We start from the raw sequence: 60,948 nt of genomic DNA, 5'->3' as shown, positions 1-60,948 counted from the left end.
TAGAACTTGCTCAACTTCATTTTTCTTCTTGATAAACACGGTCCAAGTGTACCTAGAAAAATCATCAACAACAACGAGAGTATATTTCTTACCACTTACACTTATTGGATCAACTGGTCCAAATAAGTCCATATGTAGTAAGCTTAGCGGTATTGATGTTGACTCGTGTGTCTTTGATTTGAATGATGATTTGATTTGCTTTCCACGTTGACATGCATCACACTTGGTCCTTCTTGAAGATAATATTTGGCAAGCCTTCTACTAGATTCTTCTTTGCAAGCTGATTGATGGTCTTGAAGTTTAAGTGGTTGAGCTTTCTGTGCCATTCCCAATTAGCTTCATTCGAATTTCTGGCCATTAAGCACACTAAATCTTTGCTTGTGCTCCAATGAACAATATACATATTCTTTCGCCGTTTTCCAGATAAAATAATCTCATTTGTGAGCTCATTTTTGATTAGGCAATTATCTTTAGAAAATTCTACAAGATAGCCTTTATCACAAAATTGACTAGTGCTCAACAAATTAAATTTTAATCCTTCAACGAAAGAGACATCTTCAATCTTCAAACCATTTTTCTTGATCGTGCCAACTCCTTTTGTAATTCCATAATTTTGATTTCCTCCGAATATAACTTTTGGTCCATCGATTTCTTTGAAATTCACTAGATATGATTTATTTCTAGTCATGTGGCGTGAGCAACCACTATCGATGTACCAAACATCCTGCAAAAAAGATTAATTAACTTTAGGTACCCATACTTGCTTGGGTCCTTTACAGTTAGTAATTTTTGGTAACCAAACCCACCTTGATCTTATTGAATTAAGATGAGGCGATTTGTAACCATTAGAGACACGATAATCATAACTCACATTAGAAAATATTTTTGGCGCCGGGTTTTGAAAATTATTTTTATATTTTGGCACCTGGGAAGAGAATGGTTGCTTTGGTCTATAAAAAATATTACATCTATTGCACAACCAATCTTTTTGAGTGGGATGAAATTTCCCAACTTTATTTCTAGAAAAGCTTCCCTCTTTTCTATGAAATCTTTTTGCACTTGACTCTTTGGCATATCTTTGCTTGTAGAATTTTTGTTGCTTTGCCGTAGTATAAACTTGTTTCGGCCTTTCAACATTCAACTTTGCGTTTGATTGATAGCCAAGTCCTTGTCTCATCGTGCTATTCTGACTTTTAACAAATTTTACCACTTGAACTTTATTATTTAAAGTAGTAGTAGAATTAGTCAGATTTTGAGGGGTTTGAGAACATGTGGAGTCATAACCAATTCCGGTTCTATCTCCTGATGGCTTTTGCATGCTCACCATTTTATCTATTATTTTAGACGAATTAGTGAACGTAGCAATAGTAGCTCTAAGATTATGTTCTCTAACCTCTCTTGCTTTACACTCTTCTTGAAGATGAATATTTTCATTCTTCAATTTACTCACTTCAAGTAAAGCATCTTGCAATTTTTTATTCATTTCTTCTTTTTCAAGAATTAGAATATTATTGCGCTCCTTGAGTTGAGGATGAGTGAGCATAATCTCTTGACATTCTTGCATTAGATTGTCAGTAGATTCACGAGAAAAAGAAGAATTAACGGATCACTAAATCAACTCATATGCGTTTAGATCACTAAATAATTTGTCTGTTGACAACATTCTTAGATCTCGGTGATCGCGCATAGCCGTAACCTTCATATCCCATGCAGATGGTAAGCCTCGTAGGATTTTGAGATTAATTTCTTTTTGGCTAATATTTTTGCCAAGATCACTAATCTCTCCAAGAATTTTGATCATTCGAGCTTCCATGTCTGCAACACTTTCATTTGAGAGCATTTTGAAATCTTCAAACTTCTTCATGGCGATTGTGAGCTTATTGTCTTTTTCTTGTTCATCTCCTTCGCCAATCTTGATGAGAGTTTCCCATATTTCTTTGGCAGTGGCACACTTTCGGATCTTCGGAAATATTGTATCATCAACGGCTTTGAATAGAATATCCTTGGCAATATTGTCAAGATTATTCCGCGTTCTATCGTCCGATGTCCATTCCGATTTTGGGTTTTGTACGTACTGTGGAGCATCCGGGGATAGGACAAACGCCGTATTGATTTTTAATATTTCTATAGGGCCAGTAGAAATAACTTCCCACATTTCATCGTGTAAAGCCGATAAGTGTACCTGCATACGAACTTTCCAATCATCAAATTTATCAAGTGAGAATAATAGATTTTGAGCTAAATCTTTCTTCATCATCATTACGAGAGATATGAAAGATTAATCCAATTCACACACTTTGTAGAATGGATCAGCCTAGCAGTCCAAAATAGTTAACCCAGTTGGGCAACGTGTTTAAATACCAAAGATTGGTACAAACTGACTCAAATAGGCTACAGGCTCTGATACCAATTGTTGGTCCCAAAAGAGGTAAGGTGAAAGTCTAGTGGGGGGGGGGGGGTGAATAGACTTTCAAACTTTTTCGCACAGCACAACAATTGCTAAGCCAGAGATAAACCAAAACTCTTAACTAGATTGTTAGAGTATGGTGCACAGCGGAAATAAATAAACATAAAGTGTGTGTGAGATTGTGTGAGAAGTATATCTCGTGTAGAGCGAACTTATGTGTACAACGATAGGCTTAAAGGCTTGGGCTAAACAAAAATGGCCTAAATCATTTCAAAACATGCAAATCTTCGATTTCACTTGGAGAGTAATGAGGCAAGTTCTAGCAAAACAACCATTACTGGAATCTCACATAAGCTTTCACTAGCAATGCACAACACACAAGATCAAGAATTTATTCAATTATTAAGTGGTTAACAAGGTCATTGGCAAGGGAATAGATCAATCATGTGTTACACCTTGACTCATCGATCACAAGTTGCATGGTAACAAGTTCCACCAAGCAAACCACAAACCAACAAAGGGGAGTAATCACAAATTCAAGTATATAAAGGCAATTTATTCAACACAAAGCACAATGAGTCATCCAAGCAAGGTTTCAAAAAGTTCATTTTTTTTAGAAAACACCCAAATTATCCCCTCCCCCACACTTAAAGGCGACATCGTCCTCGATGTAAAAGAAAATAAAGCACGAGGGGGGGGGGGGGGGGGGGGAATGGTGGCACAATAAGCACAAGGAGCACAATCTCTATTATCTATATTAAGTAAAGCACTATACACATTTAAAGAAAGTAGAGAAGGTAGATGAGACTCCCCTAATGAATCTTCTTGTTCCAAAGAATCATCATGAAGCCTTCTTGGAATTGAGCATACTCCTTAGTGTCACTCCTAGATTCAATGGAATATACACATGAAAGCACAAGTGAAAGCATAATAAATCAAAATTCAAAATATAAAGAAAAAAATAAGATAAAATGCAATAAAGTGAAAGATATATAACATGGGGTGCCTCCCATGAAGCGCTAAGTTTAACGTTGCTAGCTCGACTCAACCTCTCAAGTGTTCAACCATCAATGGATTGGAGGAGAAAAATTCCCATCTTTCTATCAACCTTTTCTTCTAGGTATTTCTTCAAGTGGTGGCCATCAATAAATTCCCTTAAGCTCATCTTCACTACTTGAAAGTTTAAGATACTAAGCTCCTCCAAATCAAACTCCAAGAATATCCCTTCCTCAAATCTATTTTTGATCCATAAATCAAATGAGGTCTTCTTCCCAAAGATTGGGTCTTGATCATACTCAAGAGCTTGATCATTTCCTTGGTCTCCACTTTTTTTTCTCTTCTTGACTTTCCTTTTCATTTGCAAATAAGGAGAGTCTTGAATCTTTCTCATGCACCAATAAGAAGTGAGAATCCTTTGATTCAAATATAGGCCAATGCGGGCCTCTAACTTTCAAGAACATCAACTCCTCCCGGTTCCCACACTCTTCTAAAGTCTTCACTAATGAGAGTATCATTCATTGGAGAACATTCATCAAATTCACCGTGCATGTTATCAACTTCACTCTCATTAACTTCTTCTTCAAACGGGGTGCTTTGCAAAAATTCCTTGCCACCATCATCTTGAATCTCAATTTGAGTCTCAATCTTGTCTTCTTTCCCATTCAAATGGTTGGATTCAAGACACTCCTCAAGCACTTCATTTTCAAGATTTCCCCTTACATCCTCATCTCCATCAATCTCATCCCCTTCATTAGATAAGGGAAACTCTTGTTGAACCTCTTCATTGGACAATGAATCTTAAATCGGCTCTTGAGTTGCCTAACTTTGTACTTGAGCCATCATGTTTTCCGATTGAGTTTGTAACTTATCCACTCGTGAAGACGTTTGCATTATCAAACTCATCAACTTGGACATCATCTCGGGCTCTTGATTAAGGGATTGATATCCTTGTGAGGCTCTTGGTAAGATGACTCTTGAAATTGGCACAAATGTTGGTAGTTAGGAGGCAATATGGTACAGCATAAAGGTTGTGGCATAGTAAATGATGGTGTGCCTACTTGAAAAGCTTCTTGATTCATGTAGGAAATATTGGGATGTGGTTCTTGTTGTTCCATTACTCCATATGTTTGACTCATATTCCAATTCATTTCGTATCTATTGGAAGGAAATTGGAATGGTGGTAAGGATCCTTGATACTCATACCCATACATATTGAAAGTTCTTCTTTGGGTGGATGGGGTACCAAACAACTCCTTGATCTAGAATAAAAGCACCAAGCAAGGTATCTTCATCCGAAAATTCCAAACAAGATTGAACAAATAGCACTTGAGCACAAAAGGCAAATAAAAAGAAAAAAAAAACAACTGAAAAAAATGGGCTAGTCTCCTAGAAAAGTCATTCGCCAATGTTAACTACCACAAAACAATCAAAACCAATCCATCCCCGGCAACGGCGCCAAATTTGATGAAGACGTTTTTCACACATCCATCAAGTATCAAATCACAGTATAGAGTTTAGATATCGTTCCACTGGAGATGGCTCTCGTAATGTTAGGAATTGATGCAAAGCGGAGTTAAGCACAAGCTAAAACTATCCTTATAGAAGCTAGACATATCCTTAATGAGTTGGTTTGATAAGATTAGGCTAATAACAAATAAGACAAGTAAAACAAATGACTGGGACTTGGTTGATTCAAGCTAAGATGCCAAATATTACACTAAGATTACGGAATTAAACAAGGCATAGGGTAAGTGAGATGCACAAAAGTGTCCAAATACCACTCTCGTAGCTATTTGGACTTGCAACCTCCAATTAAACTCCACTCTCGTGGTAATTCAACCCAAGGATGCCCAAACAAGAACACAAGGCAAAAATTCTCCTTAACACCCGAAATACTCTCGTATTGGGCATTAAGTGTGTGAATGTGTGGCTAGTGTACAAGCTCTACTCTCGTAGCAACAAACACACTCCAAATGAAGCATACAATTGGGATCCAACAATCATACACAAATTTCTCAACAAACCCAATTCACACAACAACCCTAGATCACCCAAATAATCCCCCTTATGCAATACAACTCAAATAGACATCAATCGCAAGAAATCAAACCAAATCCTAGTCCCAAAACACTTAGCTACTAATAATATAACAATAGATACACAATATTAAAAGAGTAATCGAAAACATAGATGAAAAAGTAAATAGAAGAGATAATAAGAAAACTTCTCTATTGAAGCTTTGAAATCCAAGATTTGCAATGTTCTTGAGCTTGGAAATGGAAAGGAACAAGAAATCTACACTAATCTATGCTATACTAGAGCTAAACCTAACTAAGGAATGAAAAGGAAATGAAAGATAAAATGAATGATGTGTTTTGGGGTGGAAAAATCCCCTTAAAAGGGTAAAAAACGCGCTGCCAAAAAGTGCAGAGGCTGGCCACGCGTGTGGCCACGCCCTTGGCCACACCCATGGCCAGAAATGAAGGCTCACTGCCCAGTGGCCACGCCCTTGGCCACACCCGTGGCCACACCCGTGGCCACAAGGCAGAGTTTCTGTGCACTGTGTCCATCTTCTAGGCATATTTTCACCCTCAAATCATTTGAATTAGCCTTTGTGGTCCACATCAAAGTTGTAGTCCATCAAGCTAGATTTCTAATGACATAAAAAACACTTAATTTGGAGACTCCTACGCAGAGATATGGCCAAAATACCGAGCAGTGGACGATTTGTGCGGGAATTTCAACTTCTTGCTCTTTTGCTCCACTTTTGCCTTTGTTTGTCCAAATGACCAAGACCACTAAACACTCCATAATTTAGCTCTCTTAGAGGTGTTTGATACGCCATTGGTGGGCATTGATCTTGAAGCAAGAATAATGTATATTACCTTATATATGTAATTAGGAAAATAATTAGTATTTATGTGTAATTGGTAATTAGGAGAATAATTAGTCATTCCCTTATTATAATTACATTTGTTAGTGTTTTTAATTTTTCAAAAACCCCATCGTATAATTGGCAATATTATTATGGAATACTAAGATAGGTTTAGCTTAGTGTCCGTTCAGCTTTACAGAAGACTGATCAATCAGAAACAACAACAGAAGGACTGACACTGAAGATCTGATTTAAGAAGCTGTTTTCTTAAAAGTTGTACGCGGTTTACAGAAGACAGATTTGGAAGGAAGATCAGCGTATCTGCTTTGGAAAGGTATGGACCGAATCTTTAAGATTACATTCTTCAAATATTGTCCTACCATCTACAATCAAAGACATCTATGGAAGGAGTGTTCTATCGACGGATCTATAAGTATCCGCATTCAAAGAGAATTAGTGTTACGCCTTGAGAGAGAAGAAACACTCCACATCAGTTTGATGAGATCAGATCTTTGATTACCTTACCTCTTCTCAATATAACATGTTCATGGTGATTAAGATGACGAACTTGAGAAGAATCACTGCTGCTTAAACGAAAGGACACTGTGATCACACTATTGTGGGAACAACTGTAAAGAGCGTCATTGAAGTGGACTGCATCAGATTGGGCTCTCCAAGTGAAGGGATTTCATTGGACTTCTGTATGCATGGCTCTCCGTCTTCAACAATCCACTAAACCTGTGTAGACTGGGTATGTACCTTGTGTGGGGCACTTGGGTAAGATTATTGTATATCAACCTTTGTACATTGGATTATGATTTAGTGGATTGGACGCCTATGTGATCGTCCCCCAGACGTAGATACACATTGTATCGAACTGGGTAAACATTCTGTGTCGTTGGCTTTGTGATGTTATCTTTTCTTTAACCCTCTCTATGATTTGTCATTACTGACTGACTTCATCGCTGAATTAGTCAGTCCATTTCGTCAGTTGATTAATCCAGTTAATCTGTTTAAAAAAGATAAAATGCAAAATTACATGTGGTATTAGAGCTTTTAAGTCTACATAGTGACTTGATCCGTATCAGTTGTTTTAGTTTTGCATTGTTCTCTGTCTTTTGGAAGTGCATCTGTGTGTGTTCGTTGGCTGGTTGTTTTTGTTCAGGATGGATGCAAGTATGAAACCACCAGAACTAGATGGTCACAACTACTCATTCTGGAAGGCTCGCATGGAGATATATCTCCAAGCACAAGGTACCAGGGTTTATCGTACTATCCTAACTGGGTGGAGCTGTCCAACTGTTCAGAATGAGGATAGAACCACTAGAGATAAGCCCATGGAGACTTGGACAGACGATGAAATGAATGCCTCTGATCTAAACAACAAAGCTTTGAACTCGATTGTAGGATCTCTGCATGAATCTGTTTTTACTCTTGTCACCGGGGTAAAAGAAGCTAAACGTGTATGGGAAATTCTTGAAACCAGATTTGAGGGAACTAGTGATGTCAAGCAGTCAAAGCTACAAATGGTTCTGTCAGAATTTGAAGCCCTTAGAATGAATGAAGAGGAAACCATTTCGACCTTTCACAGTCGGGTTCAGAATCTGATGAACAGAGCCTCAATTCTTGGTGAACCATTCACTGATGAGAGAGTAGTCAAAAAGATCCTTCGATCTTTGCCTAAATGCTTCCGGATGAAAGTAACTGCTATTCAGGAACACACAGGTTGGGAAAAGAAGACTGCCGGAGAACTTATGGGAAGCTTACACACATATGAACTGGAAGTGCTTGCCGATGATGATCTTGCAAGCAACAGAAAAAGAAAGTCAGTGGCTTTTGTAGCTGAGGCTGATCGAGAATCTGGCACAGACGACATAGATGATGAAACCTTGGCACTTCTAACCAAGAATTTCAAGAAAATATTAAAAGGTTTCAACAGAAAGAGTCAAGGTCAGCCCACCAGGACACAATACAAAGGCAATAACTCCTCATATCAGAAAGCCGAAACAACTCCTTTTTTCACAGAACAATCAATCTCAGACTGGTCGAACAAGACAGAACAGAAACAGTTCCACAGATACAGGGAAGTCCCTCAACCGGTCAGTGTAGTGTAGAGAATGTGAAGGGTATGGACACATACAGGTTGAATGTGCAACGTATCTCAAGAGAAAAAAGGCTATGTCAGTAGCTACATTAAGCGATGATGAGGAGGAAACATCCAATGATCAGCCAGATGACAATGTGGGAAACTTTGTAGCCTTCTTTACAGCTACAGACATTCAGTCAGACGGAAACCAATCAGATGAAGAATCTTACATATCAACTGATGATTTTGAAGAGAGCCATACTCAACTTGAGATAGAATTTGCTAAACTTGTTGCAAGTTGGGAACAACTTGTGAAAGTCAATAAAAATCTGAATGATGAACTGAAGAAAAGGGATGATCTTCTAAAAAAACTGAATACAGACCTTGTCATAAAAGAAGATCTCATCACTCAGATAAGATCCAGAGAAAGAAAACTGATAAAGGAACTGGAGGGTCTGAAGAAAAATATCCAGATGATGGACACGACATCAACCTTAGACAAGATTCTAAACTCTAGTAGAAATCCTAATGACAAAACAGGTCTAGGATTTGAACGAGGTGAATCTTCGAATAATGCACCTATGTTTGTCAAAGAGGGTATGTTTAAGACCACAGCAGTTCACAGCTTTGAACAAGGACAGTCATCTCGATCAGTGCAGAAAATTGACAAGAGAAAAAGATATGACCAGACTGCAGATACTGACCTTGCCAAAGTAACCCATCAATCTCATTATTCAAGGTTCAAAAATAAGCTTGTCAAAGTTAGACATTACACTCCCATTTGTCACTACTGTCAAACAAAAGGTCATACTCGACCTGAATGTTATTTTTTCTACAGAGATCAAAGGAAGGAAAAATATCAGAACAAGACTATTACACCGTTTACTAGACAGGTTTGGTCAGAAAGTCAGAAGTTATATGCTACCCCACTATAGTTCTGACTGCGTCTACAACTGAAGCTAGATGGTATTTCGATAGTGGCTGTTCCAGACATATGACTGGAAATGTAAAGTGTCTGATGGCTGTTCAACCAAGCAGTGGAGCTGTAACATATGGAGATGGACAAAAAGGGAAAATAGTTGGGAAAGGTACTTTGAATGCACCAGGTTTGCCTCAATTAGAAGAAGTTCTGTTAGTCAGTGGGTTGAAAGCTAATCTGATTAGCATCAGGCAGCTGTGTGATCAAAATTGGAATGTGTGCTTCGATCGTAACTGCTGCAGAGTTAGTGACAAAGCAAATCAACTTGTCATGGAAGGAACCCGGTCCTCAGACAATTGTTATGTTTTGGCAAATGAAACTGCATGTCACCTATCCAAATCTGATGAATCAAAACTCTGGCATAGACGACTGGGTCACGTAAACTTCAGAGATATGGATAAGCTGATAAAATTGGAAGTTGTGAAAGGAGTACCTAAGATCAGAATAGATCTGGAAAAAGTTTGTGGTGCATGTGCCATTGGGAAACAAATCAGAACTCCGCAGAAAGCAGTAAGAGGTATCACCACTGAGAAGTGTCTTGATCTTGTTCACATAGACCTCATGGGGCCAACACAGACTGAAAGCATTAGGGGAAAGAAATACAAATTTGTGTGTGTAGATGATTTCCCTCGATACAGCTGGGTGTACTTTCTAAGAGAAAAATCAGAAGCATTCAAGGCCTTTAAAACTCTGTGCATAAGGGTTCAGAAGGAAAAGAATGAGTCTATAATAAAAGTTCAGAGACTGAGAAGTGATCATGGAAAAGAATTTGAGAATTCACTATATTCATATTTCTGCTCCGAGCATGGTATATCACACGAGTTCTCAGCTCCTAGAACTGCTCAACAGAATGGTGTGGTGGAAAGAAAGAATCGAACATTACAAGAAATGGCTAGAGTTATGCTACATGCCTCTCATCTGCCGCAGTGCTACTGGGCTGAAGCAGTACACACAGCCTGTCATACTGTAAATAGGGTCTATCTTAGACCAGGAACGACCAAAACATCATATGAGATCTGGAAGGGAAAGAAGCCAAACCTGAAGTATTTTCATGTGTTCGGGACAAAGTGTTATGTGCTGGCTGATAAAGAACAAAGAGGGAAGTTTGAACCTAAGAGTGATGAGAGCATCTTCCTTGGATACTCTCCAAACAGTCGTGCCTACAGAGTCTACAACAAGAGAACTCAATCTGTGATGGAATCAGTAAAGGTGGTTATAGATGACTGTCCAGAAGAATCAGTAGACACAACAGTGACAGATCCAGTGACAAAGCTTCCTCTCAGTGAACTAAATACTGCAGACAGCAACAGTCAGCCCAAATCACAAGAATCCTCATATGAAGATCAAGAAAGTTCGGAACAGGAGACAACTCTCATAAATGGTACAGGTAAAGACAAACCCACCAGAACTCAGAAAAGTCACCCATCATATAACATCATTGGTGATCCAACAGATGGGATGAAGACCAGGAGCAGAATAAGAAATAATCTGATAGAAATATCTGGGTCTGCTTGCTATACCTCAACATAGAACCCAAGAATGTAAAAGAAGCTTTACAGGATGATCTGTGGATCAAGGCAATGCAGGAGGAGCTACATCAGTTTGATCGAAATCATGTTTGGGATCTAGTTTCAAGACCTGATGGTGTCAACATAATTGGAACAAAGTGGATCTTCAAAAACAAAACTGATGAAGCTGGAAATATTGCAAGGAACAAAGCTCGATTAGTGGCACAAGGGTACACTCAAATAGAAGGAATTGACTATGATGAGACATTTGCTCCTGTGGCTAGACTAGAGTCAATCAGAATTCTGCTATCTGTTGCATGCATTCTGGGATTTACACTGTTTCAGATGGACGTCAAGACAACTTTTTTAAATCGGTACCTGCATGAAGATATCTATGTGGCGCAACCTAAGGGATTTGAAGACCCAGAGCATCCATCACATGTCTACAAGCTTAGAAAGGCTCTCTATGGTCTTAAACAAGCCCCACGGGCATGGTATGAACGACTGACTCAGTATCTGCTACAGTATGATTATAAACGGGGGAGTGTTGACAAAACATTATTCGTGAAAACTACTAGAATTCATGTCACCATTGCTCAGATCTATGTGGATGACATTGTGTTTGGATCAACTCTACAGAAATATACAAATGAGTTAGTAAAAGTTATGAAGGAAGAATTTGAGATGTCAATGGTTGGTCAACTGACATACTTCCTAGGACTGCAAGTTAAGCAAAGTTCTGAAGGGTACTTTATCTCACAAGAGAAATATGCTAAGAATTTAGTCAAGAAGTTTGATCTGGAATCATGTAAACCATCCAGGACACCGATCTCCACCTCCACAAAAGTATCCAAAGATGACACTGGTGTATCAGTGGATAACACAGTCTACCGAAGCCTGATAGTAAGTCTGTTGTACTTGACGGCCAGTCGACCAGACATAATGTTTAGTGTTGGAATATGTGCAAGGTATCAATCTGATCCAAAGGAATCACACCTCATAGCTGCTAAACGGATTCTGAAATATATAAAAGGAACAAGTCAGTATGGTCTATGGTACTCCAAGGACAGTGAACTGAGTTTGATTGCATACTGTGATGCTGACTGGGCAGGGAACATTGATGACCGTAAGAGTACATCTGGTGGTTGCTTCTTCGTTGGCAAGAACTTGGTGTCATGGCTGAGTAAGAAACAGAACACAATTTCCTTAAGTACTGCAGAGGCAGAATACATAGCTGCTGGTGGATGTTGTACTCAGCTAGTATGGATGAAACAGATGTTATTAGACTATGGTCTTACTCAAGGAATTATGACACTCTATTGTGACAATGTCAGTGCTATTAATATCTCAAAGAATCCAGTTCAACATTCCAGGACGAAGCATATAGATATAAGGCATCACTACATCAGAGACCTGGTAGAATCAAAGGAGATTGAGTTGGAACATATTCAAACAGAGAAACAGTTGGCTGATATCCTGACTAAGCCCCTAGACGCAAACCGGTTTGAGATTCTCAGATCTGCTCTGGGAATCTACAGAATTGACTAATAGGGCAGATCGTCTCTCAGAAGGAGAGTGCAAGGTTTACGTATTCTGGTCAAATCTCAGTTTTGACTTCCTTTTAAAACTCCCTTCATTTTTGTTAAGAGAATATCTTAACCTAAATTGCCATAAAAGTAATTAGGCTTTTTTCAAATTTGAAATATGCCTAGCATCCGTTTCTTGCCTAAAAAGGAGGTATACCGTTGCGTCAATCACATCAACTCTGCATGTATTCTGACTAGCTGCATTTATTGGGGTTCTTCTCCCTTGGGCTTATAATCAAGTACCGAGTAAGACTTGAGAGAACAAACAAGAGACTCTCTCTGCACACAGACTGTATTATCCTTAATCTCCTATCTAGGGTTTACTTCTTCGTTTTCTCGAATCTCTCATCAATGGCGGATGCAGTTCGTAATATGATCATCAAGCTTGGAAGAAAGGTGCATTCACAAGAAACAGCCACCAAACATGTCAAAACCTTGCTTATGTTGGCTATGAAGAAAAAATTGAAGCTTGATCCCATTCTCCGAGATGAAATCATTGCCACTGTATTGTCCGATTATCCAGAGTTTTATGCCGACTGGTCAGACGATGACACCAGTGAACTATTGTTGTTGGCCTCCGAAGCAGGTGATGACATTAATCCGGCATCTATTCCAGAACCCTCGGATGGAAATCGCGCTGGGGCGTTCCTCCATTACTTTGCTCAAAGAGCCCTTGAGTCTGAAGAAATCTCCCGTCGTCGAGAAATTGCTCAACCCCTGTATCTTCAGGCTGCTCAGAATGAAGCCAGGCATCATATTGAGATTCTGCGAAACAGGTCAAATTCCTCTGACTCTCCTATAGAAATTTCACCTGATAAACCTGAGAATCTAGTGTCTAATGCTGCCCCATCTATTGTTCATGTTGATTCTGAGAATGTGCCTGCTTTAATCTCTGAGAAATCATCTGTATCTGTTGATCCTCCTTGCTTACCTGTTGTGAAGTCTGATCCCTTGAATAGTGAGTCGCTTAAAGCATCTGTAGAGGAAGACAAACCGATTGATGAGCCCAACAATCTAAGTTTGGTTGTGTTTGAGTCTGATAATATTTCTCTATCTCCTGCTGTTGTTGCTAATGTCCCACAAGAAGTGGACTCCTCTGTTAATCCATCTGATATGCCTGCTGCTATTGAGAATGTGCAATCCTCAAGCCCCTGTGAACCCAAGAAAATGGTTGGCATTCCAGTCTACACCTCCTCATCTTTGGTGGAGAGTCTTGATCATGTTAGGCATTTTGCTGGTCTTCCTGCTGCCTCCATTCCAGAACCCTACAGAGTGATTCACCCTTCTGAATCCTCAAGTGAAGATGAAAAAATACTGGCTGAAGTCTATGGCACCCAAGCCCCTACATCTCAGGTTCAATCTATTGAGGCTACTGCTCATCCTGATTCCACCACGTTCAAAATACGAGAGGTCACTAATCTCCTTGGTGGTTCATCTGCTCATGTGTCTGATTCTAGTCACTCTGTGTCTCCTGTCCACTCTCCATCCAAGGAGACAAGAAGGTCGAAACGAAAGAATGTTCCTGTGAAGGTTGTGGTTGAATCTGGTGAGGACACTGCTGATGTAGATCAACCAGAGAAGAAAAGGAAGTCTAGTGAGCCTGCAAAACCTGAGACCAATCCTCCTGTTCAACAAGTGTTTAAGACTCTACGGTCTTCTGTTAAACAAAAGGGCCCTACGGTTGTTCAACCTGCTGCTGTACCTACATCATCTGCTAGAAAGGGTAAACCATCCACACGTTCTAGAGGTCGAAGCATAACTCTTGAAGTTCAACCTGTTGAAGGGTCTGACACATCTGTTTACAAGCCTCAGTTTGTATCTCCAGCTACTCAGGGAAAATGGTCCACTATAGTCAGACGAGATCTTATTGTTTAACGATCTGTTGATGAGAATCAGCTGAATTCTGTATGTGATATTCTACCACAGCTGAATGAAATAGGGTTGCTGAAGACTGTCACAGCCATCTGCCCGTACTCGAAGCTCCTAACTTATGAATTCTACTGTAATCTAAATGACGAGATTGACCTCTTAACTGGGTCACGACCAATGCAGATCTTTATTCGAGGGAAGTGGTACATCTTCGTGTAACACCCCAGATTTTCAAGACGTTTAAAACTTATAAAATAAAGGTGAAATCTCATTAAATCCCAAAACATAATACAAGAGTACGGGGTGTTATGCCACACCTGAGCTAGAGAACTCAGGTGCACAGGCTAACTAACTAATATCCTCAATAATGTAAATGCATAAGCATGGCACGCAGGCCGAAAGGGAAACTATCTACTTCTACGCTCCAAGTTCTAGCGCGCTCCAGTGACTTATTCTTCTGTGCTTGAAAGCCAAATATATCTGTTCAGCGAGAGATCCTGGTAACCCACTCCAACGCGTTGAAATACAATACATATAGTTATATACATAGATATACGAAAAGTCATTTCGAAGCATGAAGATATATCCTAAGAGACTCTAGCTTTCAAATCAGGGAACCGACTCGACAAATAGGGGTACACACAATCAACATTCATAATCAAGCATATACAATTCTCAGATAGGGCACAGTTATAGATAAGCACAACCAATAATCACAATTAAGCATTACTAGCAAGAGCCCTATGGTCACGTTTCCATAACAGTCATATCATCAATTCTTCTCATCTCATCACATAGCACACTTTGTTGGCGCCACAGGACCAATCGCATGCCCATACATGAGGGTCAGCGCGTATAGCTCTGACACGGCCCCGCAGCACCCTGCCTCGTCTCACAATACGGAGGGATCGATCGCAACCGACCGATGAACCGCAGCTCTATATAATATTTATATACCTGACCGGTCTTTACCAGCCTGGTTAACAGTTGGGATGGTTCTCAACCCATTCAACTGCCCGTATAGTGGACCTTTGTCCTATATAATATTTATATACCTGACCGGTCTCTACCAGCCTGGTTAACAGTTGGGATGGTTCTCAACCCATTCAACTGCCCGTATAGTGGACCTCAGTCCTATATAATATTTATATACCTGACCGGTCTTTACCAGCCTGGTTAACAGCCGGTATGGTTCTAAGCCCATCCGACTGCCCGTATAGCCCGATTGATCTCAACCAAATCGGGGTAACATGCACACATAACACATAGCAAGCACATGCAACCCACATTAACACATTGGGAAGGGGGAAATGTATAACGAAACCTATGCGTGGTCATCCACAACTAAGAATAATCCTAAGGGGTTCATATTTCTTATACCTAGGTCAATGGGATACCAATTCAACTAGTATGCAATATACAAGACTCATTCGACCTACGAACAGTATCCGAACATCAAACTAGACATAGGCACGATAGGAGGGGTTCGTTGGGACACCACGGGGGTCGGGGGAACATCAAACGGGGAAGCCGGAATCCCGGGTTGGGATACTTTCCAGCGGGTAGCCGGTGGGTGAGGGTTCACCCGCCGGCGTTACTGTTCCGGGCAGCGGGTGGCGTTGCCCAACTAGGCCGCGGGTAGGTGGCGGGTCCCCTACCCCCACCTACCCCCCACTGACTCTATTCATCAAAAACGCCCCGGGAACCTTTGTGGAACCCGAAACCATGCTTAGACACTTTTAAACACAATTGATAACACACGTAGACAATTAACGGATCAAAATCAAGAAACATATGGCACATAACCTATCATGCTTTTCTAGACATAATCAACACCCAATCATGCGAATTCCCACCCAACATACCAAGAGTAATACCATATGGATTCCATGATATAACCTAGGGTTCTAATTATTTTTAAATCAACAAGAACACAGTTCATCTTCCAAAAATCAAGATTCGGTAGGAATATCATATGATCATCAAGAACCTCATATAATCATTAAGAACATCAGGAACACCATTTAATTATCAAGAACGTCATATAATCATCAAGAACACCATAATTATCAAGAACTTCTCCTCATCAAGATCACCCATGGAATTATCCCATCAATCATCAATAATAATATCACAAATAAACAATACACAATATTATGGGGAAATCCTAAGAGGGGAATCATAGCTATGAAAATAGGTTTTGTTGAGACATGGGTTACCTCTTAGCCTTAATTAATTCCTTGGCTATGAAGGGTCTTTCTTTAAGCTTTCTTCTTTCTTGATTTCTCCTAAGGGGATTCTTGGAACTTCTTGTGTGGTGAGAGATTATTGTGGTGAAAGATATAGGTGCCTTCTATATCCCTATTTATATATTTAAGACTCCTAATTAGGGCCTGAATGGTATGGGTTTACTAATTCTATTCCTTATAGGACTAAGGACTTGTTTTAGGGATAAGGGTCCATGGTCCATAGTGGACCATATTAATTAATTAAAGAGAATCCTAATCATAATCTGAATAGTAAAAGGCCTACTTCCTTTATTCCTAATAGGCCTAAGACTCTCATTTAGGCAAGGGTCCACGGTTCATGGTGCACCTCATTAATTAATTAAAGGGAAACCAAACCGAATTAAATCATATTTAATTATTATTAACGGGATTAATTAAATAATTAATCCGGGATTGAAGGCCGTAACACGGGGTGTTACACTTTGGGCCTGACATGATCAATGAATACTATGGACTGACTGCTGTGCAAGAAGAGGCAATTACAGATTGGAACTTGGTGGCCAAGACTCTAACGGGTGGACAGCTTGATACTTGGCCTACTGTTGACAAGGATTATTTGCCGAGCTCTCAACTCACATCCAGATATGTTATTCTGCATCGTCTGGCTCTTCATAACTGGCTCCCATCAGCTCACTTCCACACGGTTGGTAAGCACCTGGCTGGTTTGTTGTACCGAATTGGAACGAAGATGCCAATTGATCTGGGAAACTGGATTTTCTACCACATCCTCACCATGACCCATCCACGAGAGCAGAAGGTAAGGCTACCCTTTCCGAATCTGATTTATGGCATTCTTACAACTCAGGGTCTTGAGCCTATGCCGAGTGAAGTGATCAGTCCAACTCTGCTCTATACTGTTGATCGGCGTCTTTTGACTGGAGATCACATTCGTGATGTTATACCGGTGATTGCCCCCTCCAATTCTGAACCTGATAATGTGGCTGATGACTCGCCCCATGCCAAGGATCTTCTTCTCTCCATTCAGTTAAAGGCACGGGTCTCTGAGCTTGAGACAGTTCACGGTATAATTGCTAAACAACTGACAGGGGCCCGTACTGAGCTGGCAACCGTTCTTCTTCGTTTAAGCCTATCTGAATCTGCTGCTGTTACTGAACCTGCGAAGTCCGACAGTGAAACTCCCTCCAATGCTTGACCTTTGGCTCTCATTGGAAAAAAGGGGGAGTAGTATGAACTCAGGGGGAGTATGAACTCAGGGGGAGTTGTTTTGTGTACCTTCTGGCCCTAGCTGGGTGTTGTTTGTTTCGATGGCACCTCTGCTTATTTGAAGAATGTTCTTAGACTATTTTTTTGATCCAGCATGACATGTATGCTGTGTTTTTTTTTTTTTGTTTTTTTTTTTTTTTGCTATGTAATCAGATCAGACTCATGGGTTGTTTCTTTATGATAACCTATCTTAGTTTTTTATGTTTATGTCTTTCTACATAGTCGAGTTGTTTTGCCAAATAATAGCCAAAGGGGGAGTTTGTTAGTGTTTTTAATTGTTCAAAAACCCCATCGTATAATTGGCAATATTATTATGGCATACTAAGATAGGTTTAGCTTAGTGTCCGTTCAGCTTTACAGAAGACTGATCAATCAGAAGCAACAACAGAAGGACTGAAACTGAAGATCTGATTTAAGAAGCTGTTTTCTTAAAAGCTGTACGCAGTTTACAGAAGACATATTTGGAAGGAAGATCAGCGTATCTGCTTTGGAAAGGTATGGACCGAATCTTTAAGATTACATTCTTCAAATATTGTCCTACCATCTACAATCAAAGACATCTATGGAAGGAGTGTTCTATCGACGAATCTATAAGTATCCGCATTCAAAGAGAATTAGTGTTACGCCTTGAGAGAGAAGAAACACTCCACATCAGTTTTATGAGATCAGATCTTTGATTACCTTACCCCTTCTCAATACAACATGTTTATGGTGATTAAGATGACGAACTTGAGAAGAATCACTGCTGCTTAAACGAAAGGACATTGTGATCACACTGTTGTGGGAACAACTGTAAAGAACGTCATTGAAGTGGACTGCATCAGATTGGGCTCTCCAAGTGAAGGGATTTCATTGGACTTCTGTATGCATGGCTCTCCATCTTCAACAATCCACTAAACCTGTGTAGACTGGGTATGTACCTTGTGTGGGGCACTTGGGTAAGATTATTGTATATCAACCTTTGTACATTGGATTATGATTTAGTGGATTGGACGCCTATGTGATCGTCCCCCAGACGTAGATACACATTGTATCGAACTGGGTAAACATTCTGTGTCGTTGGCTTTGTGATGTTATCTTTTCTTTAACCTTCTCTATGATTTGTTATTACTGACTGACTTCATCGCTGAATCAGTCAGTCCATTTCGTCTGTTGATTAATCCAGTTAATCTGTTTAAAAAAGAGAAAATGCAAAATTACAACATTATTTTAGGAAGTGAGATAGTATATATAGGGTATTCTATATAATGTTAATGGTATGCTGAAATCAATTATATTGAAGAGTTCATCATTTTCATCTGTTATGTTGTTTTTCTTTTGGAGTTACCGTAACTCGAATATGGATTGGAGCCAGAAGCCTGCTCGAAAGGTTTCTTCCATTGCGTACTAAATTTCAGTATGTAACATTGGTGTTTTCATTGAATCTATTGGTGAGAGTATTTTCTATCTTTTTATATTTATTTTATTTTTGTTTTTGTTTTCAGTTTTTGGCAGCATCCCTTAGAAAATTCAAAAAAAAAAAAAAAAGTTCTCAAACAAATCAGAAAAAAAATACCACAAAATTTTTCCTTATTCGTATTTTTTCTTTATCATTATCTTTGTTTTTTTTTTTCATCAAAATTCTTGAAATCAACTTATTGCTTTTTTGCATACCGTCATGACAAATCGGTTAGTAACAAATCTCTCAGTTTTCGTCTATAATCAAATTATCCACACCAATAATTAATTTGAATCTCCAACTCCAAACTATTAATCACGCATTGCAAAGTTTGATTGTATCAATTGAGGAGATTATCCATGTCAATAGCAATTATTTGTCTCACAACAGTCTTCATAAACTGGAAAAAGATCAAAGTCAACTAGATGGTCCGAGAAAACATGTAGATATCCTCAAGGAAACAATGCCAAAAAATCAACTACAATTTGAGGTGTCAATGAATGTGGTTGATAATAAAAGTGTCCATGATCTCAAGGAGAAAAATTTACACATATTAGACAAGCCACCACCACCCCTCCTAATATCTCATTGACAGTTGAAGAACCAATGTCGATTATGAAGAGTTGTACAAGTTTGAGTTCTAATAAGGAGGATGAAAGTGCGCCAGAAAAGATTTATGTACCACTAGTTTCTCCTACAAAAGAAATCTACCTCATGAAAAACTCAGTTTATATCCAAGAGAACACACTGCAAGAGAAAATGAATTTTGTTACCGAGTTACACAAGGAGGAAATCTCATTTGTCTCTATATTGCAATGGTATTGGTTCGGTCGAGCCTTGTACCTGATGTACAATCTTCCTAACATTTTTCAACCAAAAATTTGGGTTGAATATTTGTGTTGGGTAGAACTCAAGAGACGAACCACTTATACTTCCACCTTGAGGACAAGGTGATTTTTGAAGAGGCAAGGAGTGATACGCCATTGATGGGCATTGAACTTGTAGCAAGAATAATGTATATTACCTTATATATGTAATTAGGAAAATAATTACCATTTATGTGTAATTGGTAATTAGGAGAATAATTAGTCATTCCATTATTATAATTACATTATTTTAGAAAGTGAGATAGTATATATAGGGTATTCTATATAATGTTAAAGGTATGCAGAAATCAATTATATTGAAGAGTTCATCATTTTCTTCTGTTATGTTGTTTTTCTTTTGGAGTTACCGTAACTCGAATACGGATTGGAGCCAGAAGCCTGCTCGAAAGGTTTCTTCCGTTGCGTACTAAATTTCAGTACGTAACATTGGTGGATGGGCATTGATCTTGTAGCAAGAAAAATGTAACTTACCTTATATATGTAATTAGGAAAATAATTAGCATTTATGTGTAATTGGTAATTAGGAGAATAATTAGTCATTCCATTATTATAATTACATTATTTTAGGAAGTGAGATAGTATATATAAGGTATTCTATATAATGTTAAAGGTATGCAGAAATTAATTATATTGAAGAGTTCATCATTTTCTTCTATTATGTTGTTTTTCTTTTAGAGTTACCGTAACTCGAATACGGATTGGAGCCAGAAGCCTGCTCGAAAGGTTTCTTCCGTTGCGTACTAAATTTCAGTACGTAACATGTTTCCTCCATCTTCATAACTTCTTATTGATTCCCATTGACTCTACACGCATCCGAAATGCTCCAAAAATAATTCAATTCATCTAAATCATCAAGAATTACTCATAAGCACACAAATGAATCAAATGGGGATACTTTGGACAAGATTATAACAAATAGCAAGGAAAATAAGCTTAAATGCAAGGTGAAAACATTAACATTTAGATCACAATGAATAACCGTCGGCTCTCAATCATCATGGAGATAATGCAATGCAGAAGGTACATCAATGGCAATGTTTAACCTTTGAAGAACACTTAGAACGGTTGTCCTTGCATTAGATGAATGTGCATGCAACCACATATCATTGGTTGAAAAATATGGTTACTAAAAATCAGAGGTTTCCTAAAGTTCTAAACCAATTAAACTGGTTGAAATCAGAAAAATAACAAAAGAAAAATATGAATAGACAAAAATTCCCTTAATAAAAATTGAAAAAAAATGAGGACTAAAAGTGTCCAAAAAACAATAGTCTGGGATGTAAAATGGCAAAAACGATAGTTTGGAACTAAATTTGGAATTCTCACCAAAGACAAGGGACCTCCGGTGGAATTAACTCTTTTAATATGTATTTGAGACAAATTATTAAATTACATTATTGACCTTATTCTTAACGGTAGATTAACGAAAATTTTAACGGAGGATCAATAGTGGCAATCAAATTTAAGTCGAGGATGTATTATGGTAAGATTAAAAGAGTAGGACTAAATGTGGCAATACCACAATAGTCGAGGACTAAAAATGAAATTTACTCTATCTTGTCTTCATAATGATTTAATCTAATCTGTTTGGTTTCAAAAAAAAAAAAAAAAAAAAAAAAAAAAAAAGATAACCAGCCATCATACGCAATGATTCAAATATTAAATGCATTAAATTCCTTACTGAAATAGTAAAAATAAAATAAAAATAAGGGTCAAATAGGCCATCGAATCAATGATGCAATTAGGTTACTGAACTAAAAAAACTTACAATTGATTGAGTCCCTAAACTAACTGATTTCAAGCAATTTGTTCAATTTATAAGTTTTCTTCATTTCTAACAAGTCACCCAAATTTAAAATATTTTTAAAAATAATTAATTAAATGTTATCTTTCAAAAAAAATAATAATTAATTAAAATAAACTAATTTTTTTTTTTAAAAAAAACACATCGTCTTTGCCGGAGATGAAGAAGGTCCCTTCGTCTCCATGGCCGGAGACAATGTTTTCTTTTATAGTTTATTTTAATTAATTGTTTTTTAAAAATTATTTTTAAAAATTATTTTAAATTTAGGGGACTGGTTAGAAATTGTAAAAACTTGCAAATTGAACAAATTGTTTGAAATGAGTTAGTTTAAGAACTCAATTGTAACATTTTTTATTTCATTTACCTAATTGCGGACGTTTTGATTGTCTATTTGATCCTTATTCCAATAAAACAAACAAAAGTTTCCAATGATATATTTAAATGACAAGAGTACCCTCTCTTCTCAATCAAATTTACGTACAACACCCCCAATCATTCTCTAGCTCAAAAGCCAGAAAACCCGGTTCTTTCGCAATCCCACTTTCAGAATCTTAGCGGCTCGGACCACCGGATTTTCCCTCGCAATCGCCTCCCGGCCGGCCGCCTTGTATCTCGGCCATCGCCAAACTTCCTCTGTTCTCTGTAATCTGCATAATTCAAGCTTTTGATCATCTGCAGCTATTGATGATGGAAGTGAGGTTTATTATTTCCTAACCCAAGTGGGGCTACGATCTCATCTTCAGTCAATCTTGCCCAGAGCATGTAAAAGCCTTGTTCCAAGAATGGTTTCTTCCTCTGAAGCTAGGGCTTATTGAGGAATATAAGGTTAAAATATGTGGGGCCATATAAGGTTGAGACTAGGAGGAAATCCTTTAAGCTGCCCAAGATTGAAAAGTTTTTCAGAATCTCTTACACCCACTTGCATAGGGCGACTTGAAGGTTTCTGTTATAAAAATTTGATTGGTTCTGGAAGTTTTGGCACTGTTTATAGAGGAAAACTTGAGCAAGATGGGGAACAAACTTTTGTGGTAAAGCTTCTTCAATGAGCTTTCATTCTGAACGTGAGGTATCACAAAACATACCCATAGAAATCTTGTTCCAATTTTGACATGCTGCTCAAGCTATGATTTTGATGGTAACGAATTCAAAGCTCTAGTTTATAAGTTTATGGAAAATGGGAATCTTGATACGTGGTTGCATACATATTCTGCTGCAAGAACAAATGTTCTGACTCCTCTTCAAAGGTTAAACATTTGGAGATATATATAGTTATGGAATTCTTTTGATGGAAATGTTCACCGCAAAGTGACTCACAGATTTATTCAATGATGAATGTAGTCTCTATGAGTATGTTGCATCAGCATTGCCAGAGCAAGTGATGAAGATTGTAGACCCATTGCTTCTAACATACCTAGAAAGAAACCATAAATGGGATCAAATGTTGGACAGTGATGGAAATTTGTTGAAAATTAAGGAGAGCGAGATGTTTACTTTCAATTCTTTTTCTCCATCTTCAAAATCGGGCTCTCTTGAGCTTCTACATGACTACATCCCCATTGGATCGAATGCTTATGAAAGATGTTATCATCGAGTTACAGAAGATCAAAAAGAGCTTCTTGTATTAGAACAAGCAAACACCTTCTGCTGCATAGAATATCTCCAGATTTTTGTATTGATATTGTAAGGATTCATCTTTTGTTTTAATTTGTGAATATCGTAATATCAAGTGGTAAATTATTTTAACCATGTAAAATCAAAATATTTTTCGAAAAACATTTTTTAGGTTTTCAAACAGATCTTATAGAAAATGTTTGTTGCTTCATATAACAAAAGAAGAGTCAAAAAAAAAAAAAAAGATTATAGCAAAAGAAACACAGAGCAGCATTTATGTCCAAATAAACAACAAACTTAACATGCTAATTCACCTGTGGAAACATTGCTAGATCAGAAGAGATGTATGCTTATTTATATGCAAAGAAGGCCTTCTTAATCTTGTGCAATTCCTTGGTCACATCATTCATATGCATGCGATCCATTGGTGATGTTGAAGCACAGGTGAGCCCAATTTTAAAGATGGAGAGGAAGAAGTTGTGGGTTTTGCTCTCTTCAATTTCCACCAATTTATTGCCATGAATCTCCACATCTTTGTGCGGTCTTTCTCCACAATTGCTTTCTAGCCATGCTAGAAGCAATGGATCAACAATCTTCATAACTTGCTCTGCCAACGTCATCTCCACATACTCACAAAGACTGCTACATTCACCATTGAACAAATCATCCGTGGGTCTCTTAGCTGTGAACATTTCCAACAAAAGGATTCCAAAGCTATACACATCTCCAAAAGTTGATGCCTTTGCTCCTATCCCGTACTCTAAATCCAAATATAATTATATGTCAAAACAAACAAAGCAAATGAAAAATAAAATTAATAGATCATTTTAATTTTTGGGAAAGAACTTCTTCAACATAAGATATGATATATGAAAAGTTTTTCTCTTAAGCTATCTAGTTATGGAAACAAGTAGTAGAGTTTTATGACAATATTTTTACCTGGTGGAACATAACCAATTGACCCCTTTAATCCAATGGTACTAGTTTGTTCACCAATTCGATCTCCAATTGTACGTGAATAAAGTCTTGATATACCAAAGTCTCCAATATGAGCAGTTAAGTCTTTGTCAAGCAGAATGTTACTTGGCTTTAGATCATAATGAATAACTGATGGCTCACAATCATCATGGAGATAATGCAATGCAGAAGCTACATCAATTGCAATGTTTAACCTTTGAAGAACACTTAGAACGGTTGTCTTTGCATTAGATGAATGTGTATGCAACCACATATCCAAATCCCCATTTTCCATGAACTCATAAACCAAAGCTTTGAATTCATTACCCGCAAAATCACAACTCGAGCAGCAAGTCAAAATTGGAACAAGATTTCGGTGGCGTATGTTCCTCAACACTTTACATTCTGCAAGAAAGCTTTTTGAAACTCCATTTTTTAAAAGGTCAAGTACCTTCACCGCAATTGTTTGTTCTCCTCCACCTTGCTCAAATCTTCCTTTGTAAACAGAGCCAAAACTTCCCGAACCGATCAAATTTGTCTCAGAGAAACCATTAGTAGCTTGATGCAGGTCTCTATAAGGGATTTTGGAAAGCTTTTCAACTTTGGATGGCTTTGCTGACTCCATACTTTTTTGTTTCCTCCAACACAATGTTAGAAAAGCAATGAATGATGCAAACACCAGTGCCGAGCAGATACATGTGAAGATAATAATCACAAGCTTTAAATGCTTTATGTGTTTTGTTTTCTTCACAGAACATGGAGGCAGCTTTAGCTCAGGTATACCACCGCATAGCTTTTTGTTTCCAAGCAATGATACATTGGTAGCCATTGCAAACACTTCAACGGTTGGTACCTCCCCCTCTAGATCATTGAAAGAAATGTTCAGATATTGCAAGAGAGGGAGCTTTTGGATGTCTCTTGGTATCTCTCCAGTCAACTTATTGTTTGAGATATCCAAATGTGTAAGGCTCTTTAAGGAAACCAAAGAAGGCGGGACTTTACCTTCAAAGAGATTATCATGCATATCAAGATATTCAAGGCTTAAACAATCTCCAATTGTATCTGGAATTTTGCCCGACAATTTGTTTCCAGAGATGTCTAAGACATTTAGTGTTTTCAATTTGCCCACGGCGGGAGATAACAGACCAGTGAATGAATTACGGGAAAGGTCAAGGTACTTAGACAAAGATGGCAAATTAAAAACTTGTTGAGGAATTGTGCCATCTAGTTTGTTATTGTTCATGTACAATTCATTCAAATTCCTGAAGTTTTCCACATTTGATGGTATATTTCCATCAAGAATGTTTTTAGCCAAACCAATTGATGCTAGAGATGTAAGGTTAAAAAGAGTGAGTGGCATTTTTCCAGATAATTGGTTTTCATTAAGATCCAAAAATTGTAGTTTATGCAATTCACCTATCTCACTAGGAATAACACCTGATACTAGACTGCCTCCTATATCGAAACCGATCAAGCTAACTAGATTTTTTATTGCTCCGGGTATTGTACCAAATATCTTATTCTGTCCTAGATATAGGATATGGAGTTTGGATGAGAGGTTAGCTATGGTGTTTGGTAATTTACCTTCAAATCTATTTTCATAAATGGAAAAGTAATTTAAATTACTACAATTGGACAGAGATGTTATAAAAGCCAAGTCATTGAGGGGATCATTGCTACCAAGAAGATTGTATGAAAGCTGCAAAACTAGAAGATCTTTTAACCTTCCAATATTATAGGGAACTTTACCTACAAGATTGTTTACTGGTAGGTCAAGAATTTGAAGCTTAGAGGCGTTGGGAAATGAAATTGGGATGGTTCCATGGAATTTGTTGCCACCAAAATAAAAGCCTTCCAAGTTTGGCATGGTGTGTCCTATGTAGCTTGGAATTGTCCCTTCAAGTGAGTTTCCGAATACTGCAAAAGTTTGTATAGAAGTCATATTGAAGAAAGAATGAGATAGTGTACCAGTGAAATTGTTGCCGCCAAGTGAAAGTTTATTTAAACTCCAACACCGCGTAATCTCATGCGGGATACGTCCCTTCAAATGGTTATCCTCCAAGCCCAACACTCGAAGTGATGACAAATTCCCAAAAGTGGGAGGAATTCCACCTGTCAATCTGTTAGTACCCAGAGCTAGTTCTTGTAGCTTCTTCAAATTATGTAGGAATTGGAATGCAGTAGGGAGGTTCCCCTCGAGGCCATTATGAGAAAAATAGAGTTCTCTAAGGTGTACGCAGCTGCTGAGATTAAGCTTAGCTACTTCTCCCGTCAGTGCATTCGTAGACAGGTAGAGAGATCTTAGTCGAAACAAACCACCAATCTCTCCTGGGATTTCACCGTGCAACATATTCCTATGGAGATGAAGAACCCTAAGGAAAGTGAGATTTCCAATATGAGGAGATATGGTTCCCACCAACCCCATCTCAGGAAGCCTCAACGCCACAACTCGTGGGTGTCGACGACCACACCTCACTCCTGGCCAACCACAATGGTGCACAGAGTCATTCCAGGAGTTAAGAACTACTCCATTGGGATCATCAGAAATCCGGTGTTTAAACTCTAAAAGAGCAATTTTATCGGTTTCATTTGAGTAGAGAGTAGCTGATGATGATGATGCAAAGGAGGGAGTGGGAATAAGGGTAACACTACATATTGAGCAAAACAGAAGAAAATGGAAAGTACAAAGAGCAGCTGATGATGAGGACGAGAAATAAAAGAATGAGAGGGTGGTTTTCTCATGCCTCATCATCATCTTCTTCATCATCTCCATAATTCAAAAAGATGGATTATTTAATTAGAGAAAGAAGAGAGTGATTTGTTTTTTCTCACAGGCTAGGGTCTATATTATATTGTTTATATAGAAATGCTAAGTCAAGATAGAATCTGATATGCGTACTGTTAATTGGTAAGTTGAAAACGGAGGAGGCAAATCTCATAGTGGAAGACTGGAATTGATTATGGTGCGTAACAAGATGGGGTTATATCATCTGATCTTGTCAAGAGAAAAAGAGAAATCTCATAGTGGAAAACTGCATGGAATATGGTGGTTAGAGTGTGTAAAGAGAAAAAGAGAAATCTCATAGTGGAAGACTGCATGGAATATGAGGTGGGGTTAGCCGTGATGGACGGAATGTAGGACGACAGCAAGAAGACTAAGACTTTAATTTGCATTAATTATAAACAAATACTCCGTAATTCAAAATATATTTTAACTCATAAAAATTCAAAAATTAACACAATATTTAAAAAAGGGAGTTAATACCGTTTGAGGTCCTCCGAGTATAGTCCTAAACTTTCAAATTGACCATCTTTGGTCCTTCGACTTTCAAATTTAACCATTTGTGGTTCAAGTTAACCACCCATGGTCCTTCAAGCTTCAAAACTTAACCAGTTGTGATCCTCTTGAAAGGACTATGGTTGGTTAATATTCAATAGTTGAAGGACCATGAGTGGTTAACTTGGATCACGAATGGTTAAATTTGAAAGTCGAAGGACCACATATGATCAATTTAAAAGTTTAAGACTAAATGTAGCAAAACCACTATACTCGGAGGACCTCGGATGGTATTAACTCTTAAAAAATGTATAAATCTTACAAGGTGGTGGCGGACTCGGCCCCGAACTAAATACAAAGAAGTGGGTTGCACGGAGGCAATTGGAAAGAAGAGGAATGGAGAAAAATGAAGAGGAGAAGAAGAAGGAGTTGAGTGGTGTTTGTAGTGAAGAGATGAAGAAGGAGAGTGCTTTAGATATGAACGAACGATCATTTTTTTAATATAGTTATACGATGTAGGTTCGATGAAGAACCGAGGTCATATAATATTAATTTATTTTTTAAAAAAAAACAATAGGTTATGATGTTGGTTCGAACCGACATTGTAGCCTAAATAAAAAATTAAAGAAAATACGTATAAATATACGACATCGGTTATATCAAAACCGACAACATTGTATAGTTATTAATTTGTTTTTTATTTTTTTTTAAATATAGATTATGACATCAGTTCGTCGATGAACCAATGTCGTATCCTGAATTTTTTTTTTAAAAAAAAAAACAACAAAAAATACGAAAACTAAATGACGTCGGTTATACCAAAACAAACCACGTATAGCTATCAATTTCTTTTTAAAAATAAAAATAATAAATTACGACGTCGGTTTATCGACGAACTAATGTCGTAACGTTAATTTAAAAAAAAAAAAAGGAAATTTACAATACAACGTCGGTTATAGAACCAACAGAAATCATGTATTTTTAAATTTTTATTTAAAAATGAGATATAACGTTTGTTTGTCTTAAAAACAAACGTTAAAACCCTTTTTAATAAAATTATAAATTTATTTAATATTTTGACCTTGGATTTGTAAAAAGTCAATGTTATATGTCGTAGGTGATTTCTATAATAGTGAAAATTGTTGTTTTGCTATATATAAGGGTGGGTCTTTAATTAATTAGTGAGTTAATACCCAAAATCGTCCTCGACTATAGTGGTTTTTCTCAATTTCGTCCTAAACGACTTTGGTGACCTAATATCATCCCAGAGTTTTGTGTTTCGCTCAATTTAGTCCCAGACTTTTGTGTTTTTCTCAATTTAGTCCCTTATTTGTTATTCTATCCATTTGGTGTTAAATAAATAGACAATTCAGTAATTTTAATATTGGCATCTCTTTACTCATAGACATGTGAACTGCGAAATCCTTTTTTTTTTTTTTACGAATTACTCCCAGAATTACTCCTAAAACTGCGAATATAAAATTTGATTTGCAGGTCCGGGAGTAATTCTGGGTGTAATTCGTACAAGAAAGAGGAATTTCGCACTTCACAAGTTGAAAGTAAAGAGAGATCAATATTGACATTACTGAATTGTCCCTTTATTTAACACCAATTTGACGGAATAACAAATGGAGGACTAAATTGAGCGAAACACAAAAGTCTGGGACGATATTAGGTCACCAAAGTCGTTTAGGACGAAATTGAGAAAAACCATTATAGTCGAGGACGATTTTGGGTATTAACTCATTAATTAGTATATAAAAAATTCATAATTTCAGGAAAGAGTCTTCCATATCAATCGCTTTTATATATTTTAGTATTTAATTTCTTGTCAAGAGAAAAAGATAAATCTCATAGTGGAAGACTGGAATAGGGTTGTTAGAGAACTATATTCATTTTATGCTAATTAGTAAGTGTCCCGTGCGATGTATAGACTATTATTAATTTAACAAATGAGTAAATTATACTTTTGGTCCTATGACTATAGGGGGTGTGTCAATTTCGCTTCATGACTTTTAAAACTAACAATTTAGTCCTTTAACTATACTTTTTTTAGCAGATTTGGTCATTCCGACCAAATCACCGGTAGAAATTGGCTGGAAAAACTGAAACCTTTTTAATTTTTTATTCATGAGGGCAAAATAGTCTTTTTACGTAAGCTGTTTCTTCTTCTTCGCGTTCATGAGCTACGGCTAACAGTTGCCTCTGCTTTCAAGAAAGAACAGCTACAAGAATCGAAGCCACAGGTTCAGAAGCAGGGTATGATTTTTATCCTCAGCTTTTTCTTTGTCTACTACGCATTTCTTAATTCATCTTCCCCAGATTGCACGGTATAAATCTCTATAAGAGATCTAAACTTGCAGAAATATTCTTCTCCCTATTCTAGCTACAACCGTCCTCCCAATTCCAGCCACGACCAAAACATAATTGTAGTATTGGTTGTGGTCCTGTGGATGATGGTTTATTTATAGTGTTGAAGTAAGTGTAGGTGTTCATGTAAATATTGATTCTGAATTTTAAATTTATCTCCAATCAATTAATGTTAGAAACATAACATAATTATTGCAATGTTAATTCTCAATTATGGATCAGCAATTATTACTCAAATTAATTTTGTGAATTACTCTCATATCCACTAAAATCTTTTTGCTTATTACTCACTTTGATTTTCTTTTCATCTTTATTTAATTATATATGATGATTATGATTAGGGAAAAAATTTTTCCTAATCATTTTACTTTAATATATATAGAGAAGAGATAGAGCACTACTGGAAATTATGAAATTTCCGACCACCTGAAAGTGATCTTAAATCAAGTCGAAAGCCTTGTTCCGACCACTTTTGGTATCCGGAAAAACCTTTGTTGCTATTTCCGACCACTTTTTGGTATCAACTTGATTTAAGATCATTTTCAGGTGGTCGGAAATTCCATAATTTTCAGTAGTGGAGATAGAGATTTTTTCCTAATCATTTTACTTTAATATATATAGAGATAGTGAAGAGAAGAGATATAATATATAATATATGCAATATTTTATAAATTAATAATACAGACATGTTAGGTTGACTAATTTAATAATTATGTTGATGTTCATTTTATTTGTAATTAAAATTATATGAATTTATAAAGAAATGTGAATATAATAAATGTTTTCACACTTTGAAGAGAAAAAAATTTCCCTAATCATTTTGTTTTAATATATATATATATATATATATATATATATATATATACACACAGATTATTAGAGCTACGTGGGGCTAGTCGTGATGGACGGAAGGTAAGAAAGCAAGAAGACTGAAGACTTTCTATTAATTTTAATATAGCAGACATAGTCTTTCAAATCAGAAAATGATGGCAAATTATATCGTGCACCAGGGCGCCAATGCCCAAAATGATGTTGTTTTGTGCCTTTCTTTTTTTTTTTTTTTTTTTTTTTTCTAAATTCTATTTCTTGGGTCTGTTGTTAACTTAAAAAAAATCTCATGTCGAATGTACATAATTATATAATAAAAAATACATAATTATATAATAGAATGTACATAATTGTATAACAGAATACACATAATTTTTTTTTGAATGGATAATACACATAATCTAACATGATAAATAATACACATAAACTTTTAACATAATACACATAAACTCTTAACTCTTAAAAAAAATCCTCTGTTTCGAATGTACATAATTGTATAACAGAATACGCATACACTCCATCGCATCAACTCACCACACAACTTAACAAAACGACGTCGTTTTGGACAAGGCGGTGTTGATGCACGATAGAACGATTAAGTGGACTGCAAGAGAGTAAAATTTTATCATGTGTGTTAATTTTATTGGAGGAAGAAAAAAAAAAGAAATAAATAAAAACAGTGATTCCCAATTTTTGAATGAATCAAGTGTATCATGTAAGCAGTTGATAGAAAATGGAATAAAAAGTGGATAGTATGTATAATATTACCCTTTCGAATCAGTTGTACTTTTTTTTTTTTTTTTTTTTTTTGTACATTCATAAAATATTTTTATATTTTTCCTTATTTTCGATGAAGATGGAAAATGGATATGGTTTTTTCATCACCTCTCTAGTCAATACCACATTCACTAGAGATTAAATCTACGATCTCTCATTTTGGAGAGTCACTTCGTGCCACCAGACAACAAGGTTATTGGCGATGGACTCTGTCAAGGTGTCAACCATTAATTTTTTATTTTTATTTTTAAATATAGTGCGTTTTTAACAAGTTGATAATACTTTAGTGGCCTAAGTTATATAATTCATGCTAACGTGGTACTAATTTATTGCAGTAAAAATATTTTTTTAAGCCATTAGGAAACTCTCAATCACTTTTCACTAATGTATAATATCTTGCAAAAAAAGTAGTGATTAGGAAACTCTCAATCTGTAACACCCCGTGTTACGACCCCTAAGATCAATTAAATCATTTAATCAATTACCCAAAAGAAAGAATTAAATCACAATAATTAAGTTGGAAGGCCCACCATAGTCCACGGGCCTTTATCCCTAAACCCAATCCTTAGTCCCAAAAGAAATAGAATTAGCAAGCCCATAATATTAGTTCCTAACTAGGACTCCTAAATATATAAATAGGGGACTTAAGGGGCACCTAGAAACCCCCCACCACAAGAATAACGCCCACCACCCCAAAGAGCTCCAAGAATCCCCCTAGAAGAAATCAACAAAGCAAGAAAGCCTAAAGAAAGACCCTTAATAGCCAAGGAATTAATTAAGGCTAAGAGGTAACCCATGTCTCAACAAAACCTATTTTCATAGTTATGATTTCCCCCGTTGGTTTTCCCCATATTATTGTGTATTGATGATTTGTGATGTTATTATTGATGATTGATGGGATAATTCCATGGCGACCCGCTGCCCGGAACAGTGTTACTGGCGGGCAGCCAGCGGGTGGCCCCCCACCCACCGGCTACCCGCTGGAAATTCCCACACTTGGGACCCCGACTTCCCCGTTTGATGTTTCCCCGACCCCCGTGGTGTCCCAACGGACTCCGTCTATCGTGCTATGTCTAGTTTGATGTTTCGGGTACCGTTCGTAGGTTGTATGAGTCTTATATATTGCATGCTAGTTGAATTGGTATCCCGCTGACCTAGGTGAAAGGAGTATGAACCCCTTAGGACCATTCTTAGTATGTGAAGGATCACGCATAGGTTTTTGTTATACGTTTTCTCCCCCTTCCCAATGTGTTAATGTGGGTTGCATGTGCTTGCTATGTGTTATGTGTGCATGTTACCCCGAGTTGGTTGAGATCAATCGGGCTATACGGGCAGTCGGGTGGGCTGAGAACCATACCGGCTGTTAACCAGGCTGGTAGAGACCGGTCAGGTATATAAATATTATATAGGACTAAGTTCCACTATACGGGCAGTCGGATGGGCTGAGAACCATACCGGCTGTTAACCAGGCTGGTAAAGACCGGTCAGGTATATAAATATTATATAGGACAAAGGTCCACTATACGGGCAGTTGAATGGGTTGAGAACCATCCCAACTGTTAACCAGGCTGGTAAAGACCGGTCAGGTATATAAATATTATATAGAACTGCGGTTCATTAGTCGGTTGCGATCGACTCCTCCGTAATGTGAGACGGGGCAGGGTGCTGCGGGGCTGTGTCAGAGCTATATGCGCTGACCCTCATGTATGGGCATGCGATTGGTCCTGTGGCGCCAACAAAGTGTGCTATGTGAAGAGATATGGATGAGTTGTATTTATGAGTATATTGGGATGTGACTATGGGATTTATGCTGGGGATTGTTCATGTTGGGTTATGATTATTAACTGTGCTCAGCTTTACCTGTCTTGCCTGTTGTGGATTGTATACGCTTGTTATAATTGTTGTTTATGTCTAGCCTTATCTGTCGAGTTATTCCCGGTTTTAAAAGCTAGAGTCTCGTAGGATATATCTTCATGCTTCAAAATGGTTTTCGTATATCTATATATATCTCTATATGTAATGTATTTCAACGCGTTGGAGTGGGTTACCAGCATCTCTCGCTGAACAGATATATATTGTCTTTCAGGCACAGAAGAGTAAGTCACTGGAGTGCGCTAGAACTTGGAACGTAGAAGTAGTTAGTTTCCCCTTCGGCATGCGTGCCATGTTTACGCATTTACATTATTGAGACATTAGTTAGTTAGCCTGTGCACCTGAGTTTTCTAGCTCAGGTGTGGCATAACACCCCGTACTCTTGTATTCTGTTTGGGATTTAAATAAGATTTCACCTTTATTTCATAAGTTTTAATTATCCTAAAAATCTGGGGTGTTACAGTTGGTATCAGAGCCTAAAGTTGACCCTAGGATAAGACTCTTAAGATCAGACCTTAGGACATTAAGCTTAAACACTAGGTACTTAGGAACATAAGATTTAGGAATCTTAAGACGCGCAGTGAGATTGTGAAACCTACACATAACCTCTCCTCACTTTATCCCTCTCTAACTTAAAAAAAACTTCCCCCTTCGCTTATTGCATCAAGGTAAGAACGCAAAATAACATCGACCTATGAACTCCAGGATGGCACCGAGAAGAAGACAGGTAGGAACACCGAAACTCCCCACTGAGGAATTCCTGACTTAGAATCTGCAACGCCTGGCCCAAATTGCCCAGGCACTAAGTACTACCGTTCCCCAGCCTTTACCAAACGAGAACTTGGAGATCCACCACCAAGTCTCGACACACCAACCACCCACCCTCTCAGGAAACGAAGACCCTACGACCCTCGAGGAGTGGATCGGGACTTTCGACAAGATATTCAGGGCAACTAAATGTCCCGAGGGCCACCAAGTAAGAATGGCCTCCTTCTACTTCAGACACGAGGCCGACACCTGGTGGGCTCACAAAGGACCCACCTGCAAACAAGACCCCGGATTCAACTGGGAAACCCTAAAAGCGCGGCTATGAGAACAATTCTATCCCAACCACCTAAGAGCCACCGTATACGAAGAATTCCTCCACCTAAGACAAGGTGCAACCTCGATCACGGAATACTACCAACAATTCCACCGACTGGCTCGCCTCATCCCCGAGCTAGTACCCACCGAAAGGATCAGGATCGAAAGGTTCATAACAGGCCTTGACCCCGAATATCAAAAAGCCCTGGCCACACAAGAGCCAGGAACCCTCGGGGAGGCCTATGCCAAGGCGTCCCAACTACAACAAGTGCCAAACCAACCCCGGGAAACACGCTTGGGAAACAAAAGGAAATCAGAAGGAAATCACATGAACCCCACCCGCGGCCTTAAAATCCCCAGGGCCGCCTCACCTCGCCAAGTCACAGCGCCAACCGTTCAAGGAAGAATCCTTACTCTAAGCAAAGCCAAAATTGGGGATAGCAACATAGTCTCCGGAACCTTCCTAGTGCACGCCACCCCCGCCACAGTGTTATTTGACTCGGGGGCTACCAACTCGTTTATAGCAACCGAGTTTGCCACTCAGCTCGGCCTCAACACCAGCACCAAGGTCCGACTCCAGGTCAAAGTGGCCTCCGGCGAAATCCTAGGATGCGACCGCATGTACGAGAATATAATGATCACCATACAAGGGGTGGAATTTCCCAGCAACTTAATCCGATTCAAACTGGATGGGGTACAGGTGATTTTGGGCATGGATTGGCTAGGGAAATACCAAGCACAAATCCTATGCGGAGAACAAAAAGTGGTCCTACGGGGACCAAACGGTAAGAGGGTATCATATCATGGGACCCACCGGGAAGCCGGGATCAAAGTGGTGAACATGATAAAAATGAAGAAATACCTAAACAAGGGAAGCGAGGCCTTCCTATGTTCGGTCGAGGACCTCAGCACCAAAACCCCCGAACCACAAACCATTCCAGTGGTAAACGAATTCACCGACGTCTTCCCGGACGAAATCCCCGGGGCACCCCCAGCCAGAGAAGTCGAGTTCACCATAGATCTCGTACCGGGCGCTGCCCCAATTTCAAAACCTCCCTACCGATTAGCACCAAAAGAAATGAAGGAACTGAAGACGCAACTGCAAGAATTGCTAGACAAGGGCTACATCTGTCCTAGCACCTCCCCATGGGGAGCACCAGTGTTGTTTGTTAAAAAGAAGGATGGGAGCATGCGCCTATGCATCGACTACAGGGAACTTAACCAAGTCACGATAAAGAATAAGTACCCCCTTCCCCGAATCGACGACTTGTTCGACCAACTTAAAGGGGCAGGGGTATTTTCAAAGATTGATCTAAGATCCGGGTATCACCAAATACAGGTGGCCAAACCGGACATTCAGAAAACAGCCTTCCGGACACGTTACGGTCACTATGAATTCACCGTAATGCCCTTCGGACTCACCAACGCGCCTGCCATATTCATGGACCTCATGAACCGAGTATTCCGACCCCACTTGGATGACTTCGTCATAGTATTCATTGACGACATCCTAGTCTACTCCCGAAACAAGGAAGAACATGAAAGACACCTCCGCATAACCCTGCAAACTCTAAGGGAGCACCAACTATACGCCAAGTTCTCTAAATGCGAATTTTGGAAAGACAGCGTGGCCTTCCTGGGTCATGTGATAACCAAGGAAGGGATTAGGGTGGACCCAGCCAAAATCCGTGCCGTTAAAGAATGGACCACACCGAGCTCACTCACCGAAGTCCGAAGCTTCCTAGGCTTGGCGGGCTACTACAGGAGATTTGTACCCGACTTCACCAGGATAGCCCAACCCCTCAACAAACTCATGAAAAAGGAAACCCCCTTCCAATGGGACAACGACTGCGTCTCGGCCTTTCAAGAATTGAAGGATAAGTTAACCACGGCACCCGTGCTCGCCATCCCCTCCGGGGAGGAAGGATTCGAGGTCTTCAGTGATGCATCCAAGAAGGGGTTGGGGTGCGTGCTAATGCAAAAAGGCCGAGTAATAGCCTACGCATCCAGGCAGCTCAAAACCCACGAAGAAAACTACCCCACCCACGACCTCGAGCTAGCCGCCATCGTGTTCGCACTAAAAATTTGGAGGCATTACTTATACGGGGTGCAATGCAAGATTTACACGGACCATAAGAGCCTAAAGTACATCCAATACCATGAGGGAAAAGCTAACGTGGTGGCGGATGCCCTAAGCAGGAAGACTAACCACTCCCTCAACACCACTTGGATCCTACCGGACCAACTGTACAGGGACTTCCAAAGACTGAATTTGGAAATAATAAAACAAGGTCAAAACCACCCCGACATCCACTTGTTCAACACACGAGTCATACCTACGCTCTTCGAGGGAATCAAAATAGGGCAACAGCAGGATCCGGAACTAGATAAAATCCGCCTCGACCTAACCTTGGGGAAAGAAGGACCCTTCAAAATACACGAAGACGGCAGTCTCCGTTACCAAGGTAGGTGGTGCGTGCCCTCAACGCACCCCCACTTGAAGCAACAAATCTTGGAGGAAGGACACAACTCCCCATACTCAGTTCACCCAGGGGGTGACAAGCTATACCAAGATGTAAAAAGGTCGTTTTGGTGGCCCAACATGAAAAAGGAAATCGCGGATTTCGTGGCCAGGTGTCTGAATTGCCAAAGGGTGAAGGCCGAACGATGCAAGCCCAAGGGACTCGTACAACCCCTTGAGATACCACAAGGAAAGTGGGATTCCATATCCATGGATTTCGTCGGAGGACTACCCCCAATGAAGACCGGCAAGGATAAGATTTGGGTCATAGTGGACCGACTAACCAAAACAGCGCGATTCATCGCCATGAAGGAAACGTGGACAATGACACAACTAGCCCAAGCCTACTTGAGCCGAGTAGTGAAGTATCACGGAGTCCCCCGAAACATCGTATCCGATAGAGACTCCAGGTTCCTCTCACAATTCTGGAAATCACTGTAATTAGCCTTGGGGACACAACTAAAACTAAGCACTGCTTTCCACCCCACCACGGATGGCCAAACCGAGAGGACCATCCAGACTCTCGAAGACATGCTAAGAGCCTGCAAGTTGGACTTTCAAGGGACATGGGAGGAACACCTAGACCTTATTGAATTCTCATATAACAACAGCTACCACGCGAGCATTCGTATGGCACCCTACGAAGCTCTATACGGACAAAAATGCAGAACCCCCTTATGTTGGGAAGACATGGTCGAACCAATAACACTAGGGCCCAACACCTATAAGATACAATCACCAAGGTCAAACTCATCCGGGATAGGATGAAAGCTGCCCAGGACCGCCAAAAGTCCTATGCCGATCTAAAGAGGAAACAAGCCGAGTTCAACACCGGGGACAAGGTCTGGCTGAGAATCTCGCCCACACGAGGGGTGATGAGATTCGGAAGGAAAGGAAAGCTCAGCCCTCGATTTATCGGCCCCTATGAAATCATAGAAAAAGTTGGGAATCTAGCCTATTGCCTCGCCCTACCCGTCGAACTAGAACGAGTACACAACGCATTCCACATATCCCAGCTAAAGAAATACGTACACGACCCGAGCCACGTGCTTCAACCCGAGGTCGTGAACCTCGACGAGTCACTAGCATACGAAGAAAGACCCGTGAGGATCCTAGACACCAAGACAAGAAACACCCGTCGCCGAGCCATAGAAATGGTGAAAGTCCTCTGGACCAACCATGGGACCGAGGAAGCAACGTGGGAGCTCAAAGACACAATGAGGGAACGCTACCCCGAACTTTTCACACCAGGTAACTAAGAGAAAGTCACTCGGCAAGGACCAAGTTTCGGGGACGAAGCTTCCCGATAAGGGGGGGGGGAGAGTGTAACACGCCGTGTTACGACCCCTAAGATCAATTAAATCATTTAATCAATTACCCAAAAGAAAGAATTAAATCACAATAATTAATTAGGAAGGCCCACCATAGTCCACGGGCCCTTATCCCTAAACCCAATCCTTAGTCCCAAAAGAAATAGAATTAGCAAGCCCATAATATTAGTTCCTAACTAGGACTCCTAAATATATAAATAGGGGACTTAAGGGGCACCTAGAAACCCCCCACCACAAGAATAACGCCCACCACCCCAAAGAGCTCCATGAATCCCCCTAGAAGAAATCAAGAAAGCAAGAAAGCCTAAAGAAAGACCCTTCATAGCCAAGGAATTAATTAAGGCTAAGAGGTAACCCATGTCTCAACAAAACCTATTTTCATAGTTATGATTTCCCCCGTAGGTTTTCCCCATATTATTGTGTATTGATGATTTGTGATGTTATTATTGATGATTTATGGGATAATTCCATGGGTGATCTTGACATCGGGAGATTCTTGATAACTAAGGTGTTCTTAACGATTATGTGGAGTTCTTGATGATTATATGGTGTTCTTGATAATTGTATGGCGTTCTCGATGCTTAAGTGTTATTTGTACCGAATCTTGTAATTAGAAGACGAACCGTATTCTTGTTGATATAAAAGTAATTAAAACCCTAGGTTGATGCTCTTGTTGGCGTTCTTGATGCTTATGTGATATTCTTACCGAATCTTGTAATTAGAAGACGAATCATATTCTTGTTGGATTAAAAATAATTAGAACCCTAGGTTATATCGTGGAATTCGTATGGTATTATTCTTGGTATATTGGGTGGGATTTCGCATGATTGGGTGTTTATTATGTCTAGAAAAGCATGATAGGTTATGTGCCGTTTGATTCTTGATTTTGATCCGTTAAATTGTCTACGTGTGTTATCAATTGCGTTTGAAAGTGTCTAAGCATGGTCTCGGGGTCCACGAAGGTTCCCGGGGAGTTTTTGGTGTTAATGAGTCAGTGGGGGGTAGGTGGGGGTAGGGGACCCGCCACCTACCCGCGGTAAAAAAAGGGCAGTTCCGGCAGCGGGCAGCCGGCGGGCGGGCAGCTGCCCGCCGGCGACCCGCTGCCCGGAACAGTGTTACCGGCGGGCAACCGGCGGGTGGCCCCCCACCCACCGGCTACCCGCTGGAAATTCCCATACTTGGGACCCCGACTTCCCCGTTTGATGTTTCCCCGACCCCCGTGGTGTCCCAACGGACTCCGTCTATCGTGCCTATGTCTAGTTTGATGTTTCGGGTACCGTTCGTAGGTTGTATGAGTCTTATATATTGCATGCTAGTTGAATTGGTATCCCGCTGACCTAGGTGAAAGGAGTATGAACCCCTTAGGACCATTCTTAGTATGTGAAGGATCACGCATAGGTTTTTGTTATACGTTTTCTCCCCCTTTCCCAATGTGTTAATGTGGGTTGCATGTGCTTGCTATGTGTTATGTGTGCATGTTACCCCGAGTTGGTTGAGATCAATCGGGCTATACGGGCAGTCGGGTGGGCTGAGAACCATACCGGCTGTTAACCAGGCTAGTAGAGACCGGTCAGGTATATAAATATTATATAGGACTAAGTTCCACTATACGGGCAGTCGGATGGGCTGAGAACCATACCGGCTGTTAACCAGGCTGGTAAAGACCGGTCAGGTATATAAATATTATATAGGACAAAGGTCCACTATACGGGCAGTTGAATGGGTTGAGAATCACCCCAACTGTTAAACAGGCTGGTAAAGACCGGTCAGGTATATAAATATTATATAGAACTGCGGTTCATTTGTCGGTTGCGATCGACTCCTCCGTAATGTGAGACGAGGCAGGGTGCTGCGGGGCCGTGTCAGAGCTATATGCGCTGACCCTCATGTATGGGCATGCGATTGGTCCTGTGGCGCCAACAAAGTGTGCTATGTGAAGAGATATGGATGAGTTGTGTTTATGAGTATATTGGGATGTGCTATGGGATTTATGCTGCGGATTGTTCATGTTGGGTTATGATTATTAACTGTGCTCAGCTTTACCTGTCTTGCCTGTTGTGGATTGTATACGCTTGTTATAATTGTTGCTTATGTCTAGCCTTATCTGTCGAGTTATTCCCGGTTTTAAAAGCTAGAGTCTCGTAGGATATATCTTCATGCTTCAAAATGGTTTTCGTATATCTATATATATCTCTATATGTAATGTATTTCAACGCGTTGGAGTGGGTTACCAGCATCTCTCGCTGAACAGATATATTTGGCTTTCAGGCACAGAAGAGTAAGTCACTGGAGCGCGCTAGAACTTGGAACGTAGAAGTAGTTAGTTTCCCCTTCGGCCTGCGTGCCATGTTTACGCATTTACATTATTGAGACATTAGTTAGTTAGCCTGTGCACCTGAGTTTTCTAGCTCAGGTGTGGCATAGCACCCCTATATTCTTGTGTCTTGATGAATTGTTTATGATATTGATGATATGATCTTGATAATTGGTGATATGGTTCTATCTTGATAATCTTAATGATGATAAGGGTTTCTTGATAATTGTGTGATATTCTTGAGGATTTCGAATTCTTGATAATTATATGATATTCTTGATGAATTGTATTGGTTCTTGATGTTAAGGGATGAATTACGTTCTTGATGATTTAAATATAATTAGAGCCCTAGGATGTATCGTTAAACTCGTGTGGTGTTATTCTTGATATATTGGGTGGGAATTCGCATGTTTGGGTGTCAATTATGTTTAGAAAGCATGATAGGATATGTGCCTTATGTTTCTTGCTTTTGATCCGTTAATTGTCTACGTGTTGTCATCAATTGCATTTAAAGGTGTCTAAGCATGGTTTCGGGTTCCACAAAGGTTCCCGGGGCGTTATTTGTGAAAAAGAGTCAGTGGGAGGTAGGGGACCCGCCACCTACCCGCGGCCAGATTTTACGTCGCCGGCAGCGGGCAGCCGGCGGGCAGGCGACTGCCCGCTGGGCACCCGCTGCCCGAAAACTCGTCACCGGCGGGTGACCCTTTACCCACCGGCTACCCGGTGGAAATTGTCCCATCTCGGGATCCCGGCTTCCCCGTTTGCTGTTCCCCCGACCCCCGTGGTGTCCCAACGGACTCCGTCTATCGTGCCTATGTCTTGTTTGATGTTTGGGTACCATTCGTAGGTTGAATGAGTCTTATATATTACATGCTAGTTGAATCGGTATCCCGTTGGCCTAGGTGTAAGAAGTATGAACCCCTTAGGATTGTTCTTAGTATGTGGATGATCAGGCATAGGTTTCGTTATACGATTTCTCCCCCTTCCCAATGTGTCAATGTGGGTTGCATGTGCTTGCTACGTGTTATGTGTGCATGATACCCCAATTTGGTTGCGATCAAATTGGTTATTCCTGAGCTGCGGTTCAGAAGCTAGCTGGGGTCAGATTTACACTCCCGGGCTGCGGTCCACCGTTTGGTTGCGATCAAACGTTTTACATGAGCTGCGGTTCATATTCCTGGCTGCGGTCAGATGACTACTCTTGGGCTGCGGTCCACTGTTTGGTTGCGATCTAACATTATGATGAGCTGCGGTTCATCGTTTGGTTGCGATCGACCCCTCCGTGTTGCGATACGGGGCAGGGTGCTGTAGGGCCGTGTCAGAGCTATATGCGCTGACCCTCATGTATGGGCATGCGATTGGTCCTGTGGCGCCATCAAAGTGTGCTATGTGATGAGATATGGATGGTTTGGTGTTACGAATGTTATGAAAGCGTGACCATAGGATACATGCTAGTAAACCGTATATGCTTGGTTATGACTATTGGCTGTGCTTATCTGTATCTGTCGAGTCTGTTCCCTATGCTTGTGAATTGTATGACTGTTGACTGTGCTTATCCCTATCTGTCGAGTCTATTCCCTGTTTAAAAGCTAGAGTCACTTAGGATATATCTTCATGCTTCAAAATGGTTTTTTCTTATATCTATATGTATACCTATATGTATTGTATTTCAACGCGTTGGAGTGGGTTACCAGCATCTCTCGATGAACAGATATATTTGGCTTTCAGGCACAGAGAAGTAGACACTGGAACGTGCTAGAGATTTGGAGCATAGAGTATATAGTTTTCCCTTTCGGCCTGCGTGCCATACTTATGTATTTACTTTATCAAGGATAATAGTTAGTTAGCCTGTGCACCTGGGTTCTCTAGCCCAGGTGTGGCATAGCACCCCGTACTCCATTATTATGTTTTGGGATTTAATGAGAATTTACCTTCTTTATATAAGTTTCAAAAGTTTTAAAATTTCGGGGTGTTACAAAAGGGGATTTCCTTCTTCATGAGTCTGGTCAGGGGTAGGGGTTGGGCTATTCTGGTGAAATCGGGTACAAATCTCCGATAGTAACCGGCCAAACCAAGGAAGCTCCTGACCTCCGGAACTGCCTTTAGTGTGGGCCATTCCTTGACTACGCGGATCTTGGTTGGATCTACCCTAATCCCCTCCTTGGTTATCACGTGACCTAGAAATGCCACGCCGTCCTTCCAGAACTCGTACTTGGAGAGTTTGGTGTATAGCTGATTCTCCCTCAGGGTTTGTAAGGTTGTGCGGAGGTGCTTCTCGTGCTTCTCCTTGTCTTGTGAGTAGACCCGGATGTCGTTAATAAATACAATCACGAAGTCATCCACGGTTCATGAGATCCATGAATACTGCGGGTGTATTAGTTAGTCCGAAGGGCATCACTGTGAACTCATAGTTTCCGTAGCAGGTTCGGAAGGCTGTCTTTGGAATGTCTGGGTCGGCCACTTTTATTTGATGGTATCCGGATCTCAAATCGATTTTCGAGAACACCCCTGCTCCCTTGAGTTGGTCGAACAAGTCGTCTATCCGAGGGAGGGGATACTTGTTCTTTATAGTAACCTGATTTAGTTCCCTGTAGTCAATGCATAATCGCATGCTTCCATCTTTCTTTTTGACGAACAGTACCGGTGCTCCCCATGGCGAGGTGCTGGGGCGTATGTACCCTTTATCTAACAAGTCCTGTAGTTTTGTTTTCAGCTCTTGCATTTCCATTGGTGCCAGCCTATAGCGTGGCTTTGAGATAGGGGCAGCGCCTGGAACCAAGTCTACGGTGAATTCCACTTCCCTGGGTGGAGGTACCCCGGGGATTTCACTTGGGAAACATCCGCGAACTCGTCCACTACTGGAATTATCTGAGGTTCATTTTCTTTGGCATCCAGATCCTCGATTGAGCACAGAAAGGCTTCGTGCCCTTTTCTTAAGTACTTCTTCATTTTCATCATGTTCACTAGTTTGATTTCCGAATTCTTGGGGGATCCGCGGTAGGACACCCGTTTGTCGTTCGGTCCCCTCAAGACCACTTTTTGTTCGCTGTATAGGATCTGTGCCTTGAATTTCCCCAGCCAATCCATTCCCAAGATTACCTGTATTCCGTCCAATTTGAACTGGATTAGGTTGCTAGGGAATTCTATTCCACCGATGGTGATCATTATGTTTTTGTACATGCGATCACACTTCATTACTTCGCCCGATGCCACCTTGACTCTTAGTTGTACCCCTGTGCTTGTGGTTAAACTGAGCCTTGTGGCGAATTCGACTGCTTTGAATGAATTGGTGGCTCCTTAGTCAAATAGCACGACGGCAGGAACGGTGTGCACGAGGAAGGTTCTGGTGACTACGTCGTTGTCTCCGATTCGGGCTCTACTTATGGCAAGGACCCTTCCTTGGGTGATTTTCGCTCCCTCCTCTGGGATTTGTGCCATTGTTTTTTCCCGGCATTGGGGCGGGGTGGCCCTGCAACCTTTGATTTCCGTGGAGGGGTTGCATGACTCCCCTCGACTTTCCTTTTGTGTCCCTCGTGTGTCCCCCGTGGGTTGCATGGTACTTGTTGGATTTTGGCTGCCTTAGCATAGGCTTCCTCGAGTGTCCTTGATTTGTGCATGGTCAAGGCCTTTTGGCTTTCGAAGTTGAGTCCGGCAACGAACCTTTCCACTCTGACGGCTTCGGAAGGGACCAACTCGCTGGCGAAGCGGGTCAGCTCTAGGAACTTCTTATAGTATTCCTCTACTGTGGTGTTTCATTGTCTCAGGCGTAGGAGTTCTTCACCCTTGGCCTTACAGATGCATTGGGGATGGAAACGCTCTCTGAGTTTTGTTTGCAAGGTCGGCCAGCTCATGCCTGGCTCGGTCTGGGCCCACCACGCGTCGGCCTCATGCCGAAGGTAGAATGAGGTTATCTGGGTTTGTCTTTCCCCTGGACAATCCGTTATTTTGACGATCTTATTGAAAGTCCAAACCCATTCCTCGAGTGTCTCAGTGTCCTCTTCGCCGGCGAACGAAGGGGGATTATATTCCCTGATTCAGCGTACTAAGTTGTGGTTTCCTCCTATTGGGGTTGGGTTGTTATCGGTTGCTAAGGTGTGGTTCAGTGTTTGAACGATCTGAGTTAATTGCTGCAGGTTCTGGGTCAGGAGATCGTGTGTGTGTTGTTTTGGTTGATCTCCTGGCGGTGCCATCTCGGTCGTCTATAGGCTTAATACTGAGTGGGGGCGTGAGTTAGAGATTTGCGTCCTTGTCTGCAAGAATTTCCTATGCTAGGCACAGAGTATATATTTGTAGATACAGGTTCAAAGGGGTTAAGCATAAGATGGAAAATAAACTCACTGTCTCACCGCGTGCCCTAAGTTTCCTAAATCCTATGTACTTAAATACCTAGAGTTCAAGCTTAATGTCTTCAAGTCTTGTCTTAAGGGTTTCATCACAGGATCGAACTTAGGCTCTGATACCAACTGTAACACCCCTAAATTTCAAGATATTTAAAACCTATAAAATAAAGGCTAATCTCTTATTAATTCCCAAACAAAGCATAAACTAGACATAGTAGTCAGGGTGCTATGCCACATCTAAGCTGGAGAACTCAGATGCACAGGCTAAACTAACTAACAAACCATAAACCATAACTAATACACAAACACAAATCAAGGCACGCAGGCTATCTCATCCAGATTAGCACTATTCTAAACTAAGTCCACGAATCCACTAGCGCGCTCCGAAGCTACTCACTGTCCCTGAAAAACATTCGGTGTAACAACCGTCAGCAAATAATGCTGGTAACCCACTCCAACGAGTTTAAATACAATATAGGTAGATATAAGAAACTCATTTCGAAACTGGAATACATATATACTTACGAGACTCTAGTTTAAATCCATGATCAAGACTCAAGGCATATTAACAGACTCAATATCATAGAATAATCATACGAACTAATAGGCGTCATAAGTATGCAATACAAGACATGACAAGCAGATATGCATGCAAATAACAAGGTAGAGGCAACGAAGGCAATCATTACAATCAATTAGCAAGTAGTCAACAAAGCACACAAATCATCCTCCAACCTTATACCAAGTTCCAACCTTGTAACTCCCCTCCGTCCTTATATTAGTTCCAACCTATACCTCCAGGCCACCCTTATATCCCCACCCCTTATGCATCCGGGCAACTACATGCCCCCACCGATAAACCACCTTTCAACCACCAACATATCAAGAAGGTGCCGCAATGCCATTCAATGATCCGCACCTCTAGTGCCAATATCAAGGGGTTTGCGCGTATAGCTCTAACATGACACTGCAGCACTTATAACCTGACCCATGCTCAACGGCAAGCTAGTCGAATGTGGGTGTGTGCCTTTAGCATAGTCACCGCTATGGCCTGTACCTTTAGTACAGTGACCGGGCACAAGTGGTGCCAACCGCCAACAATTTATTTTCCACCAATCACAATCTCATCAATATCTTCATCATCATCATAATCAGTCACACTGGCCATTGCACAATGACCACGGTACTTATCATCATCCAATCAATCAAAACATAATCACATAACAAGGAAGACACAACAATAATGACACGTATCACACATAAAATCCTAAAACGATGCCTAAAACACCAAACGACACTCATACACGACAAACAGAGTACAACAGGACACGGGGAAACATCAAACGGGGAAAAACATCACGAACCACGCCGGGATTCCAGCAGTTACGTGGCGGGTGGAGGACCACCCGCCAGCCACCCGCCGGCGGCCGGGCACTATTCCAGCGGGTGGCCGGCGGGCAGACCACCGCCCGCCGGCTGCCCGCTCGAACAGTGTTGCGGGCAGCGGGTAGGTGGCGGCTGGTCAGTCCCCCCACCTACCCCCCACTGATATGCAGGAAACTTTTGGTTCAGGGATCTCTCGCGGAACCCGGAACTATGTCCAAACACATTTAAACATATAACGACAACACCACGTATTCAAGTAACGAAATTAGACCAAGAATCACACCAAATATACCCTAACACGATTCCTAAACATGCCAAGACTTAAAATAAATCACATAATGATCCAGGGACATCTGGAATCACAAGAACATCAAAAATCTATATGCAAAGTCCTAAACACAAGTCCTAGGTTAGACTCAATACCCGATCATGCAAAATCCCACCCAAATATACCAAGAATATCATAATACGAAATCCACGTTATAATCCTAGAGTTCTAAACATAATCAAAATACAAGATCATTCGTATAATTTATCATAGTATCAAGAACATCAAGATTATCACATAAACACAATGGCCCTGTTTGGTAAAATGGATGTTAGCTGATAGTTGTTTGCTGTTAGCTGATTGTGTTAATTAAAGGGTATAAATAGTTGATAACATTAGATGATTGTAGAAAAGTGTTTGGTAAATTAGCTTTAGCTGATAGCTGTTTGATATAATTTCTTTTCTCAAAAAGCTAATTGAAAAAGTTGTTTCGAGTAGCTTTTTGAATTTTAGCCTTTTGGAGTTACAAAAAGCTAATTAACCAAACATTTCTATTGATATTTTAACTAAATCAAACAATTAATAGTGGTCTAATAAGTCAAAATTGGCCTAAAATTGGCCTATAGGCCAATTTTTTACCAAACATGGCCAATATAAATCCTAGGCAAAGCTCTATCAAGACTCAAGCACCAAATCATATATCAAAGGAGCCAATGAATAAGATATAGTAAGAAAAATAGGTTTTTTTGACACATGGGTTACCTCTTCGCCCTAATCAATATCCTTGGCTACTAAGGTTCTTTTCTAAGATCTTCTTTCCATGGGTTCTTCTACGTTTGATGGCAGGGGGGTTCCTCTGTAGGTTTCTCTCTTGGAGTATCTTGTGTGGTAGAAATAACTGTGGTAGGGTTTCTAAATGCTTCCTAAGTCCCTATATATAGATTTAGGAGTTCCATCTAGGGTCTGAATAGTAAGGGTCCACTTATCCTATTTCTTATATGATTAAGGATTTGGTTAGGGTCCATGATCCACGGTGGGCCACATCAATTAATTACAGGGAATCCTAACCAAATTAAATCATTTCTAATTATTATTAACGGAATCAATTCAATAATTAATCTGGGATTGAAGGCCGTAACACGGGGTGTGACAAAGTAGCTTCCAAATTATCACACCATAGTCGAGGAGGAGACGCAAGAGGGGTGTCGATTTCATGTAACAGTGAAACAAGCCATGTAACCTCTGCAGATACATCAGCTAATCTCTTGTATTCTGCTTCAGTTGAGGAACGTGCCACAGTCCGTTGTTTCTGACAAACCCAAGATATAAGATTACTGCCCAAGAACACAACAAAGGCACTAGTAGACTTGCGATCATTCGGATCGCCAGCACAATCTGAGTCAGAATAGGCGTGAATATCCATAGATGTAGACCGAGAAATATGCAGACCAAGATTCAGGATGCCTTTGACATACCGCAGGACTCTTTTTAGAGAGGCCTAGTCCGTAGTAGTGGGAGCATGCATGTGTTGACACAAGAGATTACCAGCATAAGATAAATCAGGACGAGTTACCGTAAGATACTGGAGAGCACCTGCAAGACTCTTGTACTGTGTAGGATCGGCATAGGGAACGGTAACTTCGTCAGTGATTTTCGCAGAAGAGACGGGCGTGACTACTGGCTTGCAGTCCACCATTCTTGCACGTTTGAGAATATCCTTCATGTACCGTTGTTGTGATAAAAGCATACCGCCAGATAACGGGACAGTTTCAATACCCAAAAAGAAAGAAGGCACACCCATATCACAAACCTTAAACTCAAGGGCTAATTTATCAATAAGAGAAGTAACACGATCTGAGTCAGAACCCACAATCAAAATGTCATCAACATACACCAAGAAATAAAGACGAATATTGTCACGAGAATAGATAAAGAGAGACACATCCGTCTTTGAAGCCGAGAAGCCCACAGAGACAAGAAAATCATGTAACCTTGTGAACCAAGCACGCGGAGCCTGTTTGAGCCCGTATAGTGATTTTTTAAGCAAACACACATGATCAGTTAAAGACTTGTCCTCATAACCAGGTGGCTGTCGCATGTAAACAGTCTCAGCTAGCTTGCCATTTAAAAAAGCGTTGTGAATATCCAACTGGCGAATAGTCCACCCACGAGATACGTCTAAAGATAAGATAAGGCGTACCATAGTGGGCTTAACCACAGGACTAAAGGTCTCAAAAATTTCCTCTCCAGCAACCTGAATAAAACCCTTGGCCACCAACCTAGCTTTGTGACGTTCTATTGAACCATCGGCCTTCTGTTTGGTTCTGAAAACCCACTTGCAACCAACAACATTCATACCTGGTTGAAACGGAACAAGACGCCACGTATGATTATGGACCAAGGTATTGAACTCCGCGTCCATCGCATCACGCCACTTAGGAAACTTGACCGCTTGAGAGTAACAAGTACGCTGAGGTGTTATGGTAGAAGTAGTGGTTAAGGCGACATGTTGATGCGGACCCGAGCTACGAGTTTTCATAGCATGAGACTGAGGAGGAGGAGTGGCTCGCCGAGGACGTCCGCGCGGCCTGCTGCGCTGCTCAACCTGCTGGTCCGAGACAGTCCGCTCACTCGATGCGGACTACTCGGGACCATTATTGGCACCATCGCCAGATGCCGACACGGGCTCATCCGAGCGCCATCGATAGCCGTGGCCGACACACCACTACGTCACAACCGGTGCAGCAGCCCAAGGTTCGGAACATGGTCTAGCAACCTGCGAGGCAACAGGAGAAACAAAGGGAAACACAGTCTTATCGAATTGCACGTGGCGACAGATAAAAACCGTGTTAGTGTTAGTATCCAAACAATGGTAGCCATGATAAGATGGAATAACCAAGAAAAACATAGGGAGACGAATGAAACTGGAGTTTATTGCGATTATATGGACGAAGGATAGGAAAGCACAAACAACCAAATACTCGCAAGTAAGAGTAGGACAGGGGAGATCGATGCAAATGAAAATGATGAGACTCATCAGATAGAACACGAGTAGGCATTTTATTAATTAGATACACAGTAGTTTGAAAAGCATAGTCCCAAAAACGAGACGAGACAGATGTTTGAGCCATTAAAGACAGCCCTATCTCAACAACATGACGATGCTTGCGTTCCACTTGACCATTCTGCTCGTGAGTATACGCACAGGATTGCCTGTGATGAATACCCAGCGAAGCAAGACTGGAACCAAGCTTTTTATATTCTCCCCCTAAATCAGACTGAATAGAATAATCTTGCGAGAAAAAGAACGTTCAACAAGTGACCGAAACTTATCAAATATAGCATACATATCAGGCTTTGCACGCATTGGATAATACCACATATAACGAGTGTAATCATCCACAAACAACACAAAATATTTAAAGCCAGTCGCAGAAAGTAATGGCGTAGGGCCCCAAATATCTGAATATATAAATCCAAATGATGCGTACTAATAGTTCCAACACGAGATAAAGGAAAACGAGAAGATTTTCCCAATTGACAAGAGGAACATACATTGGGAAGATCACTGGAATTAAACGTACTAACAGACGAAGATGCTAGAATTTGACGCAAGACTCGAGAATGAGGATGCCCCAACCGCATGTGCCAAACGTAAGAGGATCGCGCAGCAACAAATGCAACAGGGGAGGCAGAAGACGCAGACCATGTGTAGAGACATCCAAACGCATGTCCCTTAAAAAGAACCTTCTTGATCAGAATGTCCTTCACATAGAAACAAAGAGGGTGAAACTCAAAGAAAACCTTATTGTCTTTCGCAAAACGCTGAACAGATAATAAAGAATCATGCAACTTAAACGACCTAGAATCAGTGGCTAATGAACATTAACCATAGGCAAACCTGCACCAGTGCTGACTCGCAGAGTTTTCGGGCCATCATAACTTGTCGCGGAAGTCATCAATGATGAATCAGGGGTAGCATGATTCGTAGCACCAGTGTCCGGGAACCACTCATGAAAACTTGATGAGGTTTTAGTTCCCAAACCATTCTAAAACACCAAATTAGCCTGAGAACCCAGAGCCCCTGAATAACGCCGAAAACAATTGGCTCCCGTGTGACCGAAACGGTTATAAATTTGACACGGATCATCATAACGCCAAAAACAATTGGCTCCCATGTGACCGTAACGTTTACAAATTTGACACGGATCATCAAGGTCACGTTTGGCACGACCCATTCTATAGTTTGGAATCAGAATCCAATATCGCTACCGGCGACGAAATCTCGCATGTTGCATGCAGGCGGTGTCTTCCTGTGTGGCACCATAATTTCTACGCCATTCTCATGCTAATATTAACTCATTTAATTTAACAACCTCTAAATACACACGTGGCGCACCTTCCAACAAATTCAAATTCAACAACAACAACTTCAAAAGCTGCAGCGATGGGACGATGGTTCTGTATTGATGACGGTTAAAGTACTGTATTCAATCATGATGTAACACGAATAATATAGTCCTAATACTAATTGCTCTCTTTGGTGTAAAAGAAAAAGTGTAAAGCTACCCATCTCTTTTTACCCAGAAGACTAATCCCTCGCCCCTACTGTCAGCACACTAAGTGGTAGGGAACTCTCATGCTTAAGGGATGTGGTGTTGAACCACCACGCCAATCAACCATGTTGATTAAAAGCTCTAGTTATTTTCCTTGGAAATAGAACTCTTAGGGGCAAGAAAAACACAGCAAAAGCTTTGTTTCACTTGTCAATACTTCATAAAAACAAGGCTCGCATGGTGCAGTAAAGCACCTCATAAAGTTGATGCAACCTGCTGACAGGATGGTTGATAAAGCGATTGCTGTTTTGTCTAATCTTGCTACCATTCATGATGGAAGAATATCAATTGATCAGGAAGGAGGGATCCCAGTTCTGGTGAATGTTGTTACAATTGGATCTGCAAGAAGTAAGGAGTATGCACCTGCTGCTCTCAATAAATTATGTTTCAACACTACCAGTCTATCAATTGGTTGGATAACAAGGTCAAGATTGCTGAGCTTGGGGCAATAAAGCCACTTGTAGATTTACTGAAAAATGGAACTTCTGGAGGCAAGAAAGATGCAGCATCAGCTTTGTTTAGCTTGTCGTTAATTGATGAAAACAAAGCTCAAATCCATGTTCTTTAACTCTTCCATTGCATATTTCAGACAGAGATCGTGATTATTTAACCCCGCATCAATTCATATGCTCCGATGAGGTTGACGGTCGTGGTCTGCTTCCTCCGCCGGCTGCTATGGTGGCCTCTCGTTCTGGGCGCGGCATTGGTAATGGAGCTGGTCGGATTGGCGCACGTGGAGGAGGGTGCTGGCAGAACAATCGTGGTGGCGGTGGCCGTAACTCTGCTCCTAAGTGTCAGATTTGTTTTGGCTTTGGGCATATTGCTTTGTCTTGCTTTCAAAGGTACAGTAATGCGCCAGGCCCACAGGTTAATTTGGTGCAATCTGGTGGATTGGAGGATGCCACTTTTTCGCACACTTTGCTTCCGGATACCGGGGCGACAGATCATGTTACACTGGATATGAATGCTATGACCAGTGTGGACTCGTATAATGGTGGTGATACTCATACCCCAAAGGCTGAATCCCCAACCCTAAGGGCCCCTCACATTCCGACCCGACAGAGCATGTGGGAGGGTGTAAATCACGGTGACTCAATGGGTTAGTAGGCATGGCCAAATGCTGGTGCGCACAAGGAATCTGCCCACTTTGGACATAATTCTCACACTGCCGCCACTGAGGTTCGAACCTTGGTCTCTTACCCCAAATACTGCCCACTAAACCATTGAGCTAAGCCCGTGCGGGTTGGTGGTGATACTCTCCGTGTAGGGGATGGCGCAAGTTTGGTTATCTCGGGAGTTGGTCACTCCTTTATTTCCACACCCTCTCGTTCCCTTTCTTTGTCTCGTGTGTTTCATGTGCCTGGTTTGTCGCACTCTTTACTGTTAGTTCAGCGGTTTGCTACTAACAATAATGTCTATTTTGAGTTTCACCCCTCTTGTTTTCATGTGAAGTATCGTGATACTAGGGCTGTCTTGCTTACAGGTGGGAGCTCCGGTGGTCTATACATACTTCCTGTCTCGGGTCCAATTGTTCTTCTATCGGCCAAAGCTTCGTTGCGTGTGTGGCAATGTTGTCGCGGCCATCCGCATTCTCGGGTTCTTCGCTATATTTTACGCATTTGTCCTGTTACTACTGAGTCTAGTTTAGAATGTTCGAGTTCTTTATGTTCTGCTTGTCAAATGGGGAAATCCTCCCGCTTTCTGCTTTCTCGTGTTAGTAATAACAGTACTCGAATTCTTGAACTTGTGTATACAGACATTTGGGGTCCTGCCCCTGTTTTATCTAGCGATGGTTTTAAATATTTTGTTTTATTCTTTGACGATTATTCTCGTTGTATGTGGATATATCTGATGCGCTTAAACACTGATATTTATGATATATTTGATAAGTTTCGGTCTCGTGCTAAGCGCTAATTTGCGTGTTCTATTATTTCTATTCAGTCGGATCTTGGTGAGGAATACAAAAAGCTTGGTAAGCTTTTTTCCAATTTAGGTATTCAGCACCGTCAGTCTTGTGGTTATACACATGAGCAGAACGGTTTTGTTGAGCGCCATAACCGACATGTTGTCGAGACTGGTCTGTCTCTTCTTGCTCACTCATCTGTTCCCATGCATTTTTGGTATTTTGCAATTCAGGCTGCTACCTTGATTAATCGGTTGCCTACTTCTGTCTTAAATTTAATAAAGACAACGAAAAAGTAATTTTAAATATAAAATGTAATTGTTAGATTTTAAGCAGTAAAAAGTGAACCACTAAACCAAATAAAACAAAAAAAAAAAAAAAAAAAAAAAAAAAAACTCAGTCATAAACTCTAAAATCGAAACCCTAAATGTAATGTACTTTCAATTTTTTACAAGTGCAATCTTTTAATACTAAGCATGCAAAATGTTAACACTAAATGTGCATATTAAATATGGAAAACTCTGAGAATTGCATATTTTAGTGTTCGAATTTGCATAGTAAAGTTAGTGATAATTACGAATAAGTCATTGCCATTTTTTTTAAAACATTTAATATGATCTGTCCAATTATATCAGATGTAAGGCTAGGATTGGTTCTTATTTCTCTCGTAAGGACTTGTTCTCATTTGATCAAATACATACACACACACACACACACACACACACACACACACACACACACACACACACATATATATATATATATATATATATATATATATATATATATAGGGATGCACTCAGGTGCGAATAAGTGTGCCCAGGAAAGAATATGCGAACGAAACAGTGCGCGACACGTGTCCAAATCTAATTGCTTAAAAAAATGCGGTGGCATTTTCGTAAATAATTGAACATCGAAGTGCAAGTAAAATCACTTACAAGTTCACCTACTTTCACCTATAAGTGCATGTAATTTTGTCTTGTTAGCATTCACTTCCCGCAAACATTCATGCACTTGTGTGTACTTATAACTATAGGTGCAACTATTTATAACTATAGGTGCAAGTACTTATAACTATAGGTGCAAGTACTTATAACTATAGGTGCAACTACTTTCACCTATAAGTGCATGTAATTTTGCCTTGTTAACATTCATTGATCTGAGTTCAGCGGGTAGTAATATCCCTGAAAACCACCTGCAAACATTCATGCACCTAGGCGTAACTACTTATAACTATGTGCGCAACTACTTAGAACTATAAATGCAACTACTTATAACTATAGGTGCACTTAGTATTGATACTCGGTGTAAATTTTTACTTGCACCTATAATACATTTTACATGCACTTGAAATACATTTTACTTGCACATCGATGTTCAATTATTTACGAAAATGCCACCGCGCTTTTTTAAAAAAATCAGTGTTTCTCATAAATTAGATCTGGACACGTGGACGGACAGAATCCATTCCTATTTCACTCCTGGGCGCATTCGCACCTGAGTGCGATAATATATATATATATATATATATATATATATATATATATATATATATATAGAGAATTACATTCAGGTAAAAACACATCTTAACATACAAACGTGTAGACAATATGGAGCCATTGGATGGTCCGGATTGCTCCTATGGATTTCGCGCGTGTGTTATTTTTTTTTTGTGTAGAGGGTTATTTCTGGTATTTTGTTTATGGTGTTTGAGACCTAGTCCACGTAGTCTTTCTTTGTTTCTTCCACGCCCTACACTACTCTGCTCAGGCATTTCGATTCTTGCTCTCATTCCGTCGTTCTTCACGTATCCGGGCATCGCGTTGTTTTCATCTCCGTCCTTTCACTTCCACGTTGCAATGGTAGAAGGTGGGGACCGCGGCACATCGAAGAGACGGGGACCACCGGTTGGAGGTGTCGGCCGAGGTACGTGTTCTCGGTGTTTTTGTTTTTATTTCTTTTTTTATTTTTTGTTGGTGGGTTTTGTTTTTTCGTTCGATTTTGGCTTCTTTTGTTGGGGTTTCCTTCTTTCTACGCATCTTGTGTGGTTTGTTTGGTGGTGAAGGGTGGGTTTGCCGGGTTTTTGCGGGATTTTGGAGTTAGGGTTTCCAATTTTGGGGGTTTTTTTGCATGTCTTTGCTCGTCTAATTTGATTGATGTTTTTTATTATTACGGGTACATTAAGAATGGGATTGGTGTCTGTGTTGTTTTTTTGTTTGCATTTCTGCTGTTTTTTTTTTTTTTTTTTTTTTTTTGCTTGCTTTCGGTCTGCCGTGTTGGTGGTGGGGTGGGGTGGGGTGGGTGGTTGGTTGTGGTGTTCGGGAGTGATGAATTTTGGTTGTTTTTTGTGGGTGTGTAGAAGGTGTGGGTGTAGTGTGGTGTGTGAGTTCAATTGAGTTTTCTCTTTTACTTTGTTATACATTTTTTTTCATTTTTTCCTGTTGTGTTAGCTGGAGTGATGTTGTACAATGTGTAGGGATTTGGGTCTTATGAGAGGTGATATGGGTTTGCCTTCTTTTTCAGTTATTTGTTGGAATTTAATTACCTGAGTTTTTATGTGCTTTTGTTGAACAATATCCATCTCCAATTTTGTGATGGCGCCTCATTAGTGGTTAGTGTCTGTTTATCTGAGCCTTCTCCAATTGCTGCAAAAAATAAAATTAAAAAATAAGAACAACATAAATTAAGGAGAGCATGAATCAATAGGTAAATAGGGTACGCGTACATTAGGAATGTGCTTTTGTTGAGCAATATCCATCTCCAACATGTTTTTTTTGTTTTAATTGTCATGGTCCAAGGGTGTGATCTATTTGATCTGAAATTCAGTGAAAGGTTACTCTCTTAGCCATGTAATTTGTTTGTTTTCATTCTTTTACTGTTATGTGCATTATTGTTGTAGTTGGTTCTTAGTGTTCCTAGCTCATGTTTAATTGTTGAGGTTCTTTAAATTCTTGCTAGTTGATATATTACTGTTGGTCAGTAATTCCATGGAAATCAGGAACTTTACATAGGAAAGAGATTTATGGATGGTAGATGTGTGCATTGTTTGTCGGAGTACTATGCTCGGTTTGGGTTTCATATGCTCAAATGTCTGCCTTGTTGGCTCTGTCTGTTTATATTTGTATATGTGCACGACAGTCTTTTATTGTTTTTTTATGGTTTTCATGGTGTTTGGTAGTTTATATCTACTCTCGGGTTGTTGTAGATGTCCTTAGCGGTCGTATTTGTTGCTCATTTTAAAAAATAAAATTAAAATTTTTCAATTCGATACTCTTAAGTTATATCATGTGTATTGTTGGTGTCTAGTAATCTGATTATTTGCATGCATGTACCTACCATATGAGACAACAATAGAGCAGTTTCGTATGATTCAAATATTTAGTATTATTATTATTCAATCTCAAAGATCCTCAATCATTATGAGCTTTAATTTGTAGCTATTTGTGCTCGGTTGTTTACCGCTATATGTATTCTCGGGTTCTCGTTCTTTTTTTTTTTTTTTTGGGCGGGGGGAGGGGGGGGGGGGGGGTGTACATGGTTTGGTGCAGCTATTTGCTCTATAGTTTCGTAGTACTATGGTGTGGTTAACTTTATTTTTTTTGGGTTTCGTTGTGTGTGCAAACATGTGGATGTTATTGTTGTTTTATTTTCCAGGTAAGAAGTCAAACGTGTGTGTTGGTTCGTTTCTGTAGCTAAAAAAATCCAAGCGCGCCCATTCAGATGGTGGTCCTTCGGAAATATCTAAGGATGATAGTGACTTTGTGTCGCCGCCTAGGGTGGTCCTTTCCAAGATTCAGCCAGAGCCACCACAGGATAATGCCCTCGATTATGGATATTAAATAAATAAATATCACGGAAGTGGCTAGTTGAGTATTAGCTTATATTGTTTGTAAATGAATACGTGGATGCACAGAGGCGTTAATTTGTGTGCACACACATTGTTGATAAAATGTGTGCATCGTCAACTTAATAAATTTCAACCATGTATAGTAACAAAATGATTTTTTTCGTAACTGACTATTGAACTATTAGTTTGTAGGCTTAGTTAATAAACACGTGTGTGCACAGTTGCATTGAATTCTGTCCCTGGATACAAAATAGATATATTTCACTAAAGATACTAATTCAAAAATCTCTTATACGCTTAGTTTTTAATATGTGTGTGCATAACTAAAAAATTACAACCATTGATTAAAACTAAATAAATTTCACATAAGTGAGTAGGTCACTATTAGCTTATAGGCTTTGTAATTACAAACTTGTGTGCCCAACTAACTATTTGAACTATTAGCTTGTAGGCTTAGTTAATAGGCTTATAGGCTTCGCAATTACAAATGTGTGTGCACAATGGCATTATATAGTGTCCAAAGCTCTACTAAATAATTACTAACCATGGGTGAAGTTCAAAACAGACTAGTTCAATATTATCGTATACGCTTAGTTTTTAAATATGTGGGTGCACATTTGTATTAAATAGTGTGCATAGCTCAACAAACTAAATAAATTATGTGCGTGCACAACTAAATACATTTCAACCATGGGTAAAAACTAAATAAATTTAACAGTACTGAGTAGTTCACTATTAGCTTATATGTTTAGTAATAAAAAAGTGTGTGCACAATGGTGTAAAACAGTGTGCATAGCTCAACAAACTAACTTCCAACGATCGGTAAAATTCAAAAGTTTGACGAGTATTTAATTCAACTTCAAATGAAGTTAGTATTCGTATTGTTTTAAACCATAAAGGGCTATTCGTCTGATAGGTCTATTTTGTCTGAACAATTCCGGCTGTCGTGGCCTGGCCTGAACGTAACACACCTCTTATACTTGTCCACTCCCGTAAATTGTATAGAGACAAGCTTGTATCTGCAGAGTCTATATTGTTTGGTTATTAGTGTACACACAGAATAGTAATAAAAGCCAAAATTTTTGTCCCACCGCACTTATCAGTAAAAATTCAAGAAACTAATGGATTCATCCATGCACACAGATTTTCTTAGGCGTGCACCCAACAACGAAAGACTAAATATGATCGCAATCATCAAAAGTAAGGCTTAATAGCTCATATATATGCATCTAGTATTACCTACAGTGTCATCATTTTTTTTAGAGTTAATAGTGCACACATATCTAGTACGTATGACACAAACGTATATAATTAAGAACAGACTGTGTGACTATGTGTGTATTGTATATTGCAGTCAACTGTGCACACTTACAATATAAAGCATGCACACACGTTACTACTATTTTAAATCTGCCCAGTTCTTCGGTGTGCACACGATAATCTAAACTTGTGCACACACGTGGAATCTAAACAGACCAATAACTCAACCATTCAAAATAATAATTTTACTGTGGGGTGTAGGTCTGGTTTGCTTGGTCTACTACTCCTACTATAATTACTATTCTTCAATTTAGATTACATATCAAAATAATAATTTTACCGTAATTAGACTACCATTCAATTGTCTTAATTGCCCTTTTATTCTTAATTAACGATCCTAATATATATTTTTCCTCTTAAATCTCAACCTTTAACCTAAACTAATCTTCTGGCCCATATTTGTCTACTAGTTTGTATTTTAAGGGTGTTTGCATGTGAATGCAACCCTATATATATATATATATATATATATATATGATGTCTGCCTGCACTGTTATTCTTTTACATATCATTAGATTCACTTTGTAATTTTACGTGATACAATTTTAATGTTTAAAAGTTTAATTTGTAATATTTATCTGATCTAATTATCACTATACTTTTTCCATTGCTTTAGTAATTGTAATTTATCCCATATGGACTCCTTGCATTAATACACACCTTTTACCTAAAGCATGGTTCTCAACTGTTTATATATATAACAATTTAAATTAAAGAAAAAATAAACTGAACTTTTCACTAATCAGATAAATATTACAAGTGCAATTTCATAAGTTCAATTCAAAATATATTTTGCACCAAAAATAAAACTAATTAAGATATATTACAATTTTTTTTTTAAAAAAAAAATCTTTTGCCATGTTCTCTTCTTTCTTCTTCTCTATGATTTTATCAAGCTCTTCGTTTATGTATTCCCTTGCCCCTTGAACTGTATCCCTCACAAATCTTTGAAAGGACTCGATCACATTCATCATTAGGTAATTATTGAAGTCTTCATAGATATCTTGCCCATCAATTTCTCCCTCTTTCACCATGCTAAGCGATGCGCTCCCTGATATGCTTACCATTTGCGAGAACAATGTTTTGATTCGTTATTATTAAATTAAACAAATTTTTTCTTAGCTGCTGATCAATGTCAAATTTGGTCCCTTGATTTGCATAGTACATCTTCTTCAATCTTCTTATTGGCTTTTCTTTTGCTCCTCTTTTTTCTTGGTAGCTTCCTTCTCCGATCCTTTGATTTGACCATCCGTTGCTTTTGAAGCATAAAGTCCGTGTCTTAAATGGACATTTGCTTCCTCTTGTAAGTCCAAGTTTTAGACCATGGAGGAGGGTTATACATCGAGTACCCTCTCGGAGTGTACAATCTACCATCCCTATAAATTTAGGTTTTTTTTTAAAAAAAAAATTATAATTCAAAAAACCATAGGCGTCAACTGTAGAACAAACGCATATTGTATGAATTTCTATATTTAAATTTTTGGACACTTTACGCGTTTGTTGTGATAAAAACATACGCGGAAAAGTGCCATCTTTTTCAAAATATAATGTTTTTTAAAAAATTACAAAAAATGTCACGCGTGTATTTTAGTATCTCTTTTTTCAAATCAATGTCAATATATAATTTTTTTTTTTTTTGTCATATACTACCGAATTCATTCTTAGTGTTAAGAAAAAGAGTAGATTAACTAGGGGTAACAACACCTACCAAACCACTATAAATGTATCCTCTCCATCCTACTCTTATACTTAAACTGCGCATACACTTTAAGCAAAGGTTTGCATCCTCAAGCTACAAAACATATTTCGTCAAAATTAGAAAAATCTCTTGGAGATTCAAAAATATGCATTAATCTACCTACTCTAAAACTCCACTATCTACCAATAATCCATCATGTTCACTACCTACTACATCCATTATCTATTCGGTGCCCATATAGACTTTAACAACTCCATAGCGTATTCCCCAACACTCAACATCAACTCGTCGACCCAATCCCAAGTATTATATATAATGATTAATGTTACCACCACTCACCGGTGATAAAATAGGATTAAAATGGCATTTTAAGTGACTATTTTGTGGTACAATTATCGGTGGAGTCCACTTCTGATTTGGGTCAGGTCAAAGTGGATTCGAGTTCTTCGTAGTGAGACGAAGAGATTGATATATTGTACGCTCGAAACGGATAATGGGTGAATGAGATATTGATTCTCAAAGTAGACCCATTTGAGTTGGAAAAATGAAAGGAAAAAGTGAGCTTTTGTCCTACATTGGTTTGGAAAGAGGATTTGTCGCCCTTTTTATACAAGAGCTGTTTTGGAGCTTGTAGAATTGTATAGCATAGAGGCTCTCTCGCGCGCAGGAGGGGGGTGG

General features: G+C 39.7%; 1 protein-coding gene and 1 long non-coding RNA gene across 2 annotated transcripts; both read right to left on the bottom strand.

Annotated features, from left to right (window-relative positions):
* Positions 1 to 4,122: 4,122 nt before the first annotated feature.
* On the bottom strand, positions 4,123 to 6,235 carry LOC109148858. Its single transcript, XR_002048895.1, has 3 exons — positions 6,092 to 6,235; positions 5,708 to 5,711; positions 4,123 to 4,134 (listed from the first exon to the last, which is right to left on the bottom strand). It is a non-coding gene; the product is annotated as an uncharacterized LOC109148858 (long non-coding RNA).
* Positions 6,236 to 23,911: 17,676 nt separating this feature from the next.
* Positions 23,912 to 27,359, bottom strand: LOC109148856 (probable LRR receptor-like serine/threonine-protein kinase At3g47570). Its single transcript, XM_019296611.1, has 2 exons — positions 24,501 to 27,359; positions 23,912 to 24,321 (listed from the first exon to the last, which is right to left on the bottom strand). The coding sequence occupies exons 1-2, from the start codon at positions 27,289 to 27,291 to the stop codon at positions 23,912 to 23,914; spliced, it is 3,201 nt and encodes a 1,066-aa protein (XP_019152156.1). The 5' UTR covers positions 27,292 to 27,359.
* Between the last annotated feature and the right edge of the window lie 33,589 nt (positions 27,360 to 60,948).

Source organism: Ipomoea nil, unplaced genomic scaffold, assembly GCF_001879475.1.
Source record: "Ipomoea nil cultivar Tokyo-kokei standard unplaced genomic scaffold, Asagao_1.1 scaffold2144, whole genome shotgun sequence".
Classification (NCBI taxonomy): domain Eukaryota; kingdom Viridiplantae; phylum Streptophyta; class Magnoliopsida; order Solanales; family Convolvulaceae; genus Ipomoea; species Ipomoea nil.
The sequence above is the reverse complement of the archived record's forward strand: the minus strand, read 5'-3'. Positions and strand labels throughout refer to the sequence as shown.

Coding starts and splice junctions, on each gene's coding strand:
- LOC109148856 (XM_019296611.1), bottom strand. CDS start 27,291: ATGGAGATGATGAAGAAGATGATGATGAGGCATGAGAAAACCACCCTC. Junction 24,322..24,500: donor AATTGGTTATGTTCCACCAG/GTAAAAATATTG, acceptor ATTTGGATTTAG/AGTACGGGATAGGAGCAAAG.